The sequence below is a fragment of the Dendropsophus ebraccatus genome, chromosome 12 (assembly GCF_027789765.1).
Source record: "Dendropsophus ebraccatus isolate aDenEbr1 chromosome 12, aDenEbr1.pat, whole genome shotgun sequence".
Taxonomy (NCBI): domain Eukaryota; kingdom Metazoa; phylum Chordata; class Amphibia; order Anura; family Hylidae; genus Dendropsophus; species Dendropsophus ebraccatus.
The window spans coordinates 76,980,094-77,052,182 of NC_091465.1; the positions used below are offsets into that span (position 1 = coordinate 76,980,094).

The window sequence follows — 72,089 nt, forward strand, 5'->3', positions numbered from 1 at the left end:
GCCTCTGACCACCACACGTTGCCTCTGACCACCGCACGTTGCCTCTGACCACCGCACGTTGCCCCCGACCACCGCACGTTGCCCCCGACCACCGCACGTTGCCCCCGACCACCGCACGTTGCCTCCGACCACCGCACGTTGCCCCCGACCACCGCACGTTGCCCCCGACCACCGCACGTTGCCCCCGACCACCGCACGTTGCCCCCGACCACCGCACGTTGCCCCCGACCACCGCACGTTGCCCCCGCCCACCGCACGTTGCCCCCGACCACCGCACGTTACAGGTTCCCATCCCAGATTACCTATAAGCACTTCAGTTTATCCGTAACCACCCCACGTTGCCCGTTACCACCCCACGTTGCCCGTTACCACCCCTCGTTGCCCGTAACCACCGCAGGTTGCCCGTAACCACCACAGATTATCCGTAACCACCCCACATTACCTGTAATCTCATTTTTTTTTTGTATTTTAGTAACTGCGCTATTCTAATAACCATTACTAGCTGCGGTTTTGCTCCAGCTAATTGGCGCTCCCTTCCTTCTGAGCCCTGCTGTGTGCCCATACAGTGGTTTATGCCCACATATGGGGTACCGTTGTACTCAGGAGAACCTGCGTTACAGATTTTGGGGTACATTTTTTCTCCCATTCCTCGTGAAATTGAGAAATTTTAAACTAAACGAACATATATTGGAAAAATTCGAGTTTTTCATTTTTACTGTCTTATTTTGAATACTTTCCTCTAATACCTGTGGGGTCAAACCGCTCACTGCACCCCAAGATGAATTCTTTGAACGGTGTACTTTCCTAAATGGGGTGACTTTTGGGGGGGTTCTCTTCTGCTGACACTACAGGGGCGCTGCAAACGCACCTGGCGCTCAGAAACTTCTTCGGAAAAATCTGCACTGAAAATGCTAATTGGCGCTCCTTCCCTTCTGAGCCCGGCTGGGTGCCCATACAGTGGTTTATGCCCACATATGGGGTACCGTTCTACTCAGGGGAACCTGCGTTACAGATTTGGGCATGCAGCTTCTCTCCTGTTCCTCGTGAAATTGAGAAATTTCTAACTAAACAAACATATTATTGGAAAAATTCAAGTTTTTCAATTTTACTGTCTTATTTTGAATACTTTCCTCTAATACCTGTGGAGTCAAAATGGTCACCACACCCCAAGATGAATTCTTTGAGGGGTGCACTTTCCAAAATGGGGTGACTTATGGGGGGGGTTCTCTTCTGCGGACACTACAGGGGCTCTGCAAACGCACCTGGGGCTCAGAAACTTCTTCAGCAAAATCTGAACTGAAAATGCTAATTGGCGCTCCCTTCCTTCTGAGCCCTCCTGTGTGCCCATACAGTGGTTTATGCCCCCATATGGGGTACCGTTGTACTCAAGAGAACCTGCGTTACAAATTTTGGGGTGCGGATTCTCTCATGTTCCTTGTGAAATTGAGAAATTTTAAACTAAACGAACATATTATTGGAAAAATTCGAGTTTTTCATTTTTACTGTCTAATTTTAAATACTTTCCTCTAATACCTGTGGGGTCAAAATGGTCACCACACCCCAAGATGAATTCTTTGAGGGGTGTACTTTCCAAAATGGGGTGACTTTTGGGGGGGTTATCTTCTACGGGCACTACAGGGGCTCTGCAAACGCACCTGGCGCTCAGAAACTTCTTCAGCAAAATCTGCACTGAAAATGCTAATTGGCGCTCCTTCCCTTCTGAGCCCCGCTGTGTGCCCATACAGTGGTTTACACCCACATATGGGGTACCGTTGTACTCAAGAGAACCTGTGTTACAAATTGTTGGGTGCAGATTCTCTCTTGTTCCTTTTGGAAAGGAGAAACTTTAATCTAAACATATATTATTGGAAAATTAAAATTTTCGATTTCTTTAAGGCCTAATTGTGAATACTTTCCTCCAGCCCCTGTAGGGTTAAAATGCTCATTATACCCCTAGATTAATTCTTTAAGGTGTCTAGTTTCCAAAATGGGGTCACTTATGGGGTTTTACAGCATACAAGCCTCCTAAATCAACTTAAAAAAAGAACTGGTCCCTAAAAAAAAAATCAGTTTTGGAAACTTTCACAAAATGTGATAATTTGCTAATAAATTTCTAAGCCCCATAACAGCCTAAAAAAGTAAAATATGTTTCCCAAATTATGCCAGAATAAAGAGGACATATTGGTAATGTGATTTAGTAACTAATTTATGTGCTATGACTTCCTTTTTTAGAAGCAGAGAATTTCAGAAGTTCATAAAATGCAAAATTTTAAAATTTTTCATGATATTTTGATGTTTTTCACAAAAAACACACAAAGTAGTGACCAAATTTTGCCACTAATATAAAGTGCCATATGTGACAAAAAAACAATCTCAGAATCGCTAGCATACGTTAAAGCATCACTGAGCTATAAGCGCATAAAGTGAGACAGGTCAGATTTTGAAAAATGAGCCTGGTCATTAAGGCCAAAACAGGCTGCGGAGGCAAGGGGTTAAAGGTGAACATGAAGTGGTTAAGGACCCCACTAAAAGGTTTATAGAGAATCAGTATCACTGTTTAGATTTCTTTATACAACCAAAATCCTATTTGCTTTAGCGGCTGCCTCTTGACATAGTCAATCTCTCTTTTTTTCTGTTATTCCCAGTATTATGTGAGAGAATAATATTACTGACTTTATGACATTACATCAATGAGCAATGAATGTACATCTTCATCTTATAAGCTTTCCCATATTATAATATATTATACATCAGGGATGTCAAACTCAGGCCCTCCAGCTGTTGCAAAACTACAAGTCTCATCATGCCTGGACAGCCAAAGCTTTAGCTTTGCACTAAAAAGCTCTACTCAATGGCGTAGCTACCATGAAGGCCGCACAACTGCTATGGGGCGTGTGCAGTAACCAACCCCTCCGGACTGCAGCTCGCACCAGCATGACCCCCCACATATTTGGTCTGCATTTTACTTTGCATTCATTTCAATGTCATGCCATTGACTTATGGCTAACATCTGGTGGCAGGCGTTTCTGCTCAAATACATGCCTAGGGACAGTACAGTGTGCAGGGCCCATCGTAGCGAAACGGTCCTGTACACATTAAAACCCCCTCACTGTCAGGAATGTATATATACGTTCTTGCTGCACAATACATCTGCAGCAAGAATGTATATAGCTGTATGGCTAAGGTGAAGGGGTTAATTATAATTTTCAAAATGGAATACTCTGAAATCTGTGAACATTTTTGCTGACGTTAAAGCCCTCACTGGTTTCACAAATGTGCGAAAAGAGAAGAAACATAAATATACTCACTACACCAAAGAAAACTGCAAATGGTGAACGCATTAAGATCAAGTCGATGATTACACAAGAAGATGAGGATGGTGCACAGTTTTGGGAAGTGGCTAACAAACGTTACTTCCCCAAATATCTAATATTTTACAGAGCGGTGCCTCAATGTGCTGCTTTCTGTGATGTCCTGGAGAGAGACACAGCATGTAAGTTATTATACAGTGTTATTTTATATCCTACTGAAATCAATGACATTTAGCACCTGCATCTCCCTCCTCCCCCTTCACTCCCCTTGCATTTACTGTAGACACGTACATAGACATGTACAGCTGAAGACACCAATGTATCAATTGGCTAAAAAGAAGCAAATTTACGTTTTCACAGCTTCACATATCTCATATCTCATGCGACTGTCTTTAACCAAAAATGGGTCTTTATTTTATTTTGCATCATTTTAATGGCTTTAAGTTATTTTGTCTTTAAATTGGTACTCCAGTGTTCGGGCACTTTTTTACTGGGACCGGTTCGGCGGCGGGTCCCGCATCGTGGGGCCTCGCATCATCCCGCATCATGTGATGTCTCAGGTCCGCTCAGCGACTCAGTGAAGGAGGCGGGATCTGTTTTAAGTCCGCTCAGATCCCGCCTCTGTCACTGAGTGGCTGAGCGGACCTGAGACGTCACGTCTCGGGCCTGCGTCAGACACCCGGAAGCGGCCGGGAACCTAGCAACGGAGCACCGCTATGCGGGACCCGCCGCTGGAACCGGGGAGGTGAGTGGACTTCTTTTTCCTCGCCACCTCCTCCCCAGTCCCAGTAAAAAAGTGCCCCCACACTGGAGCACCCCTTTAACTCGGAGGAATACTAAGGCTATGAAGAAGTAGTCCTGACTTCGGATGTGTTTCCAGTATTTGTAGATATTTGTCCTTCGTCTTTCTTTATCTATTTCCCAGACTTTTACCAGTAAAATATTCCACAACACGATGATGCTGATCCCCCCAGCTATACAGCTGGGATGGAGTTCTTTGGGTTACCATTGACCATTATAAACAAACAGATTGAGTATTGTTTTATATGACTAGAATGATACTCAAAAAGGCTCAGTTTTGTTCTGGTGATCATCTGTAGACTTCACTGTGTCAGTCTTGGGGGAGGGGTTTCTATTTTGCATGACCATTTTGTAGCCCATGGTGAGACAGGGCTCCCTTAAAGGGAATGTTTCATCAGAAAAAGACTTATTTTTTAAATAATGCTTTTATGTTAAACATATTTTTTAATTCCCCCCCCCCCATTTTTCTCTCTATTATAAAATAATCCTGATATCTTGCAGTTTTCATTCTCACCACTGGGGCTAAACTGAGACTTCCTGTTGTTTTCTAACAGCGACAAAAAAAGAGAAAAGGCATCTGCTTTTCTGTTTAAAAAGACGGCTGTTTTTGCCGCAATTTAATTGACTTCAATGCAATGCATTGAAGCCAATGAGATGACGGTTGTCCAATGTATACAATGTATAAAATAACGGACATTGCACGGACTTCAAAATAATGATCATGATAATTGTTTTCGGAAGTCTATTGCAAAAATTGGATACAATTTTTTTGTTGTTCACAGTTTTTCTTTTTTCTCCATCCTTTCACTGTTTTCACTATTAAATTCAATGGACTTTTCAATTAAGGCACACCCAATGGGCAATCAGTCCAGCTTAACTAGAATGATGTCATTGCACTAAGGGGAGGCCAGACTGCTAAATGACGTCCGGAGCTGTGAAAACGTTGCGTTAACATAGTCTGACAGTGACATGTGACACCAATAGATAGAGGAGACAATAGCAGCTCCCTGTGGAATGACGTCTTCACAGGTCACAGAGCGATGTACACATCATCTCCTAATAATGGCAAGTGGGCAAAACAAGCTTCATGACATCACTTTACTGATTCACGTAGCTACATGCTGGGGATATAAGGTTTGGGTTAAGGTCCTATATGCCATATTAAAAATGGAATATGTATAGGGGGCCTCCTGTACCTGGTCACCCTTCCCTTATTCGTCGAGTCCCCATGATATAATGTGTGGCTGTAATAGTACAGTGCAATAGGAGATCACTGAAATGACAGTACATTGCAATACAATAGTATTAGTGTGCACTATAAATAATGTAGTGTACGTTTTTCAAATACTTAAATAAATAAATATGATTTTTTTTTTACATTGCTATATTATAGTAAATACTAAAATATTTATATTTTTTATTTTTTACAATTTAAAATAATTCCTTACAGCTGCGTAGATGGAAGAAATAATAAAAAGTTATCAAGATCAGAATATTGAATTCTGGACTACAAAAACAAAGCAAATTTCTAAGTAGTAAAACATTACAACAACTAAATATAACAAAGACAATATAACTTTCCACTGTCGTTTTGTCAAACAGAATTACTGAATTGTTCTGCGTATAAGACTACTTTTTAACCAGGGGAAATCTTCTCAAAAGTCATGGGTCGTGTTATACGCCGGCTGTCGTCTTATATGGCGGGTGCTAAAAATCTTCAGAACCTGACTGGAGAATCTGTGGTCGCCGCATACGGTGGGAGGAGCTAAAAAATGGCCACATCCCCAAATGGCACTGTGCCCAGAAAATCCCACCTCTTTCACCCGTCTAGCGCGCCCTTGTTTCCTACCGGTGTTACCCTACCTCCTTCTCTGCCTCTCTCTACCTTCTCTCTCTCTTTATTAATTTTTATTTGATGTGCGTTGGAAGAGGGGTAGTCTTATATGGCAAGTATATCCCAAAAGTTTAACTGGAAAAGTTGGGGGTCGTCTTATATGCCAGAGAATACAGGTGACTATTTTGTCATTTTCACTGCTGAGTAAACAACAGAAACAGAAAAAAAAAGAACAACATTGGTGTTTTTCTCCATTTGCCCCCCCCCCCGCCATATATATATATTTTTCTTAGTTTTCTCAGTAAATGATAAAAATCTCAAAAGCAAAAAATATGCTCTGTCAACTAAAAATAAAACATATATGAAGGTGAGAAAATTCCTGTGGCAAGAATGGGTTATATATTTAAAGGAGGTGTTCACGTAGATCCATAAGATAAGCTACCATTGCTTGGTAGTATTTCCGCTTTTTCTGTTTGTTTGTTTGTTTATTCTATGATCACTGTGATTGATTGGATTCAAAGTGGTCACTCCCCACAATAGGATACCGGTACCAATGTTCATTGCACACTTATGTGAACATTGAGACAATCCCTTGAAAGAGTTAATAAAGACCTTAGTGCAGTGTCCTCCCTCAATAAGTGATCTATGACAGCACAAGATAGTTTTGGTGTTAGATAAGAATCAGTAGAGGATGTTGTTCATTTCACAAAATAACCAAACCACTTCCACAAATGCAGATAGCAGTGTTGTATATGACGTGATTGTTTATTATTAGAGATGAGCGAACCGGGTACGGGTTCAAGTGGATCCGAACCAAAACGTTCGGTATTTGATTAGCTGGGGCTGCTGAAGTTGGATAAAGCTCTAAGGTTGTCTGGAAAACATGGATACAGCCAATGACTATATCCATGATTTCCACATAGCCTTAGGGCTTTATCCAACTTCAGCAGCCACCACTAATCAAATGCCGAAAGTTCGGGTTCGGATCGACTCGAGCATGCTCGAGGTTCGCTCATCTCTATTTATTATATATAACTACAGATCTACCATATTGTGGTGTCCCACCACGGGTGTTTCTTATTGTTAAACCCTTCGCAAAAGTCTGTACTCCAAATAAACTGTGGTAATGATGCAGTACCTAAGTTTTACCACAAGATGTCACTGTTGTATGTTACTGTACTTATGTTTTGCACGGCTGCAGGTAACCAAAGGGTTATTGTTTATTGTGATTTGTACACCAATGAGGACCTTCTTTTCTTCTTTACCTATCTCTGAGCTCCTTTCTTCTATGCTTTTCTTCTCCACCACTCACTGGAGATATTACACTACCTGTAAGAGGTTGTCACATGTGAAGAGGAAGCATGCACCCACTTTAGTGAGTAGTCTTATGGTGCGTTTACACAGACAGATTTATCTGACAGATCTTTGAAGCCAAAACTAGGAACAGACTATAAACAGGGATCAGGTCATAAAGGAAAGACTGGGATCTATCCTCTTTTTAAATCCATTCCTGGCTTTGGCTTCAAAAATCTTTCAGATAAATCTTTCTGTGTAAACGCACCCTTAGTCTAGTTGTTGAGCAGAGCAGACGCACATGAGAGACTTAGACACTTTCTTCTTGAAAGCAGCACTTCCACACACTATGCAGTGTTAAGCTACTCAAGGCAGAGGACAAGTCAGAGTAACCCCAACCCACGCCGAGAACAAGTCTAAAGGTGCAGGACAGTATCCTGATAACAAGAGGAACTGATCCGGATAGAGCAAAGTTGCTAGAAGCCTATGTACTCTATCTTGCAGAGCAGGTGTAACCAGGAAATCTTGGCCACTCTGTTCAACCAAGGTAACAAGGTCTGGGGCTTGTGTCACCCTCTAGGACAGGTCACCCAACACTGGTGGGCAAAAGATGGTATAGCGACAAAGGTCAAAACACGGGCACAAGTAAACGTCTATTTTCAAGTCTTCAGTATTCTACTACTTCTTCTTCTAAAGTTCCGGCAGAGCTACTCGGGTTGGGACTCTCACGACACACTCCTTTCCTCTACTTTGAACCTGCAGTCTAAACTTCTCTCCGCTGTTCTGGACTCTCAGCACAAACTCCTCTCAACTACTCACAGCTCCTTTACACTAAAGCTCCTCAGTACAGCTACTGTCTTATCAGCTATTGTACAAAGTATTTCTATAGTAAAGAAGATCTATTTATGCTAACGGCACTCAGTGATTTTTACTCAAGTACCTACACAGTTAACACCAAATCCTTGAGTCATCTCCCCTTTATGTGGGTGGCGGTACCGATAGTCCGGGTGGATCACAACTCCACTCCAGGCCACCGTGATAAGTACCCAAGGGACCCCCTCACAGCAGGTAACAGACCACAGGGGAAAGGGTATAGCTTGCCACTCTAAAATAAAAGCAGGTGTGCCCCCATACCTGTGTGCCCACCCAGCACTGGCGTCACAACAGTACACCATCCGGCTGAGCTATATCTCGACCAACCACCACAGTAGTGGTGTCACACAGTGCCATCTGGCAAGTGACCAGTCGAGCCTCACAGGAGTGCACCACAATATCAGCTCCATAATGGATCAGATTTCACAGCAGTGCTTCTTGTAACTTCTACTGGCCTCCCTGCTGTCATACACTATGTGCTCTTTGCTGTATATTCATTGCATGAGACATTGGACTGAAATTTGCTGTAATGTGGAAAGGGCGACGGATTTAAGAACAACAAAAATATATGATAATGTCATATACAGTGGGGAGAATAAGGTACTTGATACAATGTCGATTTTGCACGTTTTCCCACCTACAAACAATAGAGAGGTGTGTAATTGTTATGGTAGGTACACTTCACCTGTAAGAGACAGAATCACTTGTGTGATCTGGATGTCAGAGGACTGGTCCAATTACTCCCTGGACAAGGACTCTGAAATCTTATAGGAAGTTCACTTGTGCTCTGGGACCTTGCTTGCAATAGTCTTTTTTTTAGCTTGAGTAGGCATTCATATTGGATTTGTTTGCTTGTATTTCTGACCTCTTTGCCTTTCTCTCTGACCTTCATTTTAGCCTGCTGTCCTGTATCTGCCTGACCATTTTGTGTTTCACTTACCCAGGGTAGGGACCAAGGCAGCAAGGAGACAGGGACAGGTGATGTTTTTGTTTCTTTTTGGCCGGGGGATGCAAGAACTAGGGCTCACACTGTCTGTCACTGTATTCTATTAAGGTTCAGGGTTCCCACAGTTACCTGTATAAAAACACCTATGACTTTATGCTTACCAGCCAATAACTATGGGAACAGGACGTCATCCGATGTTATGAAAACACTGACTGCTATGCAAAGCAGAAAGCCTGGGATCCGGCAATGGCGGGGGAGCACACATTACTCTCATGTACCCAACAGCCCTGGCAGCATGGCTAAGTATTATCCCAGACAACCCCTTTAAGCATCTTCCCCTAAGTAGTGTGAGAAGAGACAATGATTACCAATTAATTAACAATTAGTTAGAGCATAAAGCTACCAATCAAGGGAACACACAGTGAGTTTTTATGCAGCAAAAAAATTATTTATTTAGAGTGTGTTGCTTGTGCTGCCTATGGATGACAGGAAATTAGAATTTCAGGTGAGCAAATTTCAGACTTTCCTGGATGTCCAATGGCAGCACAAACGCAGTATGGGACTTGAATGGTTTTTTTCCCCAGCAACTCCTAGCTCTACTCATATGTTTCTTCTCAGTTATTAAAAGTTTATATTTTAGACAGGAACTTCTTACTTTCCCCCTCCTCCTGAAGACTCTCAACCACTTCATGTGACATAATGTGAATTTATTCTTATCCTGTGAGGACATACTGTATGTGCATGACTCACTCGTAGACACCAGATCTTATTTTTAGTACCATATTGTTCCGGTAATTCTTTAAAAGGGGCCGGAGAGCCCTCCTTATAACTACCCAAAATTGTGAAATCTCTCCTTTTGAGAATTCTGACAATTTTTATTTCCCCATGAACGTGATCAGTTTATATTTTTAGTTGCTTTCCATATTCTATTATACATATGTGCAAACATCATTCATTTTGTTTTCCTTTCTGTGAATTTCCCTGCTTCAAGTGCTTCTAATGTCTCTGTGATCGCTATTAAAAGTGTTCAGAATAAATGTGAGAATCCGAGAGGAGGTCTGTTATGGCCGCAGTGGGCTGCGGTGTACACACTTGTCTCCTGCTGTGGCAGACGCTGTGTCCCGGATGTTGGTGTATGGGTCTGTCTGCGTCTGTCTGCAGTGTGGCCTACGTACCCGTATCCGCTCCCGTCATACCCCCTTTTTGCCGGCACCTCCGCCCCTCCTAGGGCACGCGTGTGCTGGCTCAGGGAGATTAAGAGGGCATGTGCACCTCTAATGTATAACACCTGGCAGGATTTATATATATATATATATATATATATTTATATAGCCTGCCCCTTCATGGGTCCCTTGCTCACTCTATTTGTGCCCCATGCTTTCTGTTTAGTGTTTCAATATCACTGTCCGTATATCCGTCTGTAGCCCTGTTAGATGTCCTAGTTGTTGTCTTCCCTGACTTGCTTGCATGTTCCTGTCCACGTCAAGCCCACCTTTCCTGACTTTTACTGCACCTCCGTCGCCACTGCTACTTAGCCAGACCAGGGGTAGTGACCTGGGGGTCGCCTGCTGCAGCACTGCAGTACCGGCCGGGATGATCTTTTCTGAGACCGCCGTTCCGTGACCCGTCTCTGTCTCAGCCGGAGTGGCCGGTCTCAGAAAAGATCATCCTGGCCGGTACTGCAGTGCTGCAGCAGGCGACCCCCAGGTCACTACCCCTGGTCTGGCTAAGTATGCGTAGTCTGCACATGGCCTTATTACGGGAAATGCTTATACAGTGCTTTTTTCCCTGCACTTACTACTGCATCAAGGCTTCACTTCCTGGATAACATGGTGATGTCACTTCCTGGATAACATGGTGATGTCACTTCCTGGATAACATGGTGATGTCACTTCCTGGATAACATGGTGATGTCACTTCCTGGATAACATGGTGATGTCACTTCCTGGATAACATGGTGATGTCGTTTCCTGGATAACATGGGGATGTCACTTCCTGGATAACATGGTGATGTCACTTCCTGGATAACATGGTGATGTCACTTCCTGGATAACATGTTGATGTCACTTCCTGGATAACATGGTGATGTCACGACCCGACTCCCAAAACTGTGTGGGCTGTGGCTGCTGGAGAGGATGATGGCAGGGGGACACTGAGGGACACAGGGCACTGGAGGGACACTGAGCATCCCTCTGCCATCATCCTCTCCAGCAGCCACAGCCCGCACAGCTCTGGGAGTCGGGTCGTGACATCACTATGTTATCCAGGAAGTGACATCACCATGTTATCCAGGAAGTGACATCACCATGTTATCCAGGAAGTGACATCACCATGTTATCCAGGAAGTGACATGATCATGTTATCCAGGAAGTGACATCACCATGTTATCCAGGAAGTGAAGCCTTGATGCAGTAGTAAGTGCAGGGAAAAAAGCACTTTATCTGTATTTCCCGTAATAAGTGTATATTGGTAATTTGTATAACCTTTGGGGGGGCAATACAAAATTTTCACTGGACTTTAAGCTTCCCTGTTCAATAAAAATGGTGGATATATAATTATTTTCCTTTTGCGCCTTTAATACAGTTGCTAGCAGTCTACTGGTTTTCATGTCTCAACAAAGTTTCCATGCCCTCTAGCATAGGGTTTAACCCACAGTTACAATCACTGCATACCATTACTGGGAGCTCTTCTTCACCTCGAATAAAACAAATTAAACCTGTCAATGATTGATAGAATGGGGGAGGCATATAGAGGAAAGCCAATACCATCTAGCAAAGATTATGCAATCTTAAAAAACATTTCCGCCCCTATTGTCTAAATTACTGCCAATAAGTTTACATGGTATCTTATTATGTAAAAGGACAGAGACGCCTGCAGAATAGCCATACATTGGATTTCCAGTGGGCAGATAACTGTAGGTAGATGACGTCCTCAGGATCCTCTGCTCCGATCCCCTCACATTCCAGCAGAACATATTAAAACTCTTAAGGAGGAGAAGAAAAAAACAAAAAAACTTATAGCTTCTGACTGGAAGTCATCATTCTCCCTGGGAGACAAGCAAGATGCATAAACATCCTCTATGTAGTCATCTAGCAGGGATATATATATTCTGGACCCCTTTCTTCCTGAAGCCGCAGTGAGAGTGTGAGACGTCTGGAAAGAAAGGTATAGTATGAGCATAATAAAATGCATACATATAATAAGAGGATCAGCGCGCGCGGGGGGGGGGGTATTGTCATTTTGTGGTTTTAAGTGTTTTCAGAAGTCTTATATGTATCGGTTGTGTACTAATTAATAAAGGTTTTGATGCTTTTGTGGACAATTTCGAGGTGCAGCTCTTCTATATCTTTTTTCCTTTTTTCTAGCTGTGCTGCCAGGTCATCCTGAAAAAGAAAAATACGGCCGTAATTTTAAGGTTAAAATACGGCTGTATTGTAGTAGAATTACTTGCTACATTGAAGTCAATGAGAAATTGGCCGGCAGTGCACACACCTTATAGAATAATAGTGGTGGTTAATTACGGCCGTCCATATGATGAACATGCTCTTTCTTTAGCAAATCCTTTTTTTAAAGGGAACCTGTTTACCCCCGTGCCGGGGTGACAGGCTCCCGACCCCCCGTTAGAGACCCCTATACTTACCTCATCCCGCCGGGTCCCGCTTCTGGATTCGGTCGGGTCCCGGAGATCTCAGCCGCTGCAGCCCGGCGCGCGTGCTGACAGATGAGTCCAACGCTCATAGAGAATGACGGAGCGCTGGACTCTCCCGTCATTCTCTATGGGTGTTGGACTCATCTCTCAGCGCGCGCGCCGGGCTGCAGCGGCTGAGATCTCCGGGACCCGACCGAATCCAGAAGCGGGACCCGGCGGGATGAGGTAAGTATAGGGGTCTCTAACGGGGGGTCGGGAACCTGTCACCCCGGTACAGGGGGTGACAGGTTCCCTTTAAATATGGATTTTTTTTTTTTTTTTAATCTGTACACATATTGTTTAATTTTCACTCAAAATTCTGACTGAATTTACATTTTTTTTTTACTGGGTGTGAACCTAGTCTTATATTGCTTATTTGATATGGACTGGACAACCCCTTTAAAGGGAACCAATCAGCCCGTTTGAGCTAATATGGTTCCCTTGAGCATTGTATAAAGCATCTGGAGTGGCCCCGGCACGTACCGGCCACGGCCGCAGCAGGTGCTTTATAACGGAGAAAATGACTTTTATTCCCCGGCTCGTGACTAGATACGAGTGGGGAAGAAGTCATGGTGGGCGGCTCCCCGCTCGTATCTAGTCACCCCGCTCTGCGTGTCAGCGTGCTCGGCGAGATGATTGACAGGCAGAGAGGCAGTGACTAGATACGAGCGGGGAGCCGCCCACCATGACTACTTCCCCAAGTAATTTTCTCCGTTATAAAGCACCTGCTGCGGCCGTGGCCGGTACGTGACGGGGCCACTCCAGGTGCTTTATACAATGCTCAAGGGAACCATATCAGCTTAAACGGGCTGATTGGTTCCCTTTAATACTTGAATAATACATGCCTCCCTGTTGGATCTATTCTATGAGGACTCGGCTAGGGAAGAGCGCCCAATAACTACATTCATGAGCAGCCAATTGAATTATAATGCACACAGGTTAATAGCCTCTTATAGACTTATTATATCATTTTGTGGTAAGTACATACATATAGAATATAGGAATGATGGTAACATATTGGGGGAGATTTATCAAACATGGTGTGAAGTGAAACAGGCCCCGTTGCCCCTAGCAACCAATCAGATTCCACCTTTCATTTCTCACTGACTCTTTGGAAAATGAGAGGTGGAATCTGATTGGTTGCTAGGGGCAACTGAGCCAGTTTCACTTTACACCATGTTTGATAAATCTCCCCCATTGTATCTATTATATATCTTACAGGCGTCTATGACCGGTTTCCTGATTTAACCCCTTATACAAAATGGAGGCAGTGAAGCAGGTTTATCTTCTCCTCATCTGTCAAGGTAAATAGTCTCACAATTCCAGAATATTCCGATAGAATGAGATTCTGTGACTCCAGCCTCGTGTTGTGTCGTTGTCTCCAGGCTTCTATCTGGGCTCTGTATGTCAGCGATGGACGTTCCCTTACACAGTCTCCGCCCTGATCGGCTCCTGTGTGGAGATTCCTTGTACATATCATCCTGCCGGGACCTCAGCACCGTCCAGCACTGTATGGTACTTATATGGTGGAGGAGATTATCCAAAGATCCTGAACACCAAGGACCCATCCTCAGTAATAGAGGAATACAGAGGCCGAACCTCACTGGTACCGGGAGAGAAGAGCTGTACCCTGCGGATAGACCCTGTGAGAGAGGAAGATGGTGGAAACTTATATTATCCAGGGATCGCAGAGGATAGAAGTATAAATGCAGTTCGTTTACTATCTAGAACGCTTCCTATCTATGTAACAGGTAAATATACACACTGACTGATACCAGCAAACACTGGGAATCTCCTCATTTTCTTGTATCATTATATTACTTTATAACATATTTATTTCTTTTGAGTATGATGTATGTGACTGCAGTCTCCCAGTATATGTTATGGCTGTATGTATTCATGTATGCAGTAAGATGAGTGTATGTAAGATGTCACTGTATTGTGCTGATCTGTAACAGAGTAGGAAGTAGGCTGCATCAATCCCATAGATTATATATATATATATATATATATATATATATATATATATATATATATGTATATCGTAGTTATTGTAGATACATACAGTAGATAATAAGGCTTTTTTACATACCGTAATTTCCGGCATATAAGGTGACTTTTTAACCCCGAAAAATCTTCTTAGAAGTCGGGGGTCATCTTATACGCCGGGTATGGTCGCCCCATACTGTGGTGGTGGTGGTGGGGGGGCTCAAAAATGGCCCGCATCCCCACTGTATGGGGCGACTACTATAAAAACTAAACATTTAAAGAGGACCTGTCAGCCCCCATGCCAGGGTGACAGGCTCCCGACCCCCCGTTAGACCCCCCCTATACTCACCTGATCCCGCCGGGTCCCGCTTCCTGAGCCGGTCGGGTGACTGAGATATCAGCGCCCGGAGCACGCGCTGACAGGTCAGATGCTCATAGAGAATGAATGGGGAGTCCGATGCTCCGTCATTCTCTATGGGCATCGGACTCTCCTGTGAGCGCGTGCGCCGGGCTTCGGGCGCTGATATCTCAGTCACCCGACCGGCTCAGGAAGCGGGACCCGGCGGGATCAGGTGAGTATAGGGGGCTCCAGCGGTGGGTCGGGAGCCTGTCACCCCGGCACGGGGGGGTGACAGGTTTCCTTTAACTCACCTGGGGCCCGTTCCCGGCCTCCGCACGCCTCCCGTACCGTTCCCGACGCAGGCAGTGTGACGTACTCTACCTGCGCCAGAGACGGAGATTGCAGAACCTCTTACCGGCAGCCAAGCGTCTCCTCAGAGAGGCTCGGAGATGCTCGGCTGCCGGGAGAGCTTCGGGAGAATGAGAAAGGCGCCGGAAGTTCCTCGCTCCTCTCTTATTCTCCCGAAGCTCTCCCGGCAGCCAAGCATCTCCGAGCCTCTCCGATGAGACGCTTGGCTGCGGGGGAGAGGTTCGGCAATCTCCGTCTTCGGTGCAGGTAGAGTACGTCACATTGACTGTGCCGGGAACGGTACGGGAGTCGCGCGGATGCGGGAAAGGGCCCCAGGTGGGTTAAAGTTTTTTTTTATTTTTTTTATTTAGCTGCAGTTAACCCCTGTCTGGGGTTACCATAGCAACCCAGACGCTGCTTCCTGCGTCTGAGCTGCTATGGAGGAGACCGATCAGGCCCCTGCACTGAGGCAGGGACCTGATCTTATGAATGAGCTGTCAGATTCTGACAGCTCATTTATTCTCTATAATACATTACAGCACTGATCATGTGCTGTAATGTATTATAGATGGACCTGTAAAGTGAAAGTGAAACACAAACACACAAATAAATAAATACATTAAATAATAAATAAAATAAATAAATAAATATACACATTCCCCATCCCCCTTTATAAATGATCCCCTATAAATGAGATACATATATTTGGTATCGCCGCGTCAATAATGACCCCGTTTATTAACCCGCTACATTAATTATCCCGCCCGATTAACTCCGGGAAAAAAAAACTAATCAAAATGACATTTTTTTGTTAATCCCGCCCCCTAAAAAATATAGAAAAAAGCTATTAAAACGTCACATGTACCCAAAAGGTGTATCACTAAAAACGTCAGCTTATGCCACAAATAAAAAGCCATTGGCCAAAAAAATATATATATTAATGCAAGACACAAACAGTATTTATAGTATAAATGCCATAAACTATAAAAAAAAAAGCTATATAAAATGGATATCGCTGTAATCGCACCGACCTGACAAATAATGTATGTGACGTAAAGTAAACGGCGTACAAAAAATGGTGAAAAACAGCTGCTAAATTGCGTTTTTTATTCATACCACCTCATAAAAAATTTTATAAAAAATGATCAGTTGTGAATGGTACCGATGGAAATGTCAATTTGTCTTACACAAATATTTTGGCACCGCAAGGCCTCTGTGACATGGTATAATGACTAAAAAAAACTCTGAAATAAAAAAAAGGCCCCAAATTTCCCCAGGTCTCTGTCATGTCTGCGGCCCGTGGTTGAGTCAGGTGACGCACTGCGGCCACATATGGGGGATTTCTTAAAACACTGGAATACGTATGCATGATGCTTGAGAACGATTCTGAGAGGGAATCGAAACGTTGCATCTTTGTATTTTTTGCACTTTGCAATAAACCACTACTTTTTCACTTATGCTGGAGTGCTTGGAACTTTCGTTTTGTAGATAGATAGATAGATAGATAGATAGGAGATAGATAGATAGATAGATAGGAGATAGATAGATAGATAGATAGATAGATAGGAGATAGATAGATAGATAGATAGATAGATAGATAGATAGGAGATAGATAGATAGATCTTTCCCTGCATTTGTATTTCCTGTATCAATCTGCCTTTTTAATGGATTCCAAATTAATTACAGTACGTACACCTACATGTTTGTAATGTCTTTCTTATTCATGGCAAACCTATGTTTGAAGCATGTTAACTCTAGTATGCATTTCTATTACCTGTATCCCCTAATAGATTTCAAACACATATAATAGTTTTTCTATTGAAGGATTTTTTTTTTTCTTTTTAAACCACTTTAAGATTTTTTAGATGCTCTCATGCAATGATATGCTTCAAAAATGAAGTTTTAGGAAGGACTGGAGGGTCGGTCAATGGAAAGACAATCACATCATCAGAGTCAGACAGAGTCAGTCTATGAATATTGCTAAAAGTCTTTGTAGAGCCTTAGTGACCACAACTTGTGTTAGACCCATTCTAACGGAGAATTGATTGTTTTAAATAAACTTCCACAGATAAAGTAAAAGTTGAGCTTTATTTGTATGAACTTACGACTGAAGGAGAAGCCACCATCATAAAATGTACTGTGGAACATACATGCGGCTCCGCTCCTCCAGTTATACAATGGAATAAGCCTGGGGAAGTTCAAAGTAAGTCAGTGAAGATACCTGGAGCATCCTGGAGAGAAGTATCAGAACTTACTTATATTCCTTTATATGAGGATGATGGGAGTCCTGTTCAGTGCACGGCTACATATCCTAATGGACAAAGCACTGTGAGATCAGTGACACTGAATATCTACTGTAAGTAACATAGGGGACTGGGTATAATCAATAGATGGTATATCTTACATTACATGTGGTAACTTTAGTAGCTGACCATACTATTTCCCTCTTCCATATGTTTGTATTTACTAACGTTACCTGAATCATATATATATATATATATATTTATATTTAAATTAAGTCACATAATGGCCCTCATTTACTAAGATTAGGGTGTTTTCAAAAACTTTACACATTGAGGTTTTTGTTTCCCAAACCGCTAGATTTATTCGGGTATGTGCACACTACGGAATCAGCACGGATCGTCCGCGGCGGATCACGCAGAGCTGCGGAATCTGCTGTGGGTGGTCCGCACGGATTCCATAGTGTGCTTATACCTTCAGTCTAGTTGCCCTTGGTATAGCTAAAACCTGACTTTACGGCCACACAAGTGGTGGCAGATTTGGAGAATGCAATATCCGCTTGTTTGAAGGCGAATGTACTACCAGGATCTACAGATTTCTTTAAAACCTGATTGGCACCATCGAGCAGATTCCAAAGACGCTGTCTGTTCCTCTGACCACTGCCCAATCCCTAAGATCTTCTCCGATTAACAAGATCTTCTCCATTATGTAGGTATGCAAAAGTACTACTTTGGTGCACTGTTGCACTTTGGTGATGTGGCCAGACTTGATTCTTAAGGAAGCGCATCACAGAGGGGATATCAATGCACTGGTAGTGCTGGGCCCGCCTCCAGTGCACCAAACTAGCATATTTGCATACCTATATAATGGAGAGAATCTCAGGAATCAGATATGCAAAACAGGAGTCTGTGGGGCATCGATTGCGAGTCTCAAAACACGGGAATAGCCCGATATCCCAAGCCTGTTGCCACAGGGCGCCTCCATGATGGGGAGAGCACCACACCACCCTGATAAGTAGCCCCTTAAGTCCCACTCGGTTGCGAGTATTGGAAAATAAATAGGGAAACAACAGGGTGGCCCCTTTTGTGTCAAAGTCTAACTCAAGGTGCGAGTATTGCGACATGACAAGGGCTTGCAAAGGCAGGCTTCCATCCACAGACCTTGAGTTAGACTTTGACACAAAAGGGGCCACCCTGTTGTTTCCCTATTTATGTTCCAATACTCGCAACCGAGTGGGACTTAAGGGGCTATGTATCAGGGTGGTTTGGTGCTCTCCCCATCATGGAGGCACCCCGTGGCAACAGGCTAGAGATATCTGGCTTTCCGGTGTTTTGAGACTCGCAACCGAGGCTCCACGGATTCTTGTTTTGCATATTTAAATTCTTGGGGACATCAGTGGAGACTCTTCATTGAGTACTTCACTGGAATTTTTTCACTGATTTCCTTGAGTTCAGTGATTACTGTGTTTCGTTGATCTCAGGAATTAGGCCTCAGTTGGAGGAACAGATGGCACCTGTAGAATCTGCTCAGAGAAGCTGATCAGGTGGTATTAAACTCTTATTTTGTAATTCCTAGTGGTACATTCCCTTTAATAAATGTGTTGATTGTAGCGGACACTCCCACAATTTTGTTTTAAAGCATAAAATGATAGGGGAGTTGGATTTCAGAGATTTTTGTGGCGTACAACATTGGTGAATATGGGGGAAACAGGGAACAGGGAAAAAATATTTTAAAAATGTCAATTTCATAGTAACACAATAGTAAATGAGGGGCACTATGTCCTTTACGTTTTTTTTGTTTACCTCTGACATATCTGAGTATTTCTACATGGAGGCGTACTCTAGAGAAAAAATGTATCCAAATCAACTGGTACTAGAAAGTAAGGGCCCTTTTACACAGAAAGATTATCTGACAGATTATCTGCCAAAGATTTGAAGCCAAAACCAGGAACAGACTATAAACAGAGTTCAGGTCATACATGAAAGCCTGAGATTTCTCCTCTTTTCAAATCCATTCCTGGCTTTGGCTTCAAATCTTTGGCAGATAATCTGTCAGATAATCTTTCTGTGTAAAAGGGCCCTTATACAGATTTGTAAATGACTTCTAATACTTGTCAGCTGTTGTGTGATCTGCAGGAAGTGGTTTATTCTTTCCACTTCTCCTCTATGAGGATATGTGCACACTACAGAATCTCAGTGGATTGTCCGCCGCAGGTTACGCAGCTCGCTCCAGCTCACGGAAGCTGGCTCACGTGCGCATCTCCACTGGTCCCATAGGATTCCTGCTATGGTTTGCCAGATTCTGTTGTCCGCCCAAAGAACGAGCAGGTTCCTTTTTCGGGCGGATGGCAGAATCTACCAAACCATAGCACGAAGCATATGGGACCAGCGGATATGCACGATGTTCCGAGTAGGGGCGGGCTGCGGAATCCACGGGATTCCATAATGTGCACATACCCTAACAGTTATGTATCCCGCCTGTATTTTTCTATAATAGTTATGTTGTATTCTCCTCTATAACAGTTATGTATCCTGCCTGTGTTTTTCTATAATAGTTATGTTGTATTCTCCTCTATAATAGTTATGTATCCTGCCTGTGACTGCACACTTTATTTAGAATTTTTTTCCCCATTTATTATTGTAGTTTGCTAGACAACTCTATTCTCCATATATGTAATCCATGTCTCCATATATGATGGATCTTTTTTCTGATAATAACCTGGGGATAATAATTTCTTGTTATATTAAACCAGAATAATATTTTCCCTCCACAGATGCCCCCAAAAATGTGACTGTTACCATCCTCGGGATGGATGAAGTGATGGAGGGAAGTGATGTGAGGTTACAGTGTAACAGCTTCTCCAATCCTGATGTATCTGAGTACGAATGGTACAAAGGGAAAGAGAAATCCAGATTACCGGAGAGAGGACGGGAGATCACAGTGAGGAACGTGACCAGAGACATGGAGCCCTATTCCTGTACTGCCAGAAATCCTGTGGGTACAGAAGAATCAGCACTGATAGAGATACCTGTACTGTGTATGTATAGAGAGATACCTGTACTGTGTATATGTTCAGGGGCGGTCTTGGCATTTCTGGGGCCCCAAGCAAAGTCATGTCTGGGGCCCCCCCATGCCCCCCCTCCTCGACATGCGCTGCCCCCCCCCCCCAGTAGTCCTCTTATAACCCTCCTACCACCATACAGAGATTACATATCACCTCAAAACTGCTCTGAACAAAACAGGAAGATATTACCAATGATGCCATAACATAATACTGCCACACCATGACCCCTATCACTACAGACCCTATAACAGAGTGCAGTTACATCCAGTGACTTACAGGAGGCGTCTTCTCTGATCAGCATCTTTTACTTTTTTTTCTTTCTCTCTCCATCCAGCCTGGGCCACCTTGAAGTCTTCTCCCGGCTGGTAATCTTCCCTCCAGAATCTGTCAGAGAAATATTTTAGGCTCCAACACATCCAGTAGTTAGGTCCCCTCTATGTCTATATAGTAGTTACGCCCATCTGTGCCCCCACAGATTAAAGGTGTCCCTGTGCCCCCACTTAATAATTAGGTATGTTCTGTGCCCCAGTATAGTAGTGAGGCATATAGGCACTTCTGTGCAGTCCCAATGTAATTAAGACCGCTGTGTGCTGCCCCCAGTTATATAGACCCCTTGTGCGCTGCCGACAGTAGTAAATACCACTTGTGTGCTGCCCCCAGTAGTATATAGACCCCCCTGTGTGCTCCCGCAGTTATATATAGATCTGTGTGATCACCCAGTTATACATAGCCCCCCTGTGTGCTCCCCCAGTATACTATATAGACCCCCTGTGTGCTTCTCCCAGTCGTATATACCCCGTGTGCTCCCCCCAGTTGTATATACCCCCCGTGCTGCCCCCAGTTTTATATACCCCCTGTGTGCTCCCCCACTTGTATATAGCCTCCCTGTGAGCTCCCCCACTTGTATATAGCCCCCCTCTGTGCTCTCCCTTATATAGCCCCCCTGTGAGCTCCCCCCGTTTATATAGCCCCCCTGTGCGCTCCCCCGTTTATATAGCCCCCTGTGCGCTCCCCCCGTTTATATAGCCCCCCTGTGCGCTTCTCCCGTTTTATATAGGCCCCCTATATATAACACACAAAAAAAAACATTTTTACTCACCTGGGACCGGCATCTCCTCTTCTCTTCTCGTCTCTTCTCTTCCCTCTTGTGGCCGCGGGAAGTGTTTCCCCTGCGGTCACATAAGGCCGCTCTCCCGTTGTCATGGCACCGGCGCTCCAGTGACGCCTCGAGCGCCGGCACCAGAGACACAGAGCAGCCTCTTGTGACCGCAGGGAAAACACTTCCTGCGGCCACAAGAGTGACTGACAGGGCCAATGGCTCCTGCCCTATCAGTGCCGCTGCTGCCTGTAACTATGTGCGCTCGTTACGAGCGCACATAGCCGCAGCGGTCTTGGGCACCAGAGCGGGGCCCCCCGGGATGTCGGGGGCCCCACGCAATTGCGTGGTATGCGTGGTGCCCAAGACCGCTACTGTATATGTTATGTCCATGCTTGTACAGCTTAGACTGCACTTTTGGCCATAATTCAGTGTCTAAACTGTATGTTTCTCAGTCAGATTCCAGTACTTGCTGTGTGGTGATTGACAGGTTCCACCACATCTGTCGAGTTCCTTCTTCTAGCCTAGTGCTGGGCTGCAGATGGTTTAGACTGATTAGTGATGGACAGCTGCCTTATGGTCCTTTTACACGGGACGATTGATCGTTTGTTTTTGCACGATAACTGTCAAATTCGAACGATAATCGTACGATCAAACGACGAGCAAAAAAATCTTCATTTTGATCTTTCAACATGTTCTCAAATCATCGTTGATCGTTCGCAAAAAATTCGCAGATCGTTCCGTGTAAACATTCTTTCAGCGATTTCACCTATGTGTGAGATAGGCTTAAACGATCGCATAGCGAATTTTCCGTACGATGTATCGTTCCGTCTAAACGCTGATCGTTATAAAAAAAACATCGTTCACTCAAAATCGTTAATCGTGCGATCGGGCAAATTATCGCTCCGTGTAAAAGTACCATTAGACACTCATCTCCCTTCCCTGTCAGTCTGTGTTCTGGGTGGTCTGGAAGTCAGAGGGCTGGTCCAATCACACCCTGGACAAGGAGTCGCAAAAGAAGTGCACTTGCGCTCTTGCTTGCAATAGTAAACCAGAATAATATTCTCCCTCCACAGATGCGCCCAAAAATGTGACCGTCACCATTATCGGGATGGAAGAAGTGATGGAGGGAAGTGATGTGACGTTACAATGTAACAGCTTCTCCAATCCTGGTGTATCTGAGTATGAATGGTACAAAGACAAGTCAGGATTACCAGAGAGAGAAAAGGAGATCACAGTGAGGAAGGTGACCTGGGACATGGAGCCCTATTCCTGTACTGCCATAAATCGTGTGGGTAGAGAAAAATCAGCACCAACAGAGATACCTGTACTATGTATGTATACAAATACACCCGTACCATATACAGTATGTATACAGAGACACTGTACCCTGTCACTGCTGTTCTCCTCTATAATAGTTATGTATCCTGCCTGTGACTGCACCCGGTCACTGCTGTGTTCTCTATAATAGTTATGTATCCCGCCTGTGACTGCACCCGGTCACTGCTGTGTTCTCTCCTATAATAGTTATGTATCCTGCCTGTGACTGCACCCGGTCACTGCTGTGTTCTCTCTATAATAGTTATGTATCCTGCCTGTGACTGCCCCCCGGTCATTGCTGTGTTCTCTATAATAGTTATGTATCCTGCCTGTGACTGCACCCGGTCACTGCTGTGTTCTCTATAATAGTTATGTATCCCGCCTGTGACTGCCCCCGGTCACTGCTGTGTTCTCTCCTATAATAGTTATGTATCCCGCCTGTGACTGCACCCGGTCACTGCTGTCTCCTCTATAATAGTTATGTATCCTGCCTGTGACTGCACCCGGTCACTGCTGTGTTCTCTATAATAGTTATGTATCCTGCCTGTGACTGCACCCGGTCACTGCTGTGTTCTCTATAATAGTTATGTATCCTGCCTGTGACTGCACCCGGTCACTGCTGTGTTCTCTCTATAATAGTTATGTATCCTGCCTGTGACTGCACCCGGTCACTGCTGTGTTCTCTATAATAGTTATGTATCCTGCCTGTGACTGCACCCGGTCACTGCTGTGTTCTCTATAATAGTTATGTATGCTGCCTGTGACAGCACCCGGTCACTGCTGTGTTCTCTCTATAATAGTTATGTATCCTGCCTGTGACTGCACCCGGTCACTGCTGTCTCCTCTATAATAGTTATGTATCCTGCCTGTGACTGCACCCGGTCACTGCTGTGTTCTCTATAATAGTTATGTATCCCGCCTGTGACTGCACCCGGTCACTGCTGTATTCTCTCCTATAATAGTTATGTATGCTGCCTGTGACTGCACCCGGTCACTGCTGTGTTCTCTATAATAGTTATGTATGCTGCCTGTGACTGCACCCGATCACTGCTGTGTTCTCTATAATAGTTATGTATCCTGCCTGTGACTGCCCCCGGTCACTGCTGTCTCCTCTATAATAGTTATGTATCCTGCCTGTGACTGCACCCGGTCACTGCTGTGTTCTCTCTATAATAGTTATGTATCCTGCCTGTGACTGCACCCGGTCACTGCTGTGTTCTCTCTATAATAGTTATGTATCCTGCCTGTGACTGCACCCGGTCACTGCTGTGTTCTCTATAATAGTTATGTATCCTGCCTGTGACTGCACCCGGTCACTGCTGTGTTCTCTATAATAGTTATGTATCCTGCCTGTGACTGCCCCCGGTCACTGCTGTATTCTCCTCTATAATAGTTATGTATCCTGCCTGTGACTGCACCCGGTCACTGCTGTGTTCTCTCTATAATAGTTATGTATCCTGCCTGTGACTGCCCCCCGGTCACTGCTGTGTTCTCTATAATAGTTATGTATCCTGCCTGTGACTGCACCCGGTCACTGCTGTGTTCTCTATAATAGTTATGTATCCTGCCTGTGACTGCACCCGGTCACTGCTGTATTCTTCTCTATAATAGTTATGTATCCTGCCTGTGACTGCACCCGGTCACTGCTGTGTTCTCTATAATAGTTATGTATCCTGCCTGTGACTGCACCCGGTCACTGCTGTATTCTCCTCTATAATAGTTATGTATCCTGCCTGTGACTGCACCCGGTCACTGCTGTGTTCTCTCTATAATAGTTATGTATCCTGCCTGTGACTGCACCCGGTCACTGCTGTGTTCTCTCTATAATAGTTATGTATCCTGCCTGTGACTGCACCCGGTCACTGCTGTGTTCTCTATAATAGTTATGTATCCTGCCTGTGACTGCCCCCCGGTCACTGCTGTGTTCTCTTCTATAATAGTTATGTATCCTGCCTGTGACTGCACCCGGTCACTGCTGTGTTCTCTCTATAATAGTTATGTATCCTGCCTGTGACTGCACCCGGTCACTGCTGTGTTCTCTCCTATAATAGTTATGTATCCTGCCTGTGACTGCACCCGGTCACTGCTGTGTTCTCTATAATAGTTATGTATCCTGCCTGTGACTGCACCCGGTCACTGCTGTCTCCTCTATAATAGTTATGTATCCTGCCTGTGACTGCCCCCTGGTCACTGCTGTGTTCTCTCTATAATAGTTATGTATCCTGTCTGTGACTGCACCCGGTCACTGCTGTGTTCTCTATAATAGTTATGTATCCTGCCTGTGACTGCACCCGGTCACTGCTGTGTTCTCTATAATAGTTATGTATCCTGCCTGTGACTGCCCCCCGGTCACTGCTGTGTTCTCTATAATAGTTATGTATCCTGCCTGTGACTGCACCCGGTCACTGCTGTGTTCTCTATAATAGTTATGTATCCTGCCTGTGACTGCACCCGGTCACTGCTGTGTTCTCTCCTATAATAGTTATGTATCCTGCCTGTGACTGCACCCGGTCACTGCTGTGTTCTCTATAATAGTTATGTATCCCGCCTGTGACTGCACCCGGTCACTGCTGTGTTCTCTATAATAGTTATGTATCCCGCCTGTGACTGCCCCCGCTCTCTGCTGTGTTCTCTCCTATAATAGTTATATATCCTGCCTGTGACTGCACCCGCTGTCTGCTGTGTTCTCTATAATAGTTATGTATCCTGCCTGTGACTGCACCCGGTCACTGCTGTGTTCTCTCCTATAATAGTTATGTATCCTGCCTGTGACTGCACCCGGTCACTGCTGTGTTCTCTATAATAGTTATGTATCCTGCCTGTGACTGCCCCCGGTCACTGCTGTGTTCTCTCTATAATAGTTATGTATGCTGCCTGTGACTGCACCCGGTCACTGCTATGTTCTCTATAATAGTTATGTATCCTGCCTGTGACTGCACCCGGTCACTGCTGTGTTCTCTATAATAGTTATGTATCCTGCCTGTGACTGCCCCCGCTCTCTGCTGTGTTCTCTCTATAATAGTTATGTATCCTGCCTGTGACTGGCCCCGGTCACTGCTGTGTTCTCTATAATAGTTATGTATCCTGCCTGTGACTGCCCCCGGTCACTGCTGTGTTCTTCCTATAATAGTTATGTATCCTGCCTGTGACCGCCCCTGCTCTCTGCTGTGTTCTCCTCTGTAGTCTGCAGGGTGATTGTTCTCTGCATATTCCCTGTGTACACCCGGTATCTAATATATTGCCAGCGTATAACAGTATTACTGTTTTTATTGATGCTTCTACTTTGACTGCAGCACTTTTTGGGGCTATAGGGTGAGAGGTATTATTGTATGTGGCTTGTGGGATGTGAGTGCCAGGGCTGCTTTTTACTTTCAGTGCAGCCATGTTAGTATTGTAGTTTGCAGGACAACAGTATTCTCTGTATATGCAATTCATATTTCTATATATGATGGATCATTTCCTGTAAATATTAAACTGATGATGATTTTTGTAGTGAACCAGAATAATATTTTCCCTCCACAGATGCCCCCAAAAATGTGACTGTTACCATCCTCGGGATGGATGAAGTGATGGAGGGAAGTGTTGTGACGTTACAGTGTAATGGCTTCTCCAATCCTGGTGTATGTGAGTACGAATGGTACAAAGGGAAAGAGAGATTATCAGAGAGAGGACGGGAGATCACAGTGAGGAACGTGACCAGAGACATGGAGCCCTATTCCTGTACTGCCAGAAATTCTATGGGGAAAGGAAAATCAGCCCTGACACAGATACCTGTACTATGTATGTATAGAGATACCTGTACTATGTATGTATACAGATATACCTGTACTATGTATGTATAGAGATACCTGTACTATGTATGTATACAGATATACCTGTACTATGTATGTATACAGAGATACCTGTACTGTGTATGTATACAGATATACCTGTACTATGTATGTATAGAGATACCTGTACTATGTATGTATACAGATATACCTGTACTATGTATGTATAGAGATACCTGTACTATGTATGTATACAGATACCTGTACTATGTATGTATACAGAGATACCTGTACTGTGTATGTATACAGATATACCTGTACTATGTATGTATAGAGATACCTGTACTATGTATGTATACAGATACCTGTACTATGTATGTATACAGATATACCTGTACTATGTATGTATACAGATATACCTGTACTATGTATGTATACAGATATACCTGTACTATGTATGTATACAGATATTCCTGTACTATGTATTACATACAGATATACCTGTACTATGTATGTATACAGATACCTGTACTGTGTATGTATACAGAGATACATGTACTATGTATGTATACAGAGATACCTATACTGTGTATGTATACAGATACCTGTTCTATGTATGTATACAGATATACCTGTACTATGTATGTATACAGATACCTGTACTATGTATGTATACAGATACCTGTACTATGTATGTATACAGATATACCTGTACTATGTATGTATACAGATAACTGTACTTTATATGTATACAGATATACCTGTACTATGTATGTATAGAGATACCTGTACTATGTATGTATAGAGATACCTGTACTATGTATGTATACAGATATACCTGTACTGTGTATGTATGCAGATACCTGTACTGTGTATGTATACAGAGATACCTGTACTATGTATGTATACAGATGCCTGTACTGTGTATGTATACAGAGATACCTGTACTATGTATGTATACAGAGATACCTGTACTATGTATACAGAGATACCTGTACTATGTATACAGAGATACAGTACCTATACTTTGTATACAGAGATACCTGTACTATGTATGTATACAGAGATACCTGTACTATGTATGTATACAGATATACCTGTACTATGTATGTATACAGATATACCTGTACTATGTATGTATACAGAGATATCTGTACTATGTATGTATACAGATACCTGTACTGTGTATATATACAGATACCTGTACTGTGTATCTATACAGAGATACCTGTACTATGTATGTATACAGATATACCTGTACTATGTATGTATACAGATATTCCTGTACTATGTATTACATACAGATATACCTGTACTATGTATGTATACAGATACCTGTACTATGTATGTATACAGATATACCTGTACTATGTATGTATACAGATATACCTGTACTATGTATGTATACAGATATACCTGTACTATGTATGTACACAGATACCTGTACTATGTATTACATACTATGAGGTTTTGCAGAATCCCTTTCTATCTAATATGTATTGTCCTTACAGATATGGGCTCCAGGATTAGTAACATTATCTTTCCAGCAATAATCGGGATAATCTGCCTCCTGCTGCTTGTACTGCTCCTGTACTGTTGTTGGAGGTAATGTATATTACATAGTTACATCGTTAATACGGTTGAAAAAAGACACATGTCCATCAAGTTCAACCAAGGAGGGGATGGATACAGGGAAGGGGGAGGGGCGATAGGTTCTATACATATGCATTTATATTATTTTGCTCTAAGAATTTGTCTAGGCCGGTTTTGAAGCCCTCTACTGTTTTTGCTGTGACCAGATCCTGTGGTAGACTGTTCCACAGATTCACAGTTCTCATGGTAAAGTAGACCTGTCGCCTCCGGAGATCGAACCTTTTTTTCTCCAGGCGGAGGCAATGCCCTCTTGTCCTTTAGAGGGGGTTTTACCTGGAACATCTTTTCCCCATATTTCTTGTAGGGGCCATTTATATATTTAAATAAATTAATCATATCTCCCCTTAAACGTCTCTTCTCCAGACTAAACAAATGTAATTCTTTTAATCTCTCCTCATAACTAAGATGCTCCATTCCCCTTATTAGTTTAGTTGCCCGTCTTTGTACCCTCTCCAGCTCTAGAACATCCTTTTTATGAATCGGGTTCCAAAACTGGACGGCATGCTCCAGATGAGGCCGCACCAAAGCTTTATAAAGCGGTAATATTATATCCCTGTCCCGTGAGTCCAGGCCTGTTTTAATGCATGACAATATCCTGCTGGCCTTAGAAGCAGCTGCCTGACATTGTGTGCTGTTCTGTAGTCTATAATCTACAAGTACACCCAGATCCTTCTCCATCAGCGACTCTCCCAGAGTAACTCCCCCAGGACATATGATGCATGTGGGTTATTAGTACCCAGGTGCATAACTTTACATTTATCTACATTGAACCTCATTTGCCAAGTGGACGCCCAAACACTCAGTGTGTCTAAGTCATCCTGTAACATCTGCACATCCTCCATAGACTGTACTGTACTACAAAGCTTGGTGTCATCTGCAAAGATAGAAACATTGCTGTTAATTCCATTCTCAATATCATTAATAAAAAGTTAAACAGAAGAGGGCCCAGTACTGACCCTTGGGGTACACCACTTATTCAGGCCTGTATTTAGAGTTCATGCTGCCCTAGGCACCTTGCTTGCTGAGCCCCCCCCCCCCCCCCGGCATTGGCTGGTTACATGCATGGTATATACCCTGCACTTGGGTGCCGCTCTGCTTGATGCCCGCTATTCTCATCAAACAGACGTGATGGAGGAAGGAAGGAGGCCGGGGACGTCTTAGTTCGGGGGCCGCTTCTGTCCAGTGTGGGACTGGGGCACCTGGGGCCCACCAACATAGAACCAGTGAGACACGACATGCTGACCCCGCTCCTTTCCTGAATTCATCTGTATCTGTCACAAATCCCTACATTTATACAGCTCTCCGGCTATGCTGGGAGTTGTAGTCTCTGAGAGGACAACCCTGTAATAAATCACTGTGTGCAGAGAGTTTGCGCTAGTGTACTGTAGTGTCCGCGGGGCTGTGTCAGTACACTACCGCAAACCATACACTGACCCATTTAGACCCCAATGGTACACAGGCTCTGCACACTATAGAAGTGTTTACAGTGCAGTTACTAATGACTCACAGGTGACGTCTTCTCCAATTGCCGTTGCTCACTTTTTGCTTTCTTCTCCATCTGGCGCAACCATCATGAAGACTTGGGGGTGACTGGGGAAGGGAGGCAGCTGGGGGGGGGGCTGAGGAAGGGAGGCAGCTGGGGGTGACTGGGGAAGGGAGGCAGCTGGGGGTGACTGGGGAAGGGAGGCAGCTGGGGGTGACTGGGGAAGGGAGGCAGCTGGGGGTGACTGGGGAAGGGAGGCAGCTGGGGGGGGCTGAGGAAGGGAGGCAGCTGGGGGTTACTGGGAAAGGGAGGCAGCTGGGGGTGACTGGGGAAGGGAGGCAGCTGGGGGTGACTGGGGAAGGGAGGCAGCTGGGGGGGCTGAGGAAGGGAGGCAGCTGGGGGTGACTGGGGAAGGGAGGCAGCTGGGGGGGCTGAGGAAGGGAGGCAGCTGGGGGTGACTGGGGAAGGGAGGCAGCTGGGGGTGACTGGGGAAGGGAGGCAGCTGGGGGTGACTGGGGAAGGGAGGCAGCTGGGGGGTGACTGGGGAAGGGAGGCAGCTGGGGGTGACAGGGGAAGGGAGGCAGCTGGGGGTGACAGGGGAAGGGAGGCAGCTGGGGGTGACAGGGGAAGGGAGGCAGCTGAGGGGGGCTGAGGAAGGGAGGCAGCTGGGGGTGACAGGGGAAGGGAGGCAGCTGGGGGGGCTGAGGAAGGGAGGCAGCTGGGGGTGACTGTGGAAGGGAGGCAGCTGGGGGGGGGCTGGATAAGGGAGGCAGCTGGGGGGGGACTGGGGAAGGGAGGCAGCTGGGGGAGACAGGGGGGAAAAGCTGGGGTGACAGGGGGGAGCAGCTGAGGTGACGGAAAGGGGGAGCAGCTGGGGGTGGCAGGGGCAGGGCGAGAATCTGGGGATGCAGGGGAGCATCTGAGGGGGCAGGGGGAGCCGCTGGGGTGGCAGGGAGAGAATGGGGGCAGCTGGGGTGGCAGGGGAGAAGCTGGGTTGGAAGGGGGAGAAGATGGGGGGCAGAGGGAGAAGTTGGGGGGACAAGGGGAGAAGAGGGAGCAACTGAGAAGCAGAGGAGCAGCTGGGGGCACAGGCAGGGGGAGCAGATGGGGGGCACAGGCAGGGGGGGCAGATGAGGGCAGGGGGGGCAGATGGGGGCAGGGGGGGCAGATGGGGGGCACAGGCAGGGGGAGCAGATGGGGGCAGGGGGAGCAGATGGGGGCACAGGCAGGGGGAGCAGATGGGGGCAGGGGGAGCAGATGGGGGGCACAAGCAGGGGGAGCAGATGGGGGCAGGGGGAGCAGATGGGGGCAGGGGGAGCAGATGGGGGCACAGGCAGGGGGAGAAGCTGTGGGGGGGAAGAGGGAACAGCCGGGGGCAGAGGCAGACCGGTCAGGTCCCCCCAAAGCAGCTTCGGGGCGTCCGGGGTGAGCTCCTTCCGGCATACGCTGCTTCTATCTCAGGCCGGCAGCTCACCCCTGCAGCCCCGCGGTGGCCGAACTTCTTTCTGCTGCAGCGCTCGTGACTTCATCGCGCCGAGCAGGAAGAAGTTCGGGCACCCCGGGGCTGCACAACGGTGGCGGCAGCGACGGCGTTGACCCCCCAACCCCCCTCCCCCCCCCAGCCGCGGACTTGTCACCCGCGGTCCGGTACCTAGGGCGGCGGGGGTTAAAAATATTTTTTTTTATTAAAAAAATATATTTTGATCCCTGTAGGTGCCGCCCCCCCCCCGCAGGGCGCCGCCCTAGGCACCGGACCACGGGTGCCTAGTGGCAAATACGGCCCTGCACTTATTACCGGGGACCATTTGGTGTAGAAATCATTGACCACCGATAGACCATAACTTACCCATCAGACGTCCATGAGGAACTGTATCAAACGCTTTTGCAAAATCCAGGTACACGATATCCACAGCCGCGCCCCCATCCAGGCTTCTACTCACCTCTTCATAGAAACATATTAGGTTGGTTTGACAGCTTCTGTCCTTAGTAAAACCATGCTGGTTATCACTTATAATACTATTAGCCACTACATATTCCTGGATGTAGTCCCTTATAAGCCCCTCAAATAGTTTCCCCACAATGGACATTAAGCTTACAGGTCTATAGTTACCTGGGGAAGTTCGAGAGCCCTTTTTGAAGATCGGCACTACATTTGCCTTACGCCAGTCCCTCGGCACAATACCAGTAAGCAAAGAATCACTGAATATTTCATACAAGGGTAGAGAAATTACAGAACTGAGTTCCCTAAGAACTCTGGGGTATAATCCATCAGGCCCTGGAGCTTTGGTTACATTGAGTTTATTTAATTTATCTTGGACCATATCTATAGTAAACCAGTTCAGTACATTACATGTGTTAGCAGTACTGGCCCCACCCACCTCAGTACTGGCCCCACCCACCACAGCTCCATCCTCTTCTTTTGTATATACAGAGCTGAAGAAGCCGTTAAGTAACTCAGCTTTCTCCTGATCCCCAGTTATTAATTCCCCGTCACCATTATTTAGGGGTCCTACATGCTCTGACCTTGGTTTTTTTTGCATTAATATATTTGAAGAATTTTTTGGGGTTTCTTTTGCTTTCTATAGCTACCTGCCTTTCATTGTGGATTTTTGCTGCTTTATTACATTTTTACAGGTTTTGTTGACTTCTTTGTAATGTTTAAATGCTACAGCTGACCCCTCTGATTTATATTTTTTGAATGGCCCTTTTTTCTCATTTATAGCCCTTCTAACCTCGGTTGTAAGCCATGTGGGATTGGATTTTAACCGTTTATATTTGTTACCCATAGGAATATATTTGGCAGTACAGTTATTTAATGTGGATTTGAAGATTTCCCATTTATTAGCTGTATCCGTATGTGACAGCAGCCGCTCCCAGTCTATGCCCTGAAGTTCTGCCCTTAACCCAGGAAAATTGGCCCTTTTAAAATTAAGAGTTTTTGCCCTCCCAACATGTTTTTTTTTTTTCTACAGTTTTAGCTAAAAGTCACTATATTGTGGTCACTATTCCCCAGGTGTTCATGGACAGTGACATCCCCAACCAGCTCAGCGTTGTTAGAAATAACCAGATCCAACAAGGCATCACTTCTAGTTGGCTCCTCCACAAACTGGCCCAGAAAATTATCCTGCAGCAGGTTAAGAAATTCCCTCCCCTTTGTGGTTTTAGCTGAACCGTGACCCCCACCTATATCTGGGTAGTTGAGGTCCCCCATTATCACTACTGTCCCCTCCCGGGCAGCCCGCTCTATTTGTCTATTCAGCTGACCATCTACCTCCTCAGTAATGTTGGGGGGTCTATAGATTACACCAAGAATAATTTTTTCACTCTTTACTTCCTTCTGTAGTTCTACCCACAATGCTTCCACATCATCACAGTCATCGCCCACTATTGCATATTTTACACTCATACTATTAACCAATAAGCTGCTTTGTATTTCTGAATCACTTCAATAGAGTATATAGTAATGGAGATCCAACAGGTAACATATTAGGTGAAATTAGATTATATTAGAATATACAGTAATTACATGGTGTATGTTTAAAGGGGTAGTGCCGCGTTTAAAAAAAATTTCACTAAATAACACACACTACAAAGTTATACAACTTTGTAATATGTGTTATGTAAGTGAATGGCCCCCTTCCCCGTGTCCCCCCACCCCTGGAAGTGTGGTGCAGTGCGGGTTGAACAGTAATCTGGTGAGTATACTGCACCACACGGGGAAGGGGGCCATTCACTTACATAACACACATTACAAAGTTGTATAACTTTGTAATGTGTGTTATTTAGTGAATAATTTTTAAACGCTGCACTACCCCTTTAAGAGTCAAAAACAAATAACTGCTGTCAGAAAGTTATCTCAATTTGTGATTTACTTCTATTAAAAAATCTCAAGTCCTCCCATACTTATTAGCTGCTGTATGTCATACAGGAAATGTTTTATTTTCAGTCTGACACAGTGCTCTCTACTGACATCTCTGGCCAAGACAGGAACTGTCCAGAGTACAAGCAAATCCCCATAGAAAACCTCTCCTGCTCTGGACAGTTCCTGTCTTGGCCAGAGATGTCAGCAGAGAGCACTGTGTCAGACTTTGGACCCCTTTTACTTCATCAATAGCCCAGCATACAATTTGCTTTCCCTACTACCTGGTTGCACTGGTCTCTACCCCTAAATCCTTCTCTTCTGAAGTCTTTGCTAACACAGAACTGCAGATATGATACTCATAAAGAGGATTCCTCCTCCCCAACTGCATTATTTTACATTTGAAACATTGCAGTTTTTATAGTTTGGGCCACTTATCTAGCAAAGCAAAATAATTTTCCATATTACTGACACCTCCAGGATTATCAACCCTGTTGCACACTTTTGTGTCATTAGCAAACAGACAAACCTTACCTACCAACCCTTCTCCTATATCACTATACTTACCTACCAAACCTTCTCCTATATCACTATCCTTACCTACCAAACCTTCTCCTATATCACTAACCTTACCTACCAAACCTTCTCCTATATCACTAACCTTACCCACCAAACCTTCTCCTATGTCACTATACTTACCTACCAAACCTTCTCCTATGTCACTATCCTTACCTACCAAACCTTCTCCTATGTCACTATCCTTACCTACCAAACCTTCTCCTGTCACTATCCTTACTTACCAAACCTTCTATGTCACTAACCTTACCTACCAAACCTTCTCCTATGTCACTATCCTTACCTACCAAACCTTCTCCTATATCACTATCCTTACCTACCAAACCTTCTTCTATGTCACTATCCTTATCTACCAAACCTTCTTCTATGTCACTATCCTTATCTACCAACCCTTCTCCTATGTCACTATACTTACCTACCAAACCTTCTCCTATGTCACTATCCTTACCTACCAAACCTTCTCCTATATCACTATCCTTACCTACCAAACCTTCTCCTATATCACTATCCTTACCTACCAAACCTTCTCCTATGTCACTATCCTTACCTACCAAACCTTCTCCTATATCACTAACCTTACCTACCAAACCTTCTCCTATGTCACTATCCTTACCTACCAAACCTTCTCCTATGTCACTATCCTTACTTACCAAACCTTCTATGTCACTAACCTTACTTACCAACCCTTCTCCTATGTCACTATCCTTACCTTCCAAACCTTCTCCTATGTCACTATCCTTACCTACCAAACTTTCGCCTATATCACTACTCTTACCTACCAAACCTTCTCCTATATCACTTACATACAAATTAACCCCTTAAGAACCTATGACCTGGTACCTCATGGGGTTCCTAAGAGAGGTACAGAGAGGGCTTATGAGATGAGCTGGTCTCGGAAGTAGTGGCGGCTACAGTCAGCGGGGAACACGGGTGACACCGCAATAGGTAAGCATATAATGTTATGTTTCTTATACAGCAGCAACATGTTAAAAAATTTGATAGTGTCAGATGAGCAGAGAGCACTGACTATCCATATTATCCGTTTTTTCCATCCTTTAAATAAAAAAATGAACATTAGTGAAAAGTGTGTTTTTTTTCCCCTTTATAGAAAAAGACGCCAGACATCGACAAGCAATGAGGTATGGGACTCTATTGGGTGTTACAGCACAGGGTTAGTAAGTCCGGAGACTCCGCTGCTCCAAATAATAATATCACATAACAGATACATCATTGGGCTATGTTCCTATTTAGTAAAAACAGCGGCCGTTGTCTGACATGTTACTGCCATATTGGCGGCAGGAGCATCATTTTATTTTATTTGGATTGCAGACACATTTGGTTGTGCCTGGAATCCAAATCACCATAGAACTCTATACAATGTACAGCTGTAAGAACAACGGCCATAGTTCACACTCTAGGAGCCGGAAATAGTTGACGCATCAGTTATCTCCGCAACCATAGCGAGCACGGCTGTTGTTCAATATAGTGTGTGAACAAGGGACGTTGTTCTCATAGAGTTCAATACAATTTATTATACTTAGACAGGAACGGACGTTTCAATCGCCAACAACGGCTGTTCTTGTCTTAAAAAATACTCTATGGGAACATAACTTGATTATGTCACTATTAAAACTTTTTTTTATTGTTTACTTCTTTTCTCTAGGCTAAAACATCTCCAGATGCCACATATACCGAACTAGTAAAAAAAGATATCGAAAATGAATATCAAGAATTTGAGGTATCAGCAACAATAACATTAACCCCTTCAAGACCGAGCCCTTTGATGCACAAAAGTCCGGGTCAGATTAATGCACTGTTCCTCCTCGCCTTCTAAGAGCCATAGCGCTCATAGAGCTCATAGCCGTTCACCGTGCGGGAACAATAATGTTATATTTTGATAGATCAGACAATTCCACGCGCTACGATAAGTAATAAGTTTATTTATTTTATATTTTTATAATGGGCAAGGGGGTATTTTAAACTTTTATTGGGAGGGGGGTTTATAAGGATTTTTTAAATACTTTTAAAAACTTTTTTTATTACACTTTTTTCTTTTTTACACTTTTTATCACTGTTAAACATGCAATCAATAGATTGCATATACTGATCTATGCTATGCCATAGCATGGCATAGATTAGTGTTATCGGCGATCTATGTATAGAGCCTGCCTGAGAGCAGACTCTATACATGGATCGCCGATCCGACAGGACGGAGGTAAGAGACTGATCCCCGCCTGTTGGCACAAGGTGCAGGGGTCCTGATCACTCAGTGACAGATGCTTGTTCTGTCACTGAGTAGCTTAAACGTCCCGATCGTTAAAGATCGCAGCGTTTAAGGGGTTAATGAGACGCAGCTGCAGAATCACAGCTGCCTCTCATTACCTCCGGCCCCGGACACACTGATGTGTGCAGGACCGCTCTCACTGCAGCAGTCTCGCACACATCAGTAACGCCATCAGTGCAGGAACGTATATATACATGTTACTGAAGGGAGGGGTTTAAACAATCTGCTCCAAATGGTGACAATACACATTAAAGGGGTTATCCAGGATGAAAAAAAACACATCTATTTTTTATTGCCTAAAACAGCGCCACCACTGTCATCAGGTTAAGTGAGGTATTAGAATTTTTCACTTAAATGGAACTGAACTGCAAAACCACATCCAAACTGAGTACAGTGGGTGGAGCTGTGTCTGGGCTTTTTGTCATCCTGGATAACCCCTTTAATGTCTATTGTCACCTTTTGGAGCAGATTTTGAAAGAAAGCAGCTATGTTTTTTCTAAATTTTTAAATGTTAGTTGACCAAATCTGATGATCTCAGTGGTACTGGATGGCAGGTATTATCATCACCTTTTGCCTTATAAACAATGGCACGGTCACTGGATATACAAAACCTGCTAAAAACAATTCATATATATCCGATATATCACAACTGAGTGGTGGTCGGTAACCTAGACAACGAGCTGTTACCAATAGGAGCAATAGAGCAGCATATCAGGAGAAGGAGGATAGTTGGCTAAATGACTGTAAAAGATATTTAAAGGGGTTGGGCAATTTATAATAAAATTGCTCAGTGTACAGTATAAGTGTATTCACTGTATATACTGACAGCAGCTCCCTGTTTACCTCATAGAGCTAAAATCAGACTCCTCTCCTCCAGGCTGTGCTGCCCTGCTCTGTGGTAATTCTGTCCATAAAATGGCGGACATGAAGGAGCACGTGACCATGCCCCACCCCCAAGTGTCTAATACTGAGCCTGTATATGCCTATGGAGGACACTGGGGGGCGGGGCATGGTCACATGCTCCTTCATGTCAGCCATTTTATGGACAGAATTACCACAGAGCAGGACAGCACAGCCTGGAGGAGAGGAGTCTGATTTAAGCTCTATGAGGTACACAAGAAGCTGCTGTTAGTAAGTGCAGTCAGTACATCTACTAATACTGTATACTGAGCAATTTAACTACAAGGGAGTCCCCTGTCACTTACCGATCGGGACCCCCACAGTATGACTGTGGGGGTCCCGTTCTTTGTAACGGACCACTGGAGGTCTCTCACCTGCCTCTGTGTGGTCCGATTAGCGATCTGCCCGCCCTACCATATTCAGCTATAACTCATAGTCCAGCAGCTGACAGCAAGCAGCAACATCTTTAAGGAGCTTGAACTAGGCCAGGATCTTTCAGGGAGCATTGAAACAAACCCTTTCAGCTCCAGAAAGATGTTGCTGCTTGCTGTCAGCTGCTGGACTATGAGTTATAGCTGAATATGGTAGGGCGGGCAGAGGAGGAGTGGGGCGGGCAGAGGAGAAGTAGGGTGGGAAGAGGAGTGGGGAGGGCAGAGGAGAAGTAGGGTGGGCAGAGGAGGAGTAGGGCGGGCAGAGGAGAAGTAGGGTGGACAGAGGAGGAGTAGGGCGGGCAGAGGAGAAGTAGGGCGGGCAGAGGAGTGGGGCGGGCAGAGGAGGAGTGGGGCGGGCAGAGGAGGAGTAGGGCGGGCAGAGGAGGAGTAGGGTGGGCAGAGGAGGAGTAGGGTGGGCAGAGGAGGAGTAGGGCGGGCAGAGGAGGAGTGGGGCGGGCAGAGGAGGAGTAGGGCGGGCAGAGGAGAAGTAGGGTGGGCAGAGGAGGAATGGGGCGGGCAGAGGAGGAGTAGGGCGGGCAGAGGAGGAGTGGGGCGGGCAGAGGATGTGTTGAGGGGCGGGTTTCCCTGTGACAGAGAGGAAATACATCACGTCTCAATATGGCACCTGTGGAACAGCATTGAGACGTGATGTGTTTCCTTCTTCCTGAACTACAGAACTTCCTGTTGGACTTTGATTCTTTGAAAAACGGGTAACATTACAGCTGTCCTAATGAGTGTAAATGGCAATGTTATATAACTTTCTTTTGTAAGTGCAGTGTTAAATTATGTAATTTGCCCGGAGTACCCCTTTAATTTAGTGTATCAGGAAGTGTTAGAATGGTGTAATTCCTATAGAGTGTCCAGCAGGGGCCGCGCAATATATAGAAGTAAATGAGTACCATTGACTTCTATATATAGTGCGCCCCTGCTGGACACTCCGCGGGCGGCGGGGTGGCGGGGAGTCAGCGGGGCCATAGTGTTTGAAGCCGGGAGGAGGAGGGGGCATGAAGAGCGGCACTTCTATGAGCGTCGGCGCGGGCGGCAATAGATAGCACAGGTACTACTCCCCCATTATCTGCAGATAATGGGGGAGTAGTACTGTGTATATGTGCCCAGCACTGAGCAGGGAGGGGGGAGATAGATGGCACTTCTCTCCCTCCCTGCTCGGTGCCCTGCAAATGTATTTATTGAATACATTTATAGGATACTTTGGGGAGCAAAGACACTTGCTCCCCAAAGTATTCCATAAATGTATTCAATCGCAAAGTACAGTACATAGCATTACATTACATACACACATCCATTGTAATTCCAATGGAGTGTCCAGCAGGGGCGCACTATATATAGAAGTCAATGTGACTTATTGACGTCTATATATAGAGCGCCCCCTGCTGGACATTCCATAGGAATTACACCATTCGTCGTGACGTCACTGCTTTTGAGAGAATTCTAACACTTCCTGATACACTAAATTAAGGGAAATAGCAGTATATGAGCATTTCCCATAATTAATGTACATTAGAAAATTGTATAACTTTCCATAAGTAATAACATATATAAAAAAAAAATTTTGGCCGGACTTCTCCTTTAATAAAAACTAGAGATCATGGTGGAAAAAATGACGCCCCATACAGCCTCGTAGGTGAAAAACTAAAACCGTTATAAGCGTCACACTAGGTCCATTTTAATAATAATTAATTGCAAAAAAAAGGATTTCATGAAAAAAAAATAACATTAGAGAATCTGTGTAAACCTGCATGTGGTTGTGTTCGGGCTGACCTATAGAATAATGGTATCATATCGCTTTTACCGTATAGTGCATTATGTAGACACAGGAACCCTCTGAAAGTTACCATATTGCATTCTTTTTTCCAATTTCACCAATTTATATTTTCATAATAATAATTTTGGGGTTCCATCATACATGTTATGGTAAAATGAAGACGCCATTAAAAACTACAACTACTCCTGTAAAAAAACAAGCCCCCACATGGCCCTGTAGATAGAAAACTGAAAGTGCTAGAGCTCTTAGAAGGGGAGGAGGGAAAAACGAAAACACAAAAATCTAAATTTGCGCGGTCCACTGGGTCATTTTGGGCCTGGTCCTCAAAGGGTTAAAGGCAATGATCAGCCGGCATCGTGCACGTCGGCTGATAGTTGCCCTTTAACATGTCCTATTACACCAAACGATTATCGTCCAGAAGGGACGGTAGTTGGACATTTTTTCAGTCTAGCTATGAGTCAGGTCCATAGTCTTCAGTATGTAACGATATAATATTTAGCAGCTAACCACTGTCATGTATTTTTCTCCCTAGCCTAAAACTTCTCCAGAGAACACATATGAACTAGTGAAAAGAGATAATGAACATGATTATGAAGAATGTAAGGCATCATGGACCCCAATACACAATGACTGTAAATGAAAGAAAATCAACGTCAACTCCAAAAGGTGACAATACATACTTGTATATTCTGCTGGACCTATAGAGAAGGAGGTCTCCAGGGATGACCCCAGTGACTCGGAGCCCTGTTCCTGCTCCACACCTCATAGTAATAAGGGAGCCTGTCCCTGTTACTTGCTGGTTTGGGCAGGATAAAAATGTTAACCGATTGCCTTTAAATAATCCTTGTCATTTCAAGCACCTCCCTTCCATGTGATAGCCTTCATGTATGTGATCCCTAACATCTCTGTAAGGCTGGATTAAAACTACGTTTTTGCAATCCGTTTTTTCATCTGTTTTTTGCAAAAAACGGATGCATTTGTGTGCATCCATTTTTCCATTGACTTCCATTATAAAAAACGGATCAAAACAGATCCGTTTTTTTTTAACGTAGCTGACCCTACTTTTGTGCTCGTTAAAAAAAAAAACAGATCCGGATTTTTGCAAAAAACAGATGTAAAAAAATGGATTGCAAAAACATAGTGTGAACCCAGCCTTAATCACTTAATTTTCTAGAAATTACTACTTACAAGGGAAAAAACTGTAAGTGCCTAATGTAATCCCTGCCGCGGCTGCTGGCATGCACTCTAACCCTCCTGTATCTAATCCCTCCTCCCTTCCGTCTGCAGCCTTTTCTTCAGAAGCAGCTCAATGCTTAGCGTAACCTCTTCCATGCTGTTTCTTTCATGTCTGTTTATGTAGCACCTTGTAAAGCCGGTACATCAGTAACCCTTTCCTCATCCACATATCATCTATAGTATTGCAATGCGTAAAAAATCATCCCAGCACAGTGCCATCCAACTCAGTGTACTCTCACTAGCACTATGGCATACCATAGCACAGAGGAATAGATCCTCTGCTGTGACTGAACAGAAAATTAAAGGAGAACTCTGGTGAAAATTTTTATAAAAGTATTGTATTGCCCCCCAAAAGTTATACAAATCCCCAATATACACTTATCACGGGAAATGCTTATCAAGTGCTTTTTTCCCTGCACTTACTACTGCATCAAGGCTTCACTTCCTGGATAACATGGTGATGTCACTTCCTGGATAACATGGTGATGTCACTTCCTGGATAACATGGTGATGTCACTTCCTGGATAAAATGGTGATGTCACTTCTTGGATAACATGGTGATGTCACTTCCTGGATAACATGGTGATGTCACTTCCTGGATAAAATGGTGATGTCACTTCCTGGATATCATGGTGATGTCACTTCCTGGATATCATGGTGATGTCACTTCCTGGATAAAATGGTGATGTCACTTCTTGGATAACATGGTGATGTCACTTCCTGGATAAAATGGTGATGTCACTTCCTGGATAAAATGATGATGTCACTTCCTGGATAACATGGTGATGTCACTTCCTGGATAAAATAGTGATGTGATGCCTCGACTCCCAAAGCTGTGCGGGCTGTGGATGCTGGAGAGGATGATGGCAGAGGGATGCTCAGTGTCCCTCCAGTGCCCTGTGTCCCTTTGGTGCTTTGTATAACTTTCGGGGGGCAATAAAATACTTAAAAAAAATTTTTTGCAGGACTTCTCCTATAAGGGACGTGGTAACTATGTGTGCTCATGTCTGTTTCAATCCCCCAAAATATAGAGAATGTATTAGTAATGTATTTTTAGTCTCCAGAGTACCCCTTTAACCCTTAGGGGACACAGCCAGTTTTCATTTTTGTGTTTTCTTTTCTCCCTCCTCGTGTCTATAAGGCCATAGCGCCTGCATTTTTCCACCTAGAGACCCAAATGAGCCCTTATTTTTTGCGCAACTAATTGTACTTTGCTATGGCAGATGTAATTTTTACCTAAAATGTGCCGGGAAACCAGAAAAAAATTATATGTGTGGTGAAATTGAAAAAAAAAAAAAAAAAAAAAAGTTTTTTTTTTTTATTTGAGGGGGTTTGTTTTTACTCCGTTCGCCCTAGGGTAAAAGTGACTTGTTATATATGTTCCTTAAGTTGTTACAATTACAACGATATGTAACATGTATAACTTTTATTTGATGGCTTGTAAAAAATTAAAACCTTTTAAAGAAAATATATGTTCCTTAAAATCGCTCGATTCCCAGGCTTATAGCGCTTTTATCCTTTGGTCTATGGGTCTGTGTGAGGTGTCATTTTTTGCGCCATTTACCGTGTGAGATCAGGAATGTGATTAATTAATAGTTCGGGCGATTACGCACGCGGCGATAGCAAACATCTTTGTTTATTTATTTATTTTTATTTATAAAATGGGGAAAGGGGGGTGATTCAGACTTTTATTAGGGGAGGGGATTTTGTGTTATTAAAAATTTTTCTTTTACTTTTTACTTTTCTTTTTTTTCTTTTACTTTACACTTTACAGCCCCCCTGGGGTTAGGGTTATTCCCCCTGGGGTTAGGGTTATTCCCCCTGGGGTTAGGGTTATTCCCCCTGGGGTTAGGGTTATTCCCCCTGGGGTTAGGGTTAGTCCCCCTGGGGGACTTCTAGTATATGCACTCTGATCTCTCATAGAGATCCATGCAGTATAGTTATACCACATGAATCCATGAGATCGGTGTTCTATTGCTTTTGGCTGCTGCAGCCAAAAGCAATAGAATGCCGAGCCGGGATCAGCGCCATTACAGCGCAGACCCCGGCCCGGGATGGATGCGGGGATCGCCCCCCCGCAATCGCGCCGCAGGGGGGGGGGGGGCGATCCCCCCACTAGACCACCAGGTATGGAGATTAGCAAGTATTTAGAAGCAGCTGTCAACTTTGACAGCTGCTTCTAAGTACTTAATTAGCGGGCACGGCTATTGGACCGTGCCCGCTAATAGCCGCAATCCCGGGCTACATGCGGCACCCGGGATCGCGGCAACCCCCCTCTGAACTCGCATAGCGGCACGAGGACGTTCAGTAACGTCCTGGTGCAGCTATGGGTTAAGATCACAGATGTTTTTCAATATTCTATTCTAACGTTATCGGTGATGTCATTGTGAATTTATAATCATTTACCGCATCTTCTCTTACTTTACAGTCTGTGATCACCACACACATCACCAATGAGAATGTAATATGAGAAAAACGCAAGAAGCAGACGATCATTTACCTGCAACTAATAACAGAGAACAGATGGATCCTCATCATAGATGACTGAAGTCAAAATTAAAGGGACTCTAACGGGATGGTGAGTGCGGACATTCCTTTATTAACGGGGGAACGGACCTTCTAAATAAAGGTATGGCCGCACTCCCCCCCCCCCCCCCTATCATTGATGGATCTAACCTGCTACTAGAATCCCCTTCAACACAATAAATATTATAGGGGTCTGTTCTTTTGATGGACAAAGTTTTGTTTTTTGTTTTGTTTTTTCCATTAAAGAGGAATGCCAAGACCAAGCTAACAGACCTGTCATGTGAAGCCAACCATCCCTCCCCCGAGGTCTGATACCGTTCAATGTTATAGATAGAGGTCACAATATCAAACTGACATTTATACTACAGAATATTAACCCCTTACTTGGTAGCCTTGCAGCGCTGGGGTCCTGGGTTCAAATCCTACCAAGGGCAACATCTGCAAAGAGTTTGTATGTTCTCTCCGTGTTCCCGTGGGTTTCCTCCAGGTACTCCTGTTTCCTCTTACACCCAAAGACATACAGATACGTGCTACTTTTTTTACACTAGTTTTCTTATAAAAGCTTTGATAAATTCTCCCCATAGTGTTTTCTGCACAGTATAAGTTTTAATGGGGGCAGTACAATCACAGAGGTTCCAAATCTATAGACTTTATTTAACATTTTACTACTTTTGTACAATGAAACACACTCGCATACATTTACTGATTTATAAAAAAATTTTCCCCATCAGATGTGTGTTGTTGTTTCGTATTGTTTTAAAGGAGATGTCCGGCCAAAATAAAAAATCTGCAGGCGGTGGGGTGTGGGAACACAATAAAGAAGCTATACTTACCTATCCCTGTGCCTCTACAGCACCACATCACAGACTTACTCACCGCTCCTGGATCTTCTGCAACATCACAACCCGGCTCAGGAATTACTGCTCAACCAGTCAGTAACTGGGGCGGGACACCTAAGCAATCACTGACTGGCTGAGCGGATCCTTCCCACCGGGTCGAGACAAAACAGGTACCTGGGAGAACCGGAAGCCCAGCAGCGGTCAATGAGCCTGTGAGGCACAGCTACGGTGGCATGAGGACAGGTAAGTATAGATTATTTATTATGTTCCAGCGCCCCTCTGCCTGCAGCGGATTTTTCATTTGGCCGTACTTCTTCAAGTTTGTATGGTTTTGCATCATGTACAACTTTTTATAGTTTATGTTTTTTTCTATGTCAATATTATAAGCTTGTGCTAAATAATAAAAGATACATACAGCACTCAGGGGCGGGTGCTTAGCAGTGAACATCCAGCTCCAATAGTGCATTGATTCAAATAGTAAAAATAAAATATACTGCAGCACTTCTAAGACTTCAGTGAACTTTATTCATCCATGAAAATTGTAAATAAAAAAAATTATATATCTTCAGAAAAAATACCCACTGATTATAAAGTGTTTGTCTTTTTGTGTTTTCATTGGACTTGTTCCAGACCTCCGTTGCTTGCCCTTATTTTTCTTTGTTTATAGATCTTGGCAAATATACTGTTTATTTTATTTTTAACCTCACAAATACCTAACAGCCAAACTGGCGGAAGATGGAATCATAGGACCTGTAGGAGATGAAGTAATAGGATTGTCAGGAGATGGAATCATAGGACCTGTAGGAGATGGAGTAATAGGACTGTCAGGAGATGGAATCATAGGACTGGTGGGAGATGGGGGCAGATCACAGGATGGAGTCACAGGACTGGTGGGATGTGGGGGTCAGGTCACAGGACTGGTGGGAGATGGAATCATAGGACTGGTGGGAGATGGAGTAACAGGACTGTTAGGAGATGGAATCATAGGACTTGTAGGAGATGGGGCCAGGTCACAGGACTGGTAGGAGATGGAGACAGAAGACTGGTAGAAGACGGAGTCACACGATTGGTAGGAGATGGAATCATAGGACTGGTGGGAGATAGGGTCAGGTCACAGGACTGGTGGGAGATGGGGTCAGGTCACAGGACTGGTGGGAGATGGGGTCAGAAGACTGGTAGAAGATGGAGTCACAGGACTGGTGGGAGATGGGGGTCACAGGACTAATGGGAGATGGGGTCAGGTCACAGGACTAGTAGAAGATGAAGACAGAAGACTAGTAGAAGATGGAGTCACAGAACTGGTGGGAGATGGGGGTCACAGGACTGGTGAGAGATGGGGTCAGGTCACAGGACTGGTAGGAGATGGAGACAGAAGACTGGTAGAAGATGGAGTCACAGGACTGGTGGGAGATGGGGGTCACAGGACTAATGGGAGATGGGGTCAGGTCACAGGACTAGTAGAAGATGAAGACAGAAGACTAGTAGAAGATGGAGTCACAGAACTGGTGGGAGATGGGGGTCACAGGACTGGTGAGAGATGGGGTCAGGTCACAGGACTGGTAGGAGATGGAGACAGAAGACTGGTAGAAGATGGAGTCACAGGACTGGTAGGAAATGAAGTAACATGACTGGTAGGAGATGAAGCAATCAGACTTATAGGAGTTGGAATCATAGGATTGTTAGGAGATGGGGGTCACAGGATTGGTGGGAGATGGAGTCACAGGACTGGTGGGAGATGGGGTCACAGGACTGGTGGGAGATGGGGTCAGGTCACAGGACTAGTAGAAGATGGAGACAGAAGACTGGTAGAAGATGGAGTCACAGAACTGGTGGGAGATGGGGGTCACTAGACTGGTGGGAGATGGGGTCACAGGACTGGTGGGAGATGGGGTCATGTCACAGGACTGGTAGGAGATGGAGACAGAAGACTGGTAGAAGATGGAGTCACAGGACTGGTAGGAAATGAAGTATTATGACTGGTATGAGATGAAGCAATCGGACTTATAGGAGTTGGAATCATAGGACTGTTAGGAGATGAGGGTCACAGGATTGGTGGGAGATGGAGTCACAGGACTGGTGGGAGATGGGGGTCACAGGACTGGTGGGAGATGGGGTCACAGGACTGGTGGGAGATGGTTCACAGGACTGGTGGGAGATGGGGTCAGGTCACAGGACTAGTAGAAGATGGAGACAGAAGACTGGTAGAAGATGGAGTCACAGAACTGGTGGGAGATGGGGGTCACAGGACTGGTGGGAGATGGGGTCAGGTCACAGGACTGGTAGGAAATGAAGTATTATGACTGGTAGGAGATGAAGCAATCGGACTTATAGGAGTTGGAATCATAGGATTGTTAGGAGATGGGGGTCACAGGACTGGTAGGAGATGGAGTCACAGGACTGGTGGGAGATGGGGTCAGGTCACAGGACTAGTAGAAGATGGAGACAGAAGACTGGTAGAAGATGGAGTCACAGAACTGGTGGGACATGGGGGTCACAGGACTGGTAGGAGATGGAGACAGAAGACTTGTAGAAGATGGAGTCACACGATTGGTAGGAAATGAAGTATTATGACTGGTAGGAGATGAAGCAATCGGACTTATAGGAGTTGGAATCATAGGATTGTTAGGAGATGGGGGTCACAGGATTGGTGGGAGATGGAGTCACAGGACTGGTGGGAGATGGAGTCACAGGACTGGTGGGAGATGGGGTCAGAGGACTGGTGGGAGAAGGGGGCACAGGACTGGTGGGAGATGGTTCACAGGACTGGTGGGAGATGGGGTCAGGTCACAGGACTAGTAGAAGATGGAGACAGAAGACTAGTAGAAGATGGAGTCACAGAACTGGTGGGAGATGGGGTCAGAGGACTGGTGGGAGAAGGGGTCACAGGACTGGTGGGAGATGGTTCACAGGACTGGTGGGAGATGGGGTCAGGTCACAGGACTAGTAGAAGATGGAGACAGAAGACTGGTAGAAGATGGAGTCACAGAACTGGTGGGAGATGGGGGTCACAGGACTGGTGGGAGATGGGGTCACAGGACTGGTGGGAGATGGTTCACAGGACTGGTAGAAGATGGAGTCACAGAACTGGTGGGAGATGGGGGTCACAGGACTGGTGGGAGATGGGGTCAGGTCACAGGACTGGTAGGAAATGAAGTATTATGACTGGTAGGAGATGAAGCAATCGGACTTATAGGAGTTGGAATCATAGGATTGTTAGGAGATGGGGGTCACAGGACTGGTAGGAGATGGAGTCACAGGACTGGTGGGAGATGGGGTCAGGTCACAGGACTAGTAGAAGATGGAGACAGAAGACTGGTAGAAGATGGAGTCACAGAACTAGTGGGAGATGGGGGTCACAGGACTGGTAGGAGATGGAGACAGAAGACTTGTAGAAGATGGAGTCACGATTGGTAGGAAATTAAGTATTATGACTGGTAGGAGATGAAGCAATCGGACTTATAGGAGTTGGAATCATAGGATTGTTAGGAGATGGGGGTCACAGGATTGGTGGGAGATGGAGTCACAGGACTGGTGGGAGATGGAAAAATCAAACTGGGACAGCACTGGAAAAAATGGAAAAAAATGATAAGAATATTTAGATGGAGTGCACGTCTCACCGCACAGGACCCTTCCGTTCGGCTTCAATCCAATAGTAAACGTAGGAGACAGCACTTCTTGTGAAAAAACGAGATTTTTTATTCACATCAGACGCAACGTCATAGGCTTGGTAGGAGATGGAGTCACAGGACTGGTGGGAGATGGAGTCACAAGACTGGTGGGAGATGGAGTCACAGGACTAGTGGGAGATGGAATTATAGGACTTCTATGAGATGGAGTAATAGGACTTATAGGAGATATAGAAGATATAGTCATAAAGTAATAGGACTGGTAGGAGACAGAGTCACATGACTTGTAGATACAGTAATAGAGCCATAGGACTGTATGGTGGAGTGTGTTAATAAACATCGGCAGTTGTATTGCCAGATTTTTGTCCCAGTTTATGCCAGCCGCCTGCAATGATTAGTGTCCTTTTTATAGCATAAGATAAAGTATGTGTTGGGGTCTTGTCTTCTTACATTAGTAGCAGACTCCAAGGTCTCTAAAACCACTGTGTTACTATTTTCGAAGTCCACTGTAAGGGTACTATTACACAAAGCGATTTTTCAACGATTAACGATGAACGATCTCAAACCACCGCTATGGTGAACGACCTGACATCATTCACCCAATTACACGGAAGGATGATTGTTACTTATGATCGTTCTTGCGGTCGTTTTGTCGTCACTATTGCGTTTGTCGCTACTGTGAACGACCGAACGGCGTCTTATTACATGCAAACGATTTGCAAGCGATCAACGATAAAAATTGTTCCAAATTCTATCAAACGACCAAAGATTTCTCGTTGGTCGTTTAATCAATGTCTGCTATTACTCTAAACGATTATCGTTCAAATCCGAAAGATCAAACGATTTTTTTAAACGATAATCGTCCCGTGTAATAGGGCCCTAACACTCTCCATGTCAAGGTGTCAAGCTGCAACAATATGCTTGTGTGCTCAGATTGTGTCAGGCTCTGGCTCTATTAGTGAGACCGGCTGCTCAGACCTTTGCTGAAGGCGGTACCTGCTCATGGACACCAATGAGTTCCTAGTGACACTCAACGGGTCAACTGTCCAGAAACAGTGGTTTTGGGGACTGTTGGCATCAAGAGTTTCTACACTCGGATACCTCGTGGCCTTGCAGTAGAATGTATTAAAAAGTTACTGTTAAAGGGGTTATCCAGTGCCACAAAAACATGGCCACTTTCTTCCAGAGACAGCACCACTCTTGTCTCCAGTTCAGGTGCAGTTTGCAATTAAAGGGGTTATCCAGCGCTGCAAAAACATGGCCACTATCCCCCTACTGTTGTCTCCAGTTTGGGTGGGGTTTTGAAATTCAGTTCCATTGAAGTAAACGGAGCTTAATTGCAAACCACATCTGAACTGGAGACAACAGTAGGGGGAAAAGTGGCCATGTTTTTGTAGCGCTGGATGACCCCTTTAAGCTCCATTCACTTCAATGGAACTGAGCAGCAAAACCTGCACCCAAACTGGAGACAAGAGTGGGGCTGTCTCTGGAAGAAAGTGGCCATGTTTTTGTAGCGCTGAATAACCCCTTTAAGATTCATGGACAACATATTTGTCATGTGGGATGGTGACGTCCAGGAGTTCAACAGTTTTGTTGGCTAAGTAACAATATGACCATGCCGTTTACCAGCCAGTATGACTGTAGCAGCCTTGAATTCCTGGACTTACTGGTAACTGTAAAAAATGGTAGATTGGGTCAACTAGCCTCAGAAAACCAATTGCATCTAATACATTATTGCATTTTTCAAGTTACCATTCCAATCACATTAAAGGGGTTGTTCATCATTTTTTTTTTCTTTTAAAGCAACTGGTGCCAGAGATTTGTAATTATGTTAAAAAATCTCAAAACTTCCAAGATTTATCATCTGCTGTATGTCCTGAAGGAAGTGGTGTATTCTTTCCAATTTTCCACTGCTCTGGACAGTTCCTGACATGGGCAGAGGTGGCAGCAGAGAGCACTGTGTCAGACTTGAACAAAATACATCACTTTTTGCAGGACATTTTTTAATAGAGGTAAATTCCAGATCTCTGGCACTTGCTTGGACCAGTTGATTTGAAAGATTATTACTATTTTTTTTTTTGTGAACTACCCCTTAAAGAGAGCAGTGCCCTACAGGCAATATTTGCGCTTGAGAAGAATAAATAACACCAACACTTCCTACCTGTCAGAGGCTGAGAAACTCTCAAGTAGACTTTGCAGGAGAGGATATCCAGACAAAGTCCTTAGAAAAGCTATGACAAACCATTTAGACAAGATTGTAGGGCTTTGCTATTTAAAAACTTCTATAAAAGAGATTTCAGCATCAGGCACAAAAGAGAAATCACAGAAAGAGCCTATTCCCTCTATGTGCACTGCAGATAAACCCAAGTATACAGAGGTGTGTAGGTGCAGGTGCTCAAAGAGTAAAACAGAGTCCAGTGCGTTTGGCAAAAATAGGATACTTTACTGGTGATCAGTGCAGTGGATCGGTACAAATCTTTACAGAAGACTTAGGTGCTGACAGCTAGGATAGAACCAATACTTGTAGTAGTAGGTGCTTACAGTACAGAGAGAGGAGTTCACAGAGAGGCCCTCCCCAATGTAGTAAGTGTGCTCTGCCGAAACAGGTTGAAGGACCTAAGAGGGCTGAAAAAGAATACTCATACTTAAGGATGACTTGCTGTCTCTGACCACCTTATGCCCCATAGTTGAGGGCTACCCATCCTAGGTGGGTAGTATGAGCCCCAGTCCGCATTATCTGGGCGAAGCAGACTCCCGAGATTACCCTGTTGTCCTGCACTGCGTAGTGGGATACGTAGATGTTCCGTAGCTTTGTCCCACTGGGGTTAGTTCCCATAGCTTCAGGTAACTGCTCTGCACATTGTACAGAAGTTCCTGGCATGGGCAAGGTGTTCCCTGTTTGGCTTCTCTCCCCTTTGTAGAAGCTTAGCACTGCATACTTAGGTGGTTTCTTGCATAAAGAAGAAAGACTTTAGTTGCTGTCCCGTGTCCCTGACAGGGGATCTGGCCAAAGCTAGGCCCTGGCTTAAAGGGGTTATCCAGCGCTACAAAAACATGGCCACTTTTCCCCCTACTGTTGTCTCCAGTTCAGGTGCGGTTTGCAATTAAGCTCCATTTACTTCAATGGAACTAAATTTTAAAACCCCACCCAAACTGGAGATAACAGTAGGGGGAAAGTGGCCATGTTTTTGTAGTGCTGGATAACCCCTTTAACTTCTCCAGAGATTTTTCAGCTAGCTTCCTCACACACTGAAGACTAACTGAGAACTGACTCTTCCTCCCACCAAAAACTAACTCCTCCTACAGGGGCTATCTAAACCCTCCTGTGAGTGGTGGAGGCTGAGTGTGTGTGGCACAAGACAGAATAGGATAAGGTACAACAAAGAGGAAAAGCACCAGCACCTGTGAGTGGTTGGAACATAACACGTGATACAAAACAGTTAACCCTTTCTGATTCTTCAGCTGCACATAGTATAGAATAAATAAAGACAGTAGTGACACCTAGTGGGGAAAACACAATAACATACCATCTCCCACTTGTGTGAACCTGAGGGAATTACTCAGGTGCCAGGGAACAGCACCCTGTGCTGGGACACCACGTATGTAGGGGTAAAACAGATTCCATGATACATGGTTAAATTTTAAATGTGGTAGCTGCACTTGGTGTGAATTCTTTTCTTCCATTTAAACTTTCAGTTAGGAGTTGAGATGAGCGAATCGCATACAATTGAATTTTTATTAAGACAGGCAAACTATAGTAGCTACAATAGTGGGACTATTAGAGAGTAACCATTTTATTAAGCAGCTGTTGCTGTGACAGTGTCAAAACTGGAAAATGTCAATCAGGCTGTCAATCATTCAGTTTCCGCCATGAACAGTAGTGGACGTCGGTGGATCAGTGGCTTATTATCAATTTTCTACAAGGACAGCTGTAGACATTGGTGAATGAGCACCCAGTGAGGTATTAAGATGGACACTGTGTTCACTGGGACTTCCTATAATGCACACCCAGCACCCAGTAACTTCCTATAAGGGTCTGTTCACACGTACCGAATGGCAGCTGAAATCTCGCTGCGAGTTTTGCAGCGAGATCAGCTACGAGTCAAGGTCCTGGCAGGTCCCAGTACTACATACTTGCAGCAGTCTAAAAGACTGCTGCGAGTATGTAATGCAGCCGCCCCCTTAACCCCTTCTGCTCCCGCTCCGCTGTCTGTATATACATTACCTCTCCTTGCTCTCCCGCCCAGCCAATCAGTGTGTTGCCTAGCCGCAGCCACTGATTGGCTGGGCGGGAGAGAAGGACGCCGGGACCCTGTGCAGGAGAGAGGTAATCTATATACAGACAGCGGAGCGGGAGCAGAAGGGGTTGAGGGGGCGGCTGTATTACATACTCAAAGTGGTCTTTCAGACCGCTGCAAGTATGTAGTACTGGGACCTGCCAGGACCTTGACTCGTGGCTGATCTCGCTGCAAAACTCGCAGCGAGATTTCAGCTGCGAGTCGGTACGTGTGAACGTAACCTAATGCAAACCCAGCACCCAGTGACTTCCTATAATGCACACCCAGCACCCAGTGACTTCCTATAATGCACACCCAGCACCCAGTGACTTCCTATAATGCACACCCAGCACCCAGTGACTTCCTATAATGCACACCCAGCACCCAGTGACTTCCTATAATGCACACCCAGCACCCAGTGACTTCCTATAATACACACCCAGCACCCAGTGACTTCCTATAATGCACACCCAGCACCCAGTGACTTCCTATAATGCACACCCAGCACCCAGTGACTTCCTATAATGCACACCCAGCACCCAGTGACTTCCTATAATGCACACCCAGCACCCAGTGACTTCCTATAATGCACACCCAGCACCCAGTGACTTGGTATAATGCACCCAGCATCCAATGACTTCCTATAATGCACACCCAGCACCCAGTGACTTGGTATAATGCACACCCAGCACCCAGTGACTTGGTATACCCAGCACCCAGTGACTTCCTATAATGCACACCCAGCACCCAGTGACTTGGTATAATGTACACCCAGCTCCCAGTGACTTGGTATAATGCACACCCAGCACCCAGTGACTTGGTATAATGTACACCCAGCTCCCAGTGACTTGGTATAATGCACACCCAGCACCCAGTGACTTCCTATAATACACACCCAGCACCCAGTTACTTCCTATAATACACACCCAGCACCCAGCGACTTCCTATAATACACATCCAGCACCCAGTGACTTCCTATAATGTACACCCAGCACCCAGTGACTTGGTATAATACACACCCAGCACCCAGTGACTTCCTATAATGCACACCCAGCACCCAGTGACTTCCTATAATGCACACCCAGCACCCAGTGACTTGGTATAATACACACCCAGCACCCAGTGACTTCCTATAATGCACACCCAGCACCCAGTGACTTCCCATAATGCACACCCAGCACCCAGTGACTTGGTATAATACACACCCAGCACCCAGTGACTTCCTATAATGCACACCCAGCATCCAGTGACTTTCTATAATGCACACCCAGCACCCAGTGACTTCCTATAATGCACCCAGCATCCAGTGACTTTCTATAATGCACACCCAGCACCCAGTGACTTCCTATAATGCACACCCAGCACCCAGTGACTTGGTATAATACACACCCAGCACCCAGTGACTTCCTATAATGCACACCCAGCACCCAGTGACTTCCTATAATGCACCCAGCATCCAGTGACTTTCTATAATGCACATCCAGCACCCAGTGACTTGGTATAATGCACACCCAGCACCCAGTGACTTCCTATAATACACACCCAGCACCCAGTGACTTCCTATAATGCACACCCAGCTCCCAGTGACTTGGTATAATGCACACCCAGCACCCAGTGACTTCCTATAATTCACACCCAGCACCCAGTGACTTCTTATAATGCACACCCAGCACCCAGTGACTTCCTATAATGCACACCCAGCACCCAGTGACTTGGTATAATGCACCCAGCATCCAGTGACTTCTTATAATGCACACCCAGCACCCAGTGACTTCCTATAATGCACACCCAGCACCCAGTGACTTCCTATAATACACACCCAGCACCCAGCGACTTCCTATAATACACACCCAGCACCCAGTGACTTCCTATAATGCACACCCAGCACCCAGTGACTTGGTATAATGCACACCCAGCTCCCAGTGACTTGGTATAATGCACACCCAGCACCCAGTGACTTCCTATAATGCACACCCAGCACCCAGTGACTTCCTATAATGTACACCTAGCACCCAGTGACTTGGTATAATACACACCCAGCACCCAGTGACTTCCTATAATGCACACCCAGCATCCAGTGACTTTCTATAATGCACACCCAGCACCCAGTGACTTCCTATAATGCACCCAGCATCCAGTGACTTTCTATAATGCACATCCAGCACCCAGTGACTTGGTATAATGCACACCCAGCACCCAGTGACTTCCTATAATTCACACCCAGCACCCAGTGACTTCTTATAATGCACACCCAGCACCCAGTGACTTCCTATAATGCACACCCAGCACCCAGTGACTTGGTATAATGCACCCAGCATCCAGTGACTTCTTATAATGCACACCCAGCACCCAGTGACTTCCTATAATGCACACCCAGCACCCAGTGACTTCCTATAATACACACCCAGCACCCAGCGACTTCCTATAATACACACCCAGCACCCAGTGACTTCCTATAATGCACACCCAGCACCCAGTGACTTGGTATAATGCACACCCAGCTCCCAGTGACTTGGTATAATGCACACCCAGCACCCAGTGACTTCCTATAATGCACACCCAGCACCCAGTGACTTCCTATAATGTACACCTAGCACCCAGTGACTTCCTATAATGCACACCCAGCACCCAGTGACTTCCTATAATGCACCCCCAGCACCCAGTGACTTCCTATAATGCACACCCAGCACCCAGTGACTTCCTATAATGTACACCCAGCACCCAGTGACTTCCTATAATACACACCCAGCACCCAGTGAGTTGGTATAATGCACACCCAGCACCCAGTGACTTCCTATAATGCACACCCAGCACCCAGTGACTTCCTATAATGCACACCCAGCACCCAGTGACTTCCTATAATGCACACCCAGCACCCAGTGACTTGGTATAATACACACCCAGCACCCAGTGACTTCCTATAATGCACACCCAGCACCCAGTGACTTCCTATAATGCACACCCAGCACCCAGTGACTTGGTATAATGCACACCCAGCACCCAGTGACTTCCTATAATGCACACCCAGCACCCAGTGACTTCCTATAATGTACACCTAGCACCCAGTGACTTCCTATAATGCACACCCAGCACCCAGTGACTTCCTATAATGCACACCCAGCTCCCAGTGACTTCCTATAATGCACACCCAGCACCCAGTGACTTCCTATAATGCACCCAGCATCCAGTGACTTCCTATAATCAGTGGCGGATTAAATGTACCCTGGGCCCCGGGCTGTCCACCCAACCTGGGCCCCCCCCCAGTCAATTCGCCCACATTATAATCTGCTACTGCGCCTCCCCCCCCCCCCCCCTGTCCCCAATAAACATTGCCTGCCTCCCCTCCCTGCTGGCCCTAATAAACATAATGTTTGGTCCCTTGCTGCTACCCCCAGTAAGCATTGCCCACCCCACCTCCACTGCCCCCAATAAACATATCGCCACCTCACCTGGTCCCCTGATGTTGCCCCCCCCCCAAGGTCACAGCAGCACAGAGGATGTCAGGAGAGGAGGGTGCTGATCTTATAGGAGAGGTCCGAGCAGCACAGAGGATGTCAGGAGAGGAGGGTGCTAATCCTATAGGAGATAGTCCCCCTTTATAGCTGGTCCCCCTCTTGTCCCCCTTTATAGCTGGTCCCCCTCTTTCCCCCCTTATAGATGGTCCCCCTCTTTCCCCCTTTATAGCTGGTCCCCCTCTTTCCCCCTTTATAGATTGTCCCCCTCTTTCCCCCTCTATAGCTGGTCCCCCTCTTTCCCCCTTATAGATGGTCCCCCTCTTTCCCCCTTTATAGCTGGTCCCCCTCTTCCCTCTCCCCCCTTATAGCTGGTCCTCTTTTCCCCCCTCTATAGATGGTCCCCCTCTCCCCCCTCCCTTATAGATGGTCCCCCTCTTTCCCCCCTTATAGCTGGTCCTCCTTTCCCCCCTTATAGATGGTCCCCCTCTCCCCCCTCCCTTATAGATGGTCCCCCTCTTTCCCCCCTTATAGCTGGTCCTCCTTTCCCCCCTTATAGATGGTCCCCCTCTTTCCCCCCTCCCTTATAGATGTCTCCCTCTCCCCCCTCCCTTATAGATGGTCCCCCTCTCCCCCCCCTCCCTTATAGATGGTCCCCCTCTCCCCCCCCCCTCCCTTATAGATGGTCCCCCTCTCCCCCCTCCCTTTATAGATGGTCCCCCTCTCCCCCCTCCCTTATAGATGGTCCCCCTCTCCCCCCTCCCTTTATAGATGGTCCCCCTCTCCCCCCTCCCTTATAGATGGTCCCCCTCCCCCCTCCCTTATAGATGGTCCCCCTCTCCCCCCCTCCCTTATGGATAGTCCCCCTCTACCCCCTCCCTTTATAGATGGTCCCCCTCTCCCCCCTCCCTTATAGATGGTCCCCCTCTCCCCCCTCCCTTATAGATGGTCCCCCTCTCCCCCCCTCCCTTATAGATGGTCCCCCTCTTTCCCCCCTTATAGATGGTCCCCCTCTTTCCCCCCTTATAGATGGTCCCCCTTTCACCCTCTATAGATGGTCCCCCTCTATACATGGTCCCCCTCTTCCCCCCTTATAGATGGTCCCCCTCTTTCCCCCCCCTTATAGATGGTCCCACTCTTTCCCCCCTTATAGATGGTCCCCCTCTTTCCCCCCCTTATAGATGGTCCCCCTCTTTCCCCCCTTATAGATGGTCCCCCTCTTCTCCCCTTTATAGATGCCCCCCCCAGTGAGTAAATAACACAAAAATAACAAAATATAACTCACCTACCCTGCGTTCCCCCGTCGATCCTCTCTCCGTCTGCAGTCTCCGGCTGATGCGCGGCTGCCGGGGGTGTCCGGTCCTCTCCCCGGCAGCGCGCGCATCACACAGCTCCTAGTGCCGCCTGGGCCCTGACTTCCGGTACGTGCGCTCCCAGTACCGGAAGTCAGGGCGCCAGGCGGCACTAGGAGCTGTGTGATGCGCGCGCTGCCGGGGAGAGGACCGGACACCCCCGGCAGCCGCGCATCAGACGGAGGCAGCCGGAGACTCTTGTGACCGCAAGCGAAACAATGCTTGCGGTCACAAGAGTGCAGTGGCGGGGGGAAGGGGGCCTCCCGGGCGGCATTATAATGTGGGCGGTGTGGCATGGGCCCCCCCGGAGCCTCGGGCCCCGGGCGGCCGCCCAAACCGCCTACATTATAATCCGCCATTGCCTATAATGCACACCCAGCACCCAGTGACTTGGTATAATGCACACCCAGCGACTTCCTATAATGCACACCCAGCTCCCAGTGACTTCCTATAATGCACACCCAGCACCCAGTGACTTCCTATAACGCACACCCAGCACCCAGTGACTTCCTATAATGCACACCCAGCACCCAGAGACTTCCTATAATGCACACCCAGCACCCATTCACTTACCTTTGAGGCTCCGCAACCGCTTACATTGTCTGTTGGAGAAGTTATCCAAACCTCCTCCATATACAACACAAGTAAGGTGTCTAAATAAGTTGTGCTGTGACTTAAAACTGGTATAATGATATGTGTACCGCACACATGTACAGTATGTACATCAAGAAATATATACAGTCGTACCTTGGTTTAAGAGTAACTTGGTTTAAGAGCGTTTTGGTTTAAGAGCTCATAGTTTTTCAAAATTGTGACTTGGTGTAAGAGCATTGCTTTGGTGTAAGAGCTCCCTGTACTGGGTGGAAGCGCGAGTGGAGGAGGGGCATGGTCTGCATAGCGGGGTCTACAGCCCGGTACTCTGACCCAGGAAGTCTCCCTCACCATCCAAATCATGGCAGATTCACTTCAGGCTGGGGCTTACATCAGGGGACAGGACTGTGGAGGTAATCTCTTCATAGCTGTAACCCCTCTCTCCCCAGACAGAGAGTGCTGCATGTCTGTGCCCACATCTGTCCTGCTCATTGCTTCATGCTCCCTGCAGTCTCTATCAGCCCTTGTGTTTCCCATCCGCTCCATTACTGTACAGTAACTTATAAAATGACATGTTCAGCTGTTTCTAGATGTTTGTTTCATTAGTTTTACTTGTTATTCAGGCTAATAAATCATTATTTTTGGGGTGTGGAACCAGTTGTCTGCATTTCTATGATTTCTTATGGGAAAATTTGCTTTGGTTTAAGAGTGGATTTGGATTACAAGCACGGTGCCGGAACGAATTATGCTCGAAATCCAAGGCACCACTGTACTTACATTCCAGTAGAGTTCTTCTCCTTCATGGATCTGCTCACTTCCTGGTTTCCTCTTTGAACTGTGACCCCGCTGTCGCTATGCAACAGCACCCACACGATCGCCCTTGCTTGTAGTCTCAGTGGAGACCAACTGCCAGTACTTCCAGGAGATTGCAGTTGAACTGATCATGGCTGGCCAAACTTGGTGGATCGTGACCAAGGTAAATAGCCATTTCTATGTGAGTCGGCTAGATCCTAAATGATAACCGAGCTGTGATTGGTTGCTATCAGCAACAGCATTGTTACTGTAATATGCTCCTATTATAATCCAGGGCTGCTCCGAAAGACTCCAACAGTGTCAGACCCTCACAGAGTGCAACACATAGAGGAGTATAGGAAACTATCAGTGTATTCTGGAGCCGACCATTAGGGGGCAGAGACGTCCTGCATACTCTGCTATAGCCCATCATCAGTGATAGTACTGAGTCACAGCCAGCAAACACAACCACATAGCGATCTATCATGAAAATGAAGCGCTCTGCCCATAAGGGAAATACCAAGATGGCGGCCGGAGCCTCAGGCGGGTGACGTCACGTCCTAGCGCCCTGGCGGTGACCGTCTCCAGGGAACGCGGTCTCGGCTTCCTATAGGAGAACGCGTTGCTATAAACATTGGCAGATCGTGACGTCTGCGTGGTGGGCGGGGCTTCGTACCCCTGCATGAAAGCCCGGGAGGCCCCGTCCCCGCCCCTACACTTTCTACCTGACAGGAAGAAGCAAGATGGCGGCGGCTGACGGGGACGACTCTCTGTATCCCATTGCCGTGCTCATCGATGAGCTGCGCAATGAGGACGTGCAGGTGAGGCGCGGGGAGCCGGGGCGGAGGCGGCCATGACCGGGGGCGGACTGACGGCTCCTGCGCTTCATACACCGGGGCCGGTAAAGGCCTGCGGGCCCCGGGGTGCTCGGTGTGGCCCCCGCCCGGCCCTGCTGTGTCACCTCTTATGCTGGAGGGCATGCTGGGAGCTGTAGTCCCCGCACAGAAAGGGCCTACACCTCCCATAGGAGTTCGCGAGAGCTCTCCGGGCCCGCCCCTCACCCAGGCGGGCTGTATCCAACCGGGGGGGCTTAGATACACGGCTGTAGCCCACCTGACTTGGATACAGAAGTCAACAGCCTTGTTCCCAAATAGCAGACTGACTGTCATGTATCCCACCTGATAGACTTAGATACTTAGAGACTTAGATCCGCAGCAGGCTCCATCCCTCAGATGGCCATTGAGACTGTATCCCACATGTAGGCTTGGATACGGTAGAGTGTGTATCCTGCATCTAGGCTTGGATACGGTAGAGTGTGTATCCTGCATCTAGGCTTGGATACGGTAGAGTGTGTATCCTGCATCTAGGCTTGGATACGGTAGAGTGTGTCCCACGTGTCTGCTTGGATACAGTAGAGTGTGTATCCCACATCTAGGCTTGGATACGGCGGAGTGTGTATCCCGCATCTAGGCTTGGATACGGCGGAGTGTGTATCCCGCATGTAGGCTTGGATACGGCGGAGTGTGTATCCCGCATGTAGGCTTGGATACGGCGGAGTGTGTATCCCGCATCTAGGCTTGGATACGGCGGAGTGTGTATCCCGCATCTCGGCTTGGATACGGCGGAGTGTGTATCCCGCATCTCGGCTTGGATACGGCGGAGTGTGTATCCCGCATCTCGGCTTGGATACGGCGGAGTGTGTATCCTGCATCTCGGCTTGGATACGGCGGAGTGTGTATCCCGCATCTCGGCTTGGATACGGCGGAGCGGCTTTCTTGTTATATTCCGCGGACTGCCAGGTCCCTCCTCGTGTTGGGCACTAAGATGACATCTCTGCTTTCCCTTTAATTAAAGGGGTACTCCAGCAAAGTTTTTTTTTTTCTTTTCAATCAACTGGTGTCAGAAACTTTTACCGATTTGGAATTTACTTCTATAAAAAAAAACCTCCAGGCTTCCAGTACTTTTCAGCTGCTGTATGTCCTGCAGGAAGTGGTGTATTCTTTCCAGCCTGACACAGTGCTCTCTGCTGCCACCTCTGTCCATGTCAGGAACTGTCCAGAGCAGCAGCAAATCCCCACAGAAAACCTCTCCTGCTCTCCAGACTGCAAAGAATAGAGCACATCCTGCAGGACATACAGCAGCTGATTAGTACTGGAAGACTGGAGATTTTTTTAAAATAGATATAAATTACCAATCTCTGGCACTTTCTGACACCAGTTGACTTAAAAGAAAAGCTTTTTTACAGACTTGTCTCCTTCTTGTAGTAATTAATCAGTCCGTCGCTATGACTGGGATCTCTGCACACTGTCAGCAGGAAGACATATTGGGGGGGGGGGGGTCATTCGCTGTGTTTATAGGGGACTTGTGCAGAGGTTTATGATCCCCTCATGTGATCACAGTGCAGGTATATCCCCCCAGGTAAGAGACCTGATGCTGCCGGCCTCCTGACACATGACCGGGTCAGCCATACTGGATTTCTGCTGTTCTTGGGCCCCTATATGACAAGGAGTCCATGTCAGCTGATATCTCCCTGAGTAATGTGATCAGCGATCAGCGGAGAAACAAGCAGACGCTCACATATCAGCTGATCGGGGCTTTTTAGCAGGAAAAAGACCCGTTGTCAGTCAGCCGCCCCATCTCCCTGTGTAATACGGGGTGGACGGCCATAGGGCCACACATACGAGCCAGTGACCGTTCTCATGCCGTCCGAGGTTCCGGTATAGCTCTGATAAGCTGTGTGTATGCTTAGGCTGGGTTCACGCTACGTTTTTGCAAAGAACAGATGAAAAATGGATGGATGTGTGTGTATCCGTTTTTCCATTGACTTCCATTATAAAAAAGGAACAAAACGGATCCATATTTTTTTACTGTACAAAAAAACATAGTCGACCTCATTTTTGTGTCCGTTAAAAAAAAACAAAAACAAAAAAAACAGCTGTTTTGATCCTTTTTTATATAATGGAATTGAATGAAAAAAACGGATGCACACACATGCATCCTTTTTTCCATCCGTTTTTTTGTGAAAGTAGCCTTGTACAGGAAAGGCTGTCAGTCACAGAGTAGGACCGCCCACTTGACTTATAAGCCACACCCTAAGCGAATAGTTATATAAATAAATAGGGATCTATCCGTCTGCTCAGCCATGGTGACATACATTTTATGGAGTCATGTCCATATGTTATAGGTGTGTGGCTGGAATATACCATCCCAGGTGGGGGTCAGCGACCTGTCAGGGTCCCTCAGGATAGGGCATGACTACTCTAGATGGAAATGCCCTTTTAATCCAACGCTTCTCCCATGTGCGGATGAGATCACCTGCGCTTCGTGCATCTTGAAGACAGTTATGGCAGCTGTAGGCATATAGGTGGCTTGTATGTAAAGTAAAATGGACTATTGTCTATTGTCTATTGAAGTCAATGGGAGCAGGGTTTTCCAGAATGGCGCTGTGGTTTTTTGAACCCATAAATCAGCATGGCTTCTATGTCAGACACCGGTTCTGCCTGTGTGAGCTGTCCCCTTACACAGCATGTCCTGGTGGGGGCACAGTAAGGAGAGGGGACGGCATGTTAGTCAGTGAAGCCATCTGGACATGGAGTGATATCCTACAGCACAGGTGTCAGACTCGGACCCTTCAGCTGTTACATTACTATTGCTCCCATCATGCTTGGGGGGGCTAAACCTTTGGCAACAGCTGGAGGGCCTGAGTGACACCTCTGTCCTATAGTGGAACATGATTGGCTCCCTAACAATCCGGATGTTTCCTGTGGTCCCCTACCTGGCTGCTAGAGTCTGTAGTGTTCCTGTCCTGGAAGGAGACCCCTGGGGTTAGTTCTCTTGCTGTTTTTTCTTCCTTTTAGCATAGTGGATCTCATACCCCACAATAGTGATGTAGTCTCTCACCCTTCAGGTTTTCTTTTGCCTTTCAGCTCCGTCTGAACAGTATTAAGAAGCTTTCCACTATTGCTCTGGCCCTGGGGGTTGAGAGGACCCGCAGCGAGCTCCTGCCCTTCCTGACAGGTACGTGATTAGAAGTAATGTAGGTAAGAATAAGACTGGTGTTATACATGGGGGATATGTACTAGGTCTGTGTCTAGCACAACGCTGGCTCTGTCACTGGTGACTGGGGGTATAGAGATGGCGTGGGACGCCCGGAGATATAGAGATGGCGTGGGACGCCCGGAGGGATAGAGATGGCGTGGGACGCCCGGAGGGATAGAGATGGCGTGGGACGCCCGGAGGGATAGAGATGGCGTGGGACGCCCGGAGGGATAGAGATGGCGTGGGACGCCCGGAGGGATGGAGATGGCGTGGGACGCCCGGAGGGATGGAGATGGCGTGGGACGCCCGGAGGGATGGAGATGGCGTGGGACGCCCGGAGGGATGGAGATGGCGTGGGACGCCCGGAGGGATGGAGATGGCGTGGGACGCCCGGAGGGATGGAGATGGCGTGGGACGCCCGGAGGGATGGAGATGGCGTGGGACGCCCGGAGGGATGGAGATGGCGTGGGACGCCCGGAGGGATGGAGATGGCGTGGGACGCCCGGAGGGATGGAGATGGCGTGGGACGCCCGGAGGGATGGAGATGGCGTGGGACGCCCGGAGGGATGGAGATGGCGTGGGACGCCCGGAGGGATGGAGATGGCGTGGGACGCCCGGAGGGATGGAGATGGCGTGGGACGCCCGATCTCCTGATGTTCCACTGTGTGCACCATAGTCATTTCTGAGAAACACACTGGAGGTACACTAAGGAATAACGTACAGGGCTCAACAATGGCACAAGGTGGGCCGCATTATTGATGGCTGGATCTCTTGTGCTGCCCTCTGCTTCATCATTTGTCACTGGCATATACTATATTACACAGGCTGATAGATGGCTATCTATATATAATCATATTATTATTAATTTATTTTTAATTTTTTTAAAGCATGTTAAAGTAACACAATTGCTCGTCAAGGCAGCAAATGTTCACTTCTTCATTGGCCAATCGCTGGCCCTAGTATACAGTGTGGTGTCTCCTTATTCAGCTGGTGACTACCATGTGTAGTTTAGTAGGGCCTAAATGTACAGGTTTTTGCAGTGTATTTGTTGAGATAATATGGTGAGATCTGCAAGGCCTGCAACATTTGTGACCGTCAATACATGGGTGATCACCTGACTCTTGGTCATACTTGGGAAGTGTTAGGCTGTTATTGATACGTTCATTTATACTAGGATGCCACATAGTGGGAAGAGTTAGGGTCCCTGGGTAGATAGGACACATGTTGGGCTGTACCGGAGTGTCAGTAATGCTGATGGTTCCGCATAGTTGACTAAAGTTACAGAACTTGTGGACGTGTCAGTAAGTCTCATTCGTGTCCTGCAGATACCATCTATGATGAAGATGAAGTGCTACTGGCCTTGGCTGAACAGCTGGGGACCTTTACTTCTCTGGTCGGGGGTCCAGAGTTTGTGCATTGCTTATTGGTAAGTCTTTGTGTTGAAGTGTTGGGTAGATGAATGACCCTTTCCTCCTGCGTATATAGACCTCTCTGATCACATCTTTTATCTCCAGCCTCCTTTAGAGAGCCTGGCCACAGTGGAGGAGACCGTGGTGAGGGACAAAGCAGTGGAATCTCTCCGGGCCATTTCCCATGAGCACTCTCCTTCAGACCTCGAGGCGCACTTTGTGCCCCTGGTGAAGCGCCTGGCCAGCGGAGACTGGTTCACATCCCGCACGTCGGCTTGTGGATTGTTCAGCGTCTGCTATCCCCGGGTCTCCAGCACCGTCAAAGCAGAACTCAGACAGTAAGGAAATGTAGTGGTCACCAGTTTTTTTCTTTTTAATGTCTTATTTTAAAGGTATCATTTTTTTCCTCAATACGTATAGTGCACATTAATTCTGGATCACCTTTGCTTAAAACCAGATGTCGGCTTGTTCCTCCATTATTCTTCCTGAAAATGAATATTGGTTCAGTTTGGCAATGTTCAGTCATTGCTGAGGTCAGAATCTGTAGGGCCAAACACTCAATTGGCAAGAAGAAAAGTAACGGCAATATTAAAATAGGAATAACAGACTATTGTTATGTGTAGTTCTTGGGGAGGAGAGACTACTTTTGCTCCGGTATTGCCGTTTCTTGAGTACATGTAAAGTGGATGTAAAAAGTCTACGCACCCCTGTTAAAATGTCATGGCTTTGTCATTCAACAGAAAACCAGACCTAGACACATTTATTTCAGATTTATTTCCACCTTTAGGCTCTGTTCACACTACTGAATCGGCGCAGAGATTTTGTGCGCAACCACCCCCCGAAAGCAACTGCAAGCAGTCACGTTCAAAGAGATTGAAGGCAGGAGTCTGCGCGGGGATTTCTGCACAGAACCTGTGCTGATTCTGTAGTGTGAATGGAGCCTTATTGTGACCCATAACATGTAGTATTCCATTGAAGAACATGTCCCTGGCATTAACATAGATGCATCCAGCCTGCCTTAGTGTCACACAGTGTTTCTATGGGAGGGCTGGCATGCCACTTACCTCCACTCAAGACATGTCAGTGCTTTGAGCGAGGAGCGGAGGCGTACAAGCCATCCCATAGAGACACTGTGTGACTCTGAGGCAGGCGTTTTTGCTTTGCTCAGCATGAACATACCCAAATTGTACAGATTATAGGTGATATTATAAAGAGGGAGAAGATTCTTGAATGATTCTTTTGTCTGATCAGCATTCTCTTCATATATGCCCACTGTTCCCAGGAGATAGAAGAAGCAGTATGGCCACCTCCTTGTTAGATGGTCACAGGGCTGCTGGAGCACCAAGCAGACCCTCATCTTATCTTGCTAAATGGTGTGAACTGGATTCCGAGTAGTTGGCCTAGTTATTATGAGCCTGGCCTAGTTATTATGAGCCTGTTACTAAATGTTTGTTTTCTCTTTTCAGACACTTCCGCAATCTGTGCTCGGATGACACTCCTATGGTCAGACGAGCCGCCGCCTCTAAACTGGGGGAATTTGCTAAAGTTTTGGAGCTAGAACACGTGAAGAGTGAAATAATCCCCATGTTCTCCAATCTTGCCTCTGATGAGCAGGTACAATCTTGGCGACTGATCTGTTTGGGAGAAGTTGTCTACATACCCTGTACTGGGCCATGTATCATTGAGCGCCCTGCGCCTGTCTTCCCAGGATTCTGTGCGCTTATTGGCTGTGGAGGCCTGCGTCAACATTGCTCAGCTGCTGCCCCAGGAGGAGCTGGAACCGCTGGTGATGCCGACGCTGCGACAGGCCGCCGAGGACAAGTCTTGGAGAGTCCGTTACATGGTGGCAGACAAGTTTACAGAGGTAGATGAGAGATTCTGGTGCTGAGGGTGATACTTACACCATGTTTCAGTCCAGTACACCCAGGACTTTATTTCCTATGTTACATAATTCAAGTTGTGATATTATATCCCTCGTAATGTGCTGATTCCTGGTCGTGTCTTTCATTCAGCTTCAGAAAGCTGTTGGCCCTGAAATCACCAAAACTGATCTGGTCCCTGCCTTTCAAAACCTGATGAAGGATTGTGAGGCTGAGGTGCGAGCTGCAGCTTCCCACAAGGTCAAAGGTAGGTCAACTTATCTTGTATAAATAGGGTATTTACCAGGGTAAAGGGTACTCAGGGGAGTAATGTGTGTTATTTATTTTAAATATTACTTTAATAAAGCTGTACTATCTGTAGCCATATTTAGGGAGACAGAGAGGCAGTACCTTCTGTATCTGCAGCATTTATAGAGAGAAAGTCTGTACTATCTGTGTCCATATTTACATGACCAGGTGCAGCGCTGTCTCACCACCACCAGTTAGGGCTCGTTCACACAGAGCAAAAGCAGCTGAATTTCTGCGCTGAAATTTCAGCCGTTAAAATAGGTGCAGAGCTAATTTCCATTGTGTTGAATGGAAATTCTGCTCTGCAGTTCACACGGTGGAATTTCCGCACTGAACTAATCCGCTTTCCGCCAGAAGAATGAACATGTTCATTCTTCGGCTAGCGGAAGCCTATACAAACCAATGGGGCTCTAATTTTCTGTTTCAGCGCGGAAACAAGCGTAATACAAGCGGAAATTACGCGCTGAATCAGCGCGGAAATGGGGGAAAAAAGGGGGGGGGGAGGAGCATTCTAGTATATATTCTGGTATAGTCTAGTTTACTCGCCAAATACTCGCTGAATTTCAGCGCTGAATGCATGCGGATTCAGCGCGGATTCCTCGAGTATTCCGCGCTGAATTTGTCAAGAGCTGATTACGAGCTGAACACTTTCCTAGCTGAATACGCAGGGATTCTGCTTACATTCTGCTTATATTCTGCTCGGAATTCAGCGTCAGTTGATTTCAGGCGGAAATATTTCCTTGCGTAATCCGCCCCTTTTTGCTCTGTGTGAACGTAGCCTTACTGTTTCCTGTCCTGTGGGAGCAGGATGTGGAGGAGGCTCTCCTCCGGTATGGACAGTCTATAGGGACTGGGGATCAACGAGGTAAGATATGTGCTTACCGGCTCCTGAGGTGGTTTCTCGGCCAAGTCTGGCTCCTGCTCCGGCACCTCCAGATGAACGGGTCCCCGCTAGTCCTCCTGGCCCCTCCGGTGTTACCTCGTGGCTTGCTTGTTTTCACTGATGCCAGGAGACTCGCACGCTGTAGCGGAGGACGTAAAGATGTCAGAGGGGTGTCCCTACTGCGGCATGCGCGTGCTACCGGAAGTGGTGCGTGCTCACGGCATGTCTCTGTAGGCCCTGCTCTGCAGTATCCGGGCAGAGGCCTGTCAGGAGTTGGCCTACCAGACTGCAGGAGGGTGAGCCCCGCAGACTAATGAGCAGAATGCTTAGTTCCTACTGTCAATTAGCTCATCCCTAGTCATCACAATCACATCCATACATTTTCGAACCCTCCCTTTTGCCCTTCATTTATGATTTCGGTATTCAGTTTGATAGTAAAAAAAAAAAAGAGTTCTCCCAGTTTTTTATTTTATTTTCTTTACCTTCCAGTAAGGATCCCCACTTATCACATGTTTGCATTGCATCGCTAACATTTTACATCACAGCTTTGTGCCTTTCATGTGTTTGCTGGTAATAGCAATCACAGTACAGGGGAAAAAAAAAAATATGTATATAATATATATATATATTTCTTTTTCCTGTTCCGTGATGGCTATTACCAGCAAACAAAACGAAAGGCACAAAGCTGTGATGTAAAATGTTGAGATGAAAACTTGATATGTTGGGATCCTTACTGGGAGGTAAAGATGTCTTCAGGATAGCCTGCAGCCTATGAGAGGCGTCTGGTTGTCACACAGAGATCCCAATCCGTTATGTGATGTCTTACATGTGTAATGGGTACAAGGCACTATTCTGTGCACAGAAGGAAATAATGAACTAGTCTCTGCCCCTTCAGGCCTCCTTGGAAACATGACGTCAGGAAGATGTCTATTAGGGAACGCTGCCGGATATAATGAGAGGGGGCGATTATTACAGTGTCTGCTCTTGTGAGCCTGCTAAGAAATGGGGGAGAAGCCGAAGGGGCCTGTATAATTCTCCGTATACATTGTGACTCAGGTTAGACTCACCCGCTGATGTTCTGCAATGCAGATCCAAGAAGGTGACAATTATCTGTTCTCCATGGAGACGCCCATTTCCCCTCATAGCCCTGGAGAGGATGGCGGAGAAACCAAATGACTAAACTAATTGATATGTTCATCTACAAACCTAAGCTGAATACATGTCCCACAGGAAGAAGGTACCACATCACAATGGATGTGATTCAGTCACATTGGCTGCCTTCAAAGGCTTCATCATAACATGGCATCTTACAAAAAGTGGGAAAGGTCACATGACTTTTTTTTTTTTTTTTTTTTTTTTTTTAAGGCTCCTCTTGCATGAGGCTGTAGTAGCTCTAGTACTGCTCCAATGCAGTTGGCGCTGGCTGTTAAAAATATTTTAAGGGTGCCTTCACACACACATCGCATCCGCAGCAGATCTGCAGCGAATTTGATGGTGCAGATTTGATACAGTGTTCAGTTATTTAGCTCTAATCTGCTGTGGATCCACCGCAAAAAAAAATCTGCTGCGATACGGTGTGTGTGAAGCTACCCTAAAGGTCATAACTTTTTTTCTTTAAATAAAATGTCTTTGATATGAGGCCTGTATGGTTTATACAGAGACATTTATAGATCAGTATATTCTCTTAGATCACCTGTTGCATATTGTGAAAGGGGTTGGCATCCAAAGGCATCCCCAACATTTATAAAACTGGGGTCTTAAAGTGTCACTGTCGTGTGTGTGTGTGTTTTTTTTTTTTTAAACTTTGTAATTAGGTTCATTAGGCAAATATGCCATTATGCAAATGCAGCAAAAGCCTTTCCCCAGGTCTTCCCCCCCCCCCCCCCTTTCCTCCTCTCTCTCATTCACTGCTCATTATCGGGAAATCTCAACTCTTTTACATCAGTCGGACCCTGTGTAACCTATGGAGAGGGGAGGGGGATTAGTCACAGCAGAGAACAAAGGATTACACAACGAGGCCTAAGTGAAAGCCACTATTCAGAGGTCAGAGAGGTCTGTGCTGACTTCAGAGGAGATAGCCGGTGAGGGCTTCAAACTGCTTTTTCATGATAAAAATGCATTTTTCGGCTAAAAAAAAACAAATTACAAAGTTTCTTAAAATCGCCTGTAACATTGATTTCTGGAAAAAAAAAATGTATAAAACTGTGACACTAAGTGCTTCTCAATGAACAGCGGCTGAAGGAAGGTGTGCACATAACCGTACAGGACTGCTGAAAGCTGGTTATTGTAATTGACCATTTAGAGTTGGCCTATAGAATTTGGGGCAGCAGTGCATATAATAGACCTAGACTACAGCTGCTTTCAACTGGGGACCCCTGTTCTTGTGATCAGTGAGGGCCTCAGTGGTCATCCCTCCTATTATTTCTATCCTCTGGTATAGTCATACAGAACCTCCCATGCATTTACCTATAATCAGGCAATGCTGTTCTGCACATGCTCAGTGGTAAGGTCTTGAAACAAGTTCGGAATCAGATTTTTGGTCACATTGGACCTTAACATACCTGATTTTTCTTTCCCATGAAAGACAGGTCTGTGGAGATGGTAAGCCGGTCATTCCTTCACTCGGCTTTTGCCCTTCAGGAAGATTTTGCACACCCCCAAACACATCACCTGGCTGGACCCGCTGAAATCAATGGTTTTAGACATTTCTGTAATGTGTGCGGGCTTTATATAGTAGTGTATGTTTTATATACAAGTGTGTAGTATAGCATCATGTACCATCATCTGGCAGGCCTCAGCACCTCTATATACATCCACTAGGGGTGTAATGGCACTCTGCATTATATGGGGTTAGGTAATGTAAGGTCACGGTTGCTTCCCCTCTGTATCTTGCTGCTCACAATCCTCTTCTCTCTGTAACAGAGTTCTGCGAAAACCTGTCTGCTGACTGTCGCGAGAATGTGATTATGACACAGATCCTGCCGTGCGTCAAGGTAATGGTGTTCACTGTTCTGTAAGAGGGTTCTCCATTGTGGACAAAGCCTGTAGAAGATGTACATTTTCAGCATGCTTGGGTTTGTTTGAACCGGAGCATGAACCATTTTACTTCAGGTGGCTGCAGAAGTTTGATGCAGGTCTTGGGAGTCCTGAAAACATGGATACAGTCATAGGCTATATCCATGTTTTCCAGAACTCCCTAGGACTGCATCCACCGGTAATGAAATGCCCCCTACATGGGGTGTACCTTTTATGCCCCTGCAGCCTGGACCTTCGCGTAAAGGGGTGTAAATGTACGATCTGCCGGGGGAACCGGGCTATGGAGTGGGCTCACGAGCTGAGCTCGCCCCATAGAGGGTGAGGACTGGCTGCTTGTGCGGCTGCCTGCCATTAGCCCCTTAAACACTATGGCATAGCAGTGATCAGTGTAACTGATCTAATTTGTGTATGTTATAGTCCCCTAAGGGGACTATAAAAGTGTAAAAAAAAATAAAACATATCCCAAAGCCCCTCCCCCAATAAAAGTGAAAATCAACCCCCTTTCCCATTTTATACATAAAATACATAAAAATAATAAAGCTAATTAACATAAATAAAATAAATAGGCGATCAATACGTCTGATCTAGAAAAAAGTTACTAATAAAAACTAGAGATCAGTTTTACTGCTAATAAAGATAGTAACTTTAGGAAACCTAGTAAACATGCATATCGCTGTGTTCAGACTGACCTATAGAATAAAGAAAAAATGCCAGTTTTACCCTAAAGTGCATTACGTAAACATGAAATGCCCCAAAATTTGCGGAATCACATTTTTTGACCCAAATTCACCCCATAAATGATAGCACAACCTCAGGCGCAGTGTAAAAGGGTCCTTAGCTGTGTCTTCTAGAGTGGGAAGCCCCTTTTGTAGTAGCTTTCCATGTTGGCTTATAAAAGGAACCCCTGCGTTGCCTCTTTTAAAACCATTTAACTATGGTTGAGTGGGCTTCTGCATTGGTCACTCGGACTGTAATCAGTTGTGCAGGCTACTACAGTATATGGTTACTACATGTCGCTCTTCTGTCGTCTTCCTTCTTAGGAGTTGGTTTCAGATGCCAACCAACATGTGAAGTCTGCCCTGGCCTCTGTCATCATGGGCTTGTCTCCTATCCTGGGGAAGGACAATACCATTGAGCATCTTCTTCCTCTCTTCCTGGCCCAGCTGAAGGATGAGGTAAGTGTGTAGTGGTTACTGAGTAACATCTGTCTGTTCCGCTCTGTATACAGATAGGATAGTGAAGGGAAGGGAAAACATTCTGTAAAGTAAATCACAATCTGCTGTTGCTTTGTTTTAAGCATGTGTCCATTGAATTAGTGTATAGTTGCCCCAGCACATAGGATGCAATCAGCCAACGATCAGGCGTTTTCCCATTGACCGGTCCCATAGAATTTAGTGTTTCTAGGAATGCTTCGCGTAGCGTGACGTCTCTCACCTCACCGGCGCGGCTTCAAAATGTGGTGGTTATTCGGGACCCTGCCAATGCAGTCAGAAGGTGTGCAGGTGTGAGAAAGCTGTCTGGCCGTGCCTGGCTTGATTGCGGTATTGATGCTGATGGAAGCGTGGGGCTAGCAGAGTGAAGGAAGGAGCGAAGGAAAGCTGATGGCGTTCTGGCGGAGAAGCAGCTGATCCAGATACGAGATTAGGTCGAACTTTTGCAACCGACTGAGAGATCTGTGAAAGGCGGTGGAGGAGACGGAAGACTGCTGAAAGTCTGGGGTCACAAGATAAGAAAGAACTGAGAGCATTGAAGCCGCCGAGGAGGGGTGTAGTATACATGTGAAAGTGTGTGCTTGAGGGAAGAGGAACTGTGAGCTGAACTTTGGAGACTGTGGATGCGTTACAGCAGGGGGATTGAGGTGGACTCTCTCATGGGATGCGAGTAACGTGTTTGATGCACTAAGCTAAGTGAAAGCAAAAGTACTTTTGGGACAGTGTACAAAGAAGAGGAGGAATAAGTGGGACGGAGGACTGGTGGGGGT

General features: G+C 46.0%; 2 protein-coding genes across 3 annotated transcripts in view; both read left to right on the forward strand.

The window, feature by feature from the left end:
• Nucleotides 1-11,945: 11,945 nt before the first annotated feature.
• LOC138768768 (sialic acid-binding Ig-like lectin 13) lies at nt 11,946-44,982 on the forward strand. Its single transcript, XM_069946726.1, has 12 exons — nt 11,946-12,223; nt 13,968-14,050; nt 14,132-14,497; nt 17,492-17,779; nt 20,438-20,701; nt 26,667-26,917; nt 27,199-27,211; nt 28,426-28,519; nt 35,594-35,624; nt 36,149-36,223; nt 40,416-40,549; nt 43,548-44,982. Exons 2-11 carry the CDS (start codon nt 14,008-14,010, stop codon nt 40,521-40,523), a joined length of 1,533 nt encoding a protein of 510 aa, XP_069802827.1. The 5' UTR covers nt 11,946-12,223; nt 13,968-14,007; the 3' UTR covers nt 40,524-40,549; nt 43,548-44,982.
• A 13,697-nt stretch (nt 44,983-58,679) lies between these two features.
• The window catches only part of LOC138769072 (serine/threonine-protein phosphatase 2A 65 kDa regulatory subunit A alpha isoform), a 29,716-nt gene continuing 16,306 nt past the window's right edge, over nt 58,680-72,089 (forward strand). The window contains exons 1-9 of one of the 2 annotated variants that reach the window (XM_069947273.1): nt 58,680-58,758; nt 62,501-62,591; nt 63,938-64,038; nt 64,127-64,359; nt 65,488-65,635; nt 65,730-65,885; nt 66,034-66,148; nt 69,995-70,065; nt 71,149-71,283. In XM_069947273.1, coding sequence (XP_069803374.1) covers nt 58,726-58,758; nt 62,501-62,591; nt 63,938-64,038; nt 64,127-64,359; nt 65,488-65,635; nt 65,730-65,885; nt 66,034-66,148; nt 69,995-70,065; nt 71,149-71,283 — 1,083 coding nt within the window. In that variant the 5' untranslated portion in view covers nt 58,680-58,725. Of the gene's footprint in view, nt 58,759-59,283; nt 59,396-62,500; nt 62,592-63,937; nt 64,039-64,126; nt 64,360-65,487; nt 65,636-65,729; nt 65,886-66,033; nt 66,149-69,994; nt 70,066-71,148; nt 71,284-72,089 lie in introns of those variants that run through there. The other variant, XM_069947271.1, reaches the window with a different exon arrangement.

Bases quoted from the DNA above. Each gene is read 5' to 3' on its own strand.
- LOC138768768 (XM_069946726.1), top strand. From the start codon at position 14,008: ATGGAGGCAGTGAAGCAGGTTTATCTTCTCCTCATCTGTCAAG. The intron at 35,625-36,148 runs GTATGGGACTCT...TCTTTTCTCTAG, and splicing joins AGACATCGACAAGCAATGAG to GCTAAAACATCTCCAGATGC. The intron at 36,224-40,415 runs GTATCAGCAACA...TTTTCTCCCTAG, and splicing joins ATGAATATCAAGAATTTGAG to CCTAAAACTTCTCCAGAGAA.